Source organism: Moschus berezovskii, chromosome 1, assembly GCF_049115385.1.
Source record: "Moschus berezovskii isolate FMDL1 chromosome 1, NW_MosBer_1.0, whole genome shotgun sequence".
In the NCBI taxonomy this organism is placed as follows: domain Eukaryota; kingdom Metazoa; phylum Chordata; class Mammalia; order Artiodactyla; family Moschidae; genus Moschus; species Moschus berezovskii.
In genome coordinates, this window is record NC_142460.1 from 150,504,776 (window position 1) to 150,576,864 (window position 72,089).

At 40.6% G+C, this 72,089-nt stretch overlaps 1 protein-coding gene across 1 annotated transcript; it reads right to left on the reverse strand.

Annotated features, from left to right (window-relative positions):
- Nucleotides 1-645: 645 nt before the first annotated feature.
- ATP1B3 (ATPase Na+/K+ transporting subunit beta 3) lies at nucleotides 646-36,648 on the reverse strand. Its single transcript, XM_055412598.2, has 7 exons — nucleotides 36,280-36,648; nucleotides 19,887-20,015; nucleotides 16,937-17,044; nucleotides 11,097-11,281; nucleotides 8,169-8,219; nucleotides 3,926-4,012; nucleotides 646-1,319 (listed from the first exon to the last, which is right to left on the reverse strand). Exons 1-7 carry the CDS (start codon nucleotides 36,386-36,388, stop codon nucleotides 1,149-1,151), a joined length of 840 nt encoding a protein of 279 aa, XP_055268573.1. The 5' UTR covers nucleotides 36,389-36,648; the 3' UTR covers nucleotides 646-1,148.
- Between the last annotated feature and the right edge of the window lie 35,441 nt (nucleotides 36,649-72,089).

Here is a 72,089-nt window from a genome sequence, read left to right on the forward strand (position 1 = left end):
TTCCTGGCTTGCAGCAACACAAATAAAGCCTCAAAAACACTAGCTTTGGTTTTTAAGGAGAAAAGTAACAATTAAAACAAAAGGCGGTGGGGGGGGCCCTTTTTAAAAAACCACGGATTGTATGGGAAGCACACCTTTTTCAGGTGAGGAGAAAGGAGCTCACATTATGACAAAGAATCATACCAAACACCCTCGGATTGAAGGAGGAAGTGTTTCATGACACTAATCAAACAATGCTGAAGTTAAACTACTGTTTGCTTTGAAGCTCTGAATAAGTTCTAAGTTTTTTATATTTCACAATTTTTATTTCTTATTAGAGTCCACTCCACAGTCAGCTAAATAAAAGCAGTCATAAGACCCCACAAACTCTTGCACAATTTAAAATTTAAATTTACGAATTTAATTTCATAAAAATTTAGGTGTGTATTCCTAATGGCCAACCTAAAAATGCTGTTTTTATCTATGGTCTAAAATACTTCAATCTAACTACTTTAAAAGATTTAATTCCAGTGTTAAAAATAATCCCACCACTATCTCTTTCGGTTTGCTTTTACATGTTTTGCAGCAAAAAGATTGTGCTCCGAGTCAAAAAGATCCACAAACTTATTCAGCATGTAAAAAATAATTTTACAAAACATTCAAGCCAACCTTTCAAATCCACTTTTATTTTCCTTTTTCCTCCTCACATACAGAACTTTTCCACACACTGAATTTCTTGCAGCTATAAAGTCATTTGATGTTGGTCAGGTACCATTTTACCCCTTAAAATTTTGCTGGCATCAAAATATGACAGTTAACCAGTGTTAAATCTATAAAATATTTACATAGCACAGCACATTAAGCTTTAGACACTTGGCAATTAAACCACATAAAAATTGGACAAGACCCCCAACCTACATGTTCAGAATCAGGTGTTCACAGTCCCTATCTGGTGACTGTACATGGTTCAAAAGGCAGCAGAGGCAACAGGCAGTTACTTCGAAGGACATGGACCACTATTATCTGGAAGCACGTTATGTTATCCCAGTGTCATGTGCCACTTCACCTGTCTCCAAGGCGGTCTCATAATTCTGGAATGGCAGGTCCCGCTGATACAAAATGAAGACAGACAACACAACGTTTACTCTGCAGAGTCATCCTAACTCCTACTATGCATGCATGGTGATCTTGAATGCAACTCGTCCTAAAAACTTGTCACGGTCATCCTGGGTTTTTAGGTTGGGTGATCCATCAATCTTGCACTCAACCATTACTTCTTTTACGTCACCATCACTACCAAAGCTGACCTGGACGGCAACTAGTGGCTGCAGGTAGCTCCCCTGGCAAATAAAGGAAAATACATTAATTCAACTTCTACAGTAACTTTAACTACATTTTTCAGGAGCTTGCCTATTCTTTAAATATTTAAAAAAAAAAGAAGATTTTAATCTATTAATTAGATGTATTTTTTATCCTCTACCCTTTTTTCCTTAACTGAATATTTATTCATTTACTTTTACTTTTTTTTTACTGAACAAAATGTTTATGACTATGAATTTTCCTCTAAGTACTGCTTTAAATGTATTCCATAGGTTGTGATTATGTAGTCTTTCATTATTTTTTAGATACTCTATAAACTTGGTTTACATTTTCTTCTTTACTCAAGAGTTGTTTAATAGAGGTCCCACCTCCTCCCACTTTTATTTCAATAATTTTTAGTTTTACTACATTTGATCACAAGGTATTATTATAATATATTTCTATCTTATGAAACTTTAAGATGCATTTTTTAATGATAAATTTTTGTGACAGTTCCAGGTGTTTCAGAACAGAAGAATTGGTGCTTTTGAACTGTGGTATTGGAGAAGACTCTTGAGAATCCCTTGGACTGCAAGGAGATCCAATCAGTCCATTCTAAAGGAGATCAATCCTGGGTGTTCATTGGAAGGACTGATGCTAAAGCTGAAACTCCAATACTCTGGCCACCTCATGCGACGAGTTGACTCACTGGAAAAGACTCTGATGCTGGGAAAGGTTGGGGGCGGGAGGAGAAAGGGACGACAGAGAATGAGATGGCTGGATGGCATCACCGACTCTGTGGACATGAGTTTGAGTGAACTCCGGGAGTTGGCGATGGACAGGGAGGCCTGGCGTGCTGTGATTCATGGGGTCGCGGAGAGTCAGGCACGACTGGGCGACTGAACCGAATTGACTGATGTTTGATAAACATGCGGAAGATTACCTCACTGATGTTACTTAGGTTTCTAATATCCTTATGGTTGCTGTTTAACTTGGTGCAAATATATACTCATAACTGTTTTGCCATCACTGTGGTTTCTAAATATAAGCCTTCACTAAAAGGAACTAAGGGCTAATTCCAGGGCCAAGGCAGGGAAAATACAAGATGAACCTGGACCCCTTGTGGTGTCAGAAAGTAAGTTAGTGCTGTAGGAATCCAGGGAACATGCCTAAAGGACACAGAAGCTAGAGCCAGTCTCCACCAGCCAAATGCAGGAGAGTTTTAGCACCAAAATAAATGATTATAACATATAACACCTAAATTATGTAAGAATCTATGAGACTATATTGATACAAATAAATAGTGAAGAAGAAAATGCACTTTCTTAGAGGGGAATGCCAACTACTAAATGGAAAAAGGAAAGATGAAATCAGAAAAAAAACTTGAGAACAATTCTATTAGTAACTGATTCAGGAACAAATCAATAAATGCTAAAATTATGGAACCAATAATTTTACAGACTCTCCAAGAATTCACCCCACATTATACTTATTGATTACAAAGGAAAAAAAGTATAACTTTACACTAGAGCAATTTGGCTGACACCACCTAACCAAGTGTTCAAGGTTAACATCACTGTCAATGGGACTCAATACCATGTCCCTCCTGACATGCCATTATTGAAAAGGACATACCATTTCTTCTGAGGCATTCATGCCAAAAATGCACAACCTACATTTAACCATGAAAAACATCAGATAAACTCAAACTGAGGAACATAAGTCACAAAGTAAGCCCCCGAAGGCCTGCACTCATTTTTGAAGAGTTCAAGGGCATGAAGCAGACATATTGAGAAACTGTTGCAGGTTACAGGCAACTAAAGATGTAAGAATGTAACAACCTGGACCAGGAAAACACTTTCTTGTGCAATAAAGAACATTACTGAAACAACTGGCGACATTTCAACATGGTCGGGAGATCAGATATTAATACAATTCAGTGCTAATTTCCTTTGTTAAGTACATGATGGTAATTATGATAATGTCCTTACTTTTCAGTTCAGTTCAGTTCAGTCGCTCAGTCGTGTCCGACTCTCCGCGACCCCATGAATCACAGCACGCCAGGCCTCCCTGTCCATCACCAACTCCCGGAGTACACTCAAACTCATGTCCACAGAGTCGGTGATGCCATCCAGCCATCTCATTCTCCGTCGTCCCCTTCTCCTCCTGCCCCCAACCTTTCCCAGCATCAGAGTCTTTTCCAGTGAGTCAACTCGTCTCATGAGGTGGCCAAAGTATTGGAGTTTCAGCTTTAGCATCAGTCCCTCCAATGAACATCCAGGATATATATATATAAAATACACTTAAAGAAAAAGATGTGGAAGAAATTCCACTACAATAATAGTTATCTCTGGGTAATGACTTAACTAACCACTCTTCTATATTCTTTAAATAAGAACACTCTATGACATGAAAGAGAAAATGCTATTTTGAAGATAATCATCCTTTAACTTACCTGCTTCAGTTTTGTGCTCCACTTGTAGACCTGGAGTCTCCATTTGCTGTCACCAATGTGTTTAAAAACCAGAATAGATGACGCACACACTACACACGGCATATGCCTACCTGACCCAGACAACTGGCATTTTAATACAGATGTGCCAGTTTCCCAAGAGGCTCAACCATTTAAGAATTTCTAAATACTCACATGCAGTTTTTTCCCATAATATGGAAAATATTTTAAATCTATCGTTCCATTGGAAGGATAAGTTGATAGAAATGCTGTGCTTTCACTCTAAAGTTGAAAACAAAAGAAACTCTTGTTAGGTCACAAAAAATAGTTTTTAAAAGTATATTTTTATTAAAGCAATATCAATTATGAACAGTATGGAGAAACTACAATGCTGTTTCAACTGCATTTGCTACAAGAGGACTTTTTGAAAAGAGACTTACTCATGTTAATTTCAACCCCCTGACATGAATTATCTTGATTTCCTGATTTATTTCCATGACAGTCCCTTTAACTTATAGCTGGATCTACTCATGCACTGTCTGTAAAATCTTATCTGCGTTCCAACTACCAAACGCCCATTCTCTAGCCACTGACAGCAGGAGTGCACCAGTAGGTCTGGGACCAGTGAATTCTAAAATGAATTCATTCATGTGCGCTTCCAGACTGGGAAGCAATAGCTGCCACAACCCAGAATGTACCACTCGGGCCTGGGAGGCAGCAGGTCCAAAACAACTATGATAACTGTAGTCACAGGTAGAACGGATCATGCAGCTGATAAAAAACTCAAGGGAAAACTTAAAGTACTCTGAGCTAATACTCTTCTTATGCAATTTGAATATCACATTTCCCTTGAATTATTTTATGAGTACATGTAAGTCAATTAAAGGTGCTATATGACTGCTGCAATTATATTCCACGCGTTTAAAGATAAACTGTACAGCACAAGGAACAGAATCACTATTTTATAATAACTACAAGCGGAGGTTAATATTTCACAATTGTGACTCGTTCTGTTGTATACCCGAAACGTATGTAATATTATAAATCAATCATACCTCAAAAAAACCTTTATACACAATAAAAACACAAACCTAGTATTCTTCTTGAAAAATAACCAATTCACAAATTTCTCACCTAACACATTCTGAATAGGTCCAGTATTAATGACTGTAACTTTACACATACTGAGGAGATGACAGAGACACCAAATGATTAAAATCAGTGGCAATGTCACAAGGCAGTAATATAAAACATTACTAAATGTTTGGATTGTAGATCTGAATAAACTAATCTCTATTTTAGAAAGAAAACATGAAACACTATAGCAAAACTAAGAATCTCGCCTTAAGGGAACCCCTACTCTCTGCTTGCTTCACTGAACCACTGTGAAGCAGCATGTGTGTGGGGGGGAGAGAAGCACATGAATACACGATATAGACAAGACAGCGAAGACGAAAGCGATGGCACCCCAAAAGGGGCACGTTCTAACGCTCCACACCAAACACTGCGAAAAGAACAGGCGACAACAAGGCTAAGGAAAAGTATAGCAGCCTTTTTTCAACCACTATTCAAATACCACCTTATGTTGCATTCCTTAATTTCAAGAACGTGAAATCTAAAATAACATTTTACATAGGAGGAGAAAAGTCACTTTAATGTGTCTCTGTATATTAATTACTTTTGTTTAACCTTAGTATATGAGCTTAAGTCCTAGAACCACAGAGATGTTCCCCAAAATGTAAAAGGTTTTCCTTGGGTTACAGTTTACTGAGCACTTCAGTGCGTATGTTCAGCCAGATACGACACTCAATTTATATTTATCTTGTTTAGGCCTAACAACCCTTTCGTGTGTGCGAGCAATTACAGAGAGGGGAACTGAGGCTCACAGTTATGGCCACATGCTCAGTGAACTGCTCCACTGGTTTGTATCAACACCATCAAGCTGGTAGACTTTTAAACTTGCATTTTATATCTTCAGTGAAAATAAACATTTAGAAATTAAGAAACAATAAAAGGTATATCTGAACAATGATAAATTTTAGGGTAAAGCTGCATGTCATCGTTTTCTACTAGGAATCACTAAATTCCACTGAAAACAAAATAAAGATTTAAAATGAATGCATTCTGTTTATTCTGTATCACCATCACTTGGAAATCATTTGAATAACACAGACCAAATGTCCTAAGCAGTGTTTATCTACCAAAAATTTTCCTTCTGTATTTTTTAGAATATTGTTTAATGAATACGATTCATTTTTGAAACAGAATTTAAAAAACTAATGATATAAATATGAATATTACATCTTTTGCAGGAACCATTTTTTAAAATTAAAGGCCACGTCTAAGAGCACGTCCTATCATCAATGTTTTAGTGTTTCCAGAACTCTTGTATAAAAGCAATGAAAACAGATCAAAGTTAATATAAGACAAAAGAAATATACTACATAAAAAGTAATTCAACTGACGAATTTACACTAAGAACACTTGATATAGACAAATCTAATGTAAAACAGCAATATGATGATATGCAATAAATGTTTCCATCTGTTCACATAGCCACACCTCTAAAATTTATGTATGCCACCTGGTTACTCCTTTGTAATTAGCCTATGAGTAATGCAAGATTTTACAAGCGTTTCTTCCAATTTTGTTTTTTTCTAAAAATAAAAATATTCCACAACAAAACAAAATATCTATTTTTGATTATTTTATATACTTTCCACACAACTCTTCAAAGCAAAAGGGACAGCAACTAAAACCTGAGTCATCAGACCAAAATTTTTCATTAACATTTCTCCCAACTATTCTAGAAGCAAAAGAAACGTAACAGATAAACAAGGGAAAAAAACCCTTTATAACCCTAAGGGAAGAGTTACATAGAGTTGTTTATACTGGCCACAGGCTTACAGAAATGAAACCTTGGGAAAGGAGTGGAAAGCTTTTGCCCTTCTGGCCTGCGTATGTGTGTGTGTGTATTCTCCTTTCATGGTGGTGTTGGCTCCATAGACTCACTGGCTCAAGTATATCTACATGGTCTGCTCACGTTCGGAGGTAAACGCCCTGAACACAGGACACTGTCATAAAATCAGCACTTCCGCCTGGCTGAGGGCTCACACCCAGCCTTGGGAACCTTCTCTTGGAAAGATTTGCAAGCAAAGGCGATCACAGAGTTACACATTTCCTAAATCTGTCACGCAGCTGAAACGTTTTCTTCTGTCTTAAGAGATGGCAGTAGAGTAGAGGCTCATTATATTTTTAGAAGGATTCGTATACCAAGAAAAAACTCAGTTCAGATGCAGAATCTGGTTTTAACTGAGATTCTGATTTTTTTATCCAAGTTTCCTACTGAGCTGACTACAGCATAAGGAGATCCAGTGAGTTGCCTATGGTCACACATAAATTCCTGGCTTTTTATACTACTCTAAGCAATGAATCGGACACGACTGAGCGACTGAACTGAACTGAACTGAAGCATTGAATAAATACTCAAAATAGATCAATAAGGATACTCTAAAGCAGGAGTTCTCGAAGTATGGGTCCCAGACCAGCAGCATCACCAGTACCTGGAAACTTAGTTAGAAATGCAAACTTTGGGGTATCACCCCAGACCTCCTGAGTTAGAACCTGCAGAACTGGGACCCAAAAGACCCTCCAAGTGGTTCTGAGGCATGATCAGATTTGAGAACCACAAGCAAGTTTCTGCCCAAATAAGAAATTCATTCAAGATTAAAAGGGATTACAGTTTTCTTTGGCAAACAACTTCAGAAGTGATTTCAATGTAACATTTCAATCAAGACACTTCTGTCATTATTAACTGGAGGTGGAATGCTAATACTTTACACAGTAACAAAATTAAATTTAGAACTGAACAGTTTCTCCTGAGAACTCTTACCCATCATTTACAAATTTGTCTTAGTTGCACTTTGCAGCATGGAGAGAAAACAAAAGAAATCATGAAATGAAAATAGCACAGCACTCTGGAAAAAATAAAGTAGGGATAAGAGAGCAAAATAATGCCTCTACCTTAAGGAAAAGATATCGTGTTTCATTAAATCTCAGATGCCACTGATGTACACCAATTTATGTACTATTAAGAGAGAAAAAATTTTATACACTATTAAGATTATCAATTATAAGGCCAACCCCAATTTCAGTGTTATTCAAGTAGAAAAAAGAAACTGAATCTTAAAACCAAGGAAATATGGTACATGTAAATATAAAGGGAAAGAGTAATATCAAGCACACACAGAAAATAAGCCTTTTCGCATTATCATTAGCAAACAGAAGGCTGGAGGAGTTTATTCTAAGAATGGCACTACAATGGACTTTAAAATATGACAGGGAAGGGAAAAAAATGACTAAAATCATTAGACTTTTAAAGTATTTTTAAGATACACTAGAACTTCAACAGAAATTCGGTTATTTTCTGAATACTAACCTTTGAAATACACTCTATCCTTGGTTCTCCTTGAGGTTTTAATCCAATTATCTAAGGTAAAGAAACATTGATTAATTGAAACATCACAACTGTATACAACAGAACCTCCTCCTTTGTTGCTGAGGACAAGGGATGGGAAGGTTGAGATGAACATTCCCTCTCTTTAGTCAACAACTCATCTCCAACTCTTGCCCATGGACTGTAGCCTGCCAGGCTCCTCTGTCCATAGGATTCTCCAGGCGAGAATACTGGAGTGAGATGCCATTTCCTTCTCCAGGGGATCTTCCCAACCCAGGTCTCCTGCACTGCAGGCAGATTGTTTACCAACTGAGCTATGAGGGAAGCCACTGCCTTAAAACCTTTTATATTTGCCTTTTGATTTTATTTTAGAGAAATAGAATAGACTTTTCAACATAATAATCTTACCAATTATCTATCTCATTATAATACTGGGGCAATTTAGAAAATTAAGTCAGTTATCAAAAAACTGACTGAAACACAGTATTGTACTTTGCTCCCCTTAAAATAATAGAAATCTTTGCATCTCATTATTTATATTAAGACATCATTAACACAAGTAAGCACCTCAAAAGCATAATATAAGAAGTAACTGTTCTTCATGAAAATGTTAGGTCACCACCCAGCCATGTTTCCATAGGCTTCTACAGAACCCTACTGTATTTCAGATCTATAAAACACATACACTGAACGAATCACATTCTAAAGATGGGACCATTCAGCTCTATGAAGCTACTTTCATGTATGTAGTTGATATAACTAACTGTGTGAATGATAAGATATTTATCCATGTATTTTGTGAGGATTTTTGGCATTTTGAATTTTAGTTTGTAATTTATATGCATTTTAATGTGAATGCCTTAAAATATAAGTACTCTCCCCCAAAGTGAAGTGAAATCACTCAGTAGTGTCCGACTCTTTGTGACCCCATGGATTGTAGCCTACCAGGCTCCTGTCTGTGGGATTCTCCAGGCAACAGTACTGGAGTGGGTTGCCATTTCCTTCTCCAAGGATCCTCCCAACCCAGGGATTGAACCTGGCTCTCGCACATTGGAGTCAGACACTTTAACCTCTTAGCCACCAGGGTGTTGCAGCCTAAATAATAATTTCAAGAGCAATAACTATCTGTGCCCTTGCAATGACTCTGGAACAAACTATACTCGGATGTGATACCCTGCCACACTCCTACGTAGCATCTTGGTACTGATTCCCATTTGCCTGATGATATCTTCCTGTAAAGCCTGCCAAGTTCTGCCTCCATCAGCAACTACAGTCTTAGACCCTCATCATTCAGTGGACATACTGGCAAAGAAAATAAACTTGGAAGTTTGGTGCCATGGGAGAAGGAACCAGAGCTGCTTCTCTTGGTTTTCTACCGGGAACAAGTGTTCCTTTAATCTAGGTGTGGCGAGGATACTCCTAGGAGGCAGCAATTACAAAAGGCATTCCTGTTAAAGAGTAAATTCAATCGATCTTAAAAGTTGGATCACCTGATTTCACATTACGGTCTGCCCTTCCTATCCATGGGTTCCACACCTATGGATTCAACCAATCACACACTGAAAACATTTGAGCAAAAAAATTCCAGAAAGTTCCAAAGCAACACTCAAATTTCCTGTGTGTTGACAACTATTTTACACAGTATCTACACTGGATTAAGTGTAAGTAATCTAGAGATGCTTTTAAGTACACAGGTGGTATGTGCACAGGTTATACACAAACACTACACCACTTTATGTGGTATGTATGAGCTCCCTAGCATTTCTAGGAAAAGTAGGGGTCCCCTTCACATCGTTGTTCACATTGCTCCCACTTCCCTGCCCACCTACCTTGCCTTTAGTTTCACCTCCACTTTAACCTGAATTCTTAAGTCTTGCTAAAACATTTATTGAGTGCCTACCATGTGTCAGCCAATGTTTCAGAATGATCTCTACGGTGCTAAGGGATAATCAGAGAACTATCATCGTCCACAGAGGGAGCTGAAGGATAGACTGGAGGGCAGACAGTCTGAAAACCTAAGCATCTAGCTGGCTCTCCCTAAGGGAAACTCTTTATCTGGCAGTGCCAGCTTCAGAAGACTCCAGTTTCAGTTTTATTAGGGATGCTGACTTCAGTGATGTGTATACTCAAGACCTTGAGAGGTCTGCACCTGTTCAGGAACCTGCCTATTCTCTGAAAATGACCAGAAGTGATTTCACTCTTCAGGAGAGACCATACAGGCCTCAACAGGTTACCTGGATTGGAACACAACTCTGCAGTACATTTAGACAGTAGCAAGGCACAGGGTTAGGCGATCACTTCATTATGCAAGGAAAGCATCTTCCTTTTGCACAGTGACCGCAGGACACTATCACTTAGACACAGAGAACATTATTAGCTTCTTGGTTTGCTGGTGGCTATACAATTCAGGCACCTCTTCTGGACAACACAGCTAAATGCTGGCTGGACTCATTTTAATACAATTTTATCTGTATTTTTACTATTAATTACATAGACGTATACTGTAAAGCTATTCAGAAAAAGTTAAATGAGCCCAAAGTTTACAGATCTGCCATGGGATCTTAAATTACATTACTGCTCAGATGAGAAGATGAGCACAGCACATTAATACAACCATGCTGTTAATTAATACAACCACGACCCCCAGAATACCTGATGCCTGAAGCCCTGATCTACGCTGAAGTGTGTGTGTGTGGCTAGCTCCAAAAGAGAAAAGCTGAAGTTGTGTTACTCCCTAATTTATGACTAACTTATGAACCCACTGTGGTTTTTTTCTGTACTGGTTTTCCAAAGGACAAATCACTGCTAGCCTTTTACATAAGCTACCATGAAATGAGACAGCACTGAATAAACAGTTGTCAGCTTAATAGGAAATTAGAAAAAAGCAGCAGCAGCAAATTTTGTACATACTCTGTTCATTTTCACAAGAATACAAGGCTTTCCTTCTTGGTAGCCAAATGTGGGATCATCCACACCACTGCATGCTTCAAGTAAGGCAAGAGGAAACTGGCATGCTGTGTATTCTGGACCCTTCTGCTCAAAAAAGGTTCCACTGGTACAATCTGTGAGATTCTTCTGTTCTTCTAAGCCATATGCTAAAAAGGAAATATGTATGTGTGAATAGATTAGTCAAAAAGGACCTTAAATACAACCAGAACTGTATCACCCTTTGGATAATATTCTTCAAACACAAAAACAACATGCCACGTACTAGGAAATTTTAGGACAAGAACGTTAAGTTTGTTCCTTTAACTTCTAACAGCTATTCAGTGCTTTGCAGTTTATTTAATTTCAATACAAACTGGATGACAGAGGAATTTCTTTTGTCACCATTAGGTGGCACCAGCCATGGCTACAACATTATCTGAATGCTTTCGATGTTCTTGGCCCAAAAGGTAAAATGGTGAGGAAATAAAAAGGCATGGCGGCCGCCCTTATGGAGCTTATTTACATCGTAGTGGGGAAGACATTGCTAAATAAAATCATAACTGAAGGGCCTAAAGATACACGGAGCTGCAGCAACCTATATTCTAAATGGACTGCAACAGAGCTGATCAGTAAAGGGGTCCATGTGAGGTAATGTCAGCTTACCAAATGGTGTTTTCAGCAGAGGTGGAGGTAACGAGATAGATTCAAAGTGACAGGGGAGCAATGGTTACAACTTGGAGATGGGGAAGAAAGGAGAGGCAGACAATTCAGTGATTTTCAAATGTTTGTTGTGCACTTGGCACGGTGTTAGACAAAAAAGTGGCACAGCAGTGAGTAGCAGGTCTGCTGTGGTCCCTGCCCTGAATGAGCTTAGGCTACTGCAATTTACTCACTAATCAACAGTCAAGACATGGTATCACAACGCCTCACAGTCAGTGCATGGGTACAATTGCTACCAGAAAAAAAGCCACTTAAAATGAATGGAACCAAAACAGGAACCAAAATTTCAAAGTAAACACATGTAGTTTTGTTGTCATTCAGTTGCTAAGTCATGTCTGACTCTCTGCAACCCAATGAACTGTAGCCTACCAGGCGCCTCTGTCCATGAGATTTTCCAAGCAAGAATATTAAGAGTGGGTTGTTATTTCCTTCTCCAGGGGAATCTTCCTGATCCAGGAATCAAACCTGATTCTTTACCACCGTGCCACCTAGGAAGCCCAGTTAGTTAATTTTATCTATTTATTTAAAATTTATTTGTTTGACTGCTTGTTATGCTATTAGGCTTGAGGGATCTTAGTTCCCAGAGCAGTGACTGACCCCAGGGTTCAGCAGGGTAATCGAGTACAGCTTTTTCCCTTTAAAAAAAAAAAAAAAAAGTCAAAAATTTTGGTTTCTTCTTTTATTTACCAAAAATCAGGATACCATTGGAACCATGTACCAATTTAAAAGCCAAGAATGCCTCAAGTATTGGGGTAAGAGGAAATGGGGTAAACTTTTACAACAGAATAGAGCCACTGACATTTATCACTCCTTTTTTGACTTTTATGGCACAACTCTGCAGAAAATATTCAAGGCTTACACCAATAGCCTCCAAGAGCCTCTCCTGTATATACTCTGTTGGTACAGTTCATCAGGGATCATTTTTGTATGATGCCAACTTCCACTTCTACACAAAACCTAGGTAAGTTCAAGGAGTTGGATGATAAATGGTCAAGATACAAGGACATCCCTATGCCGGGCATGATGGGAGCACAGAAAGGTCACCTCAGAGACAGCAACCAAAAAACCCCACATTTTCAAGGAAAGTCTAAGGAAGACATAAAGAGGTATAGGTAAACGGGGGGAAAAGACCTGAAAGGGATCATCTGAACTAAATAAAATGTTAAGTTCTAATTAGTATTTATAGGGAAAAAACCCCAGATAAGATAATGTATTCTTTTCACAGGAGACTCTAACTTCTAAACATGAGAAACGCATCCCTGAGAACAACAATGACAATTCAAAGTTTAAAAAAAGGGAAGGGGGATGATGAACATTAAAGATCTAAAAGTAACCCCCCAGTATAATAAAATAAGAACAGAAAACGAGAGAAAACAAGACAGCAAATACCCAACAACTAACAGAACAGTTCTATAAAGAGGACCAGAAAAAAACGGTGAGGAAATTTTCAAGTAATAACAGTTTCCTCAACTGGAGGACCCAAGGCTTCATCCTGCAAGAGCCCATCAAGTTTTCAGCAAAATGACACTATAGAGACTGACACCAATACAAAATTTTAGAACCGAAGGTAATATAAGTAAACATAAAAACAAAAAACAAACACTGCTGAACAGAAAAAGGTAGATACGAAGGAACTATTGATAAAATTCTATATTTAGTTAAACTACGAACATACAAGCAAAATGAGGTCATTTTCAGAAATGAAAGGACTAAAAACTTAAAATTCCGTGTATCTTTAAAATTTTTTAACTGAAATATAAGTTGAAATGTAATCCATATATAACATTAGTTTCAGGTGTACAACACAATGAATGCTTAAATTATCTGTATACATTGTGAAATGATCACCATGGTAAAGCTAGTTAGTATCTTGTTCCCACATACAGTTACAAATTCTTTTTCTTGTGGTGAGGACTTGTAAGGTCTATTCTGTTAGCAACTTCCAGATATACAATACAGTATTGCTAACAGCAGTCACTATGCTGTATATTATATCCCCAGGGCTTATTCACGTATAACTGGAAGAATGTACCTTCTGATCATCTTTCATCATTTCACCTCCGTCTCCTGCTGCCCCTGGCGACCACGTCTTTTCTGGATCTATGAGTTTGGTTTTCTTGTGATTCTGTTTCTTATATTCCACACATAAGTGAGATCATTTGTTGTCTGTCTCTGTTGACTTATTTCACATAGCATCACGTCCTCAAGGTCCACCCATGTTGCAAATAGTAAGATTTCATTCTTTTTTATGGCTAACTAAGTATAGTGGTATATATACCATGGAACAGTATTCATGTATCTTTTCTTACAGAGTTATTTAAGAACATATGCCACCAAAACTAGAGAGTAAATAAAGAATAACAAAGCAGGAGCCAAGAAACAGTGAAACCAATTCAAAAGTGATCAAATGAAGTCCCCAAATGATAGCTGGGTGGTGGATGCCTGAACAGAAACCAGTGTAGACTGAAGCAACGGGAAAGACTTAGGAAGGAGTTCTGCAGCAAAAAGGACTTAAGGGAATACCTCATATGACAATATACAAATAAAAGAGACGAGAGTCTCTACAGATGGTAGACTGTAATGTAAAGACAAGTATAAAAAGGCAACTAATAATGAAAATAACTTAGTAGTTCAATTACCTTTGAATTGAGAATAGGGGGATGTCTGAGGCATGTGAGCTAAATCCTCATCTAACATAAAAGGAAGTAAAGACAATGTATAAAATTGGTAAATCAAGAACCAGCAGGAAAATATAACTTTTAAAGATAAGAAGGGGACTTCCCTGCGGTCCAGAAATTAAGAACCCACCTTGCAGCACAGGGGACACGGCTTTGATCCCTGGTTGGGGAACTACAATCCCATGCCGTGGAACAATGCCACAATTAAGACCCGATGCAGCCAAACACATACAATTTAAGTTAAAAAAGAAAGAAGAAAAATTTTGTAAGAAAAAGTTCAAAAGCATGAAGTTATTTCCTGTTGAAAATATATCCAGAATCAGATAATTTTTCACAGCCTCCAGTGCTCCAATTCCAAGCCATGATCTCCACTCACGTGGGTGACTGCAATGGGCTTTTGACTAGCCTCCTTGGTTCCTCACCTAGAATCTAGTCTCAAAATACAGGCTGAGTGATCCTTTAAAAATCTGTGTGAGTTGTTATTTTCTGCTTAAGAACTTCCATCTTGTTCGCTGTGAAAGTCAAAGAACTGAGCAACAGCCTCTAAGGCCTCCCTGACCTCAAACCCCTACTACATTCTCCCCACTCACTCCATCCAGCCCCTCTGGCTTCCTTGACAAACGTTTAACACAATGGACCTTGTGAACCTCAGGGCCTTCCCACCTACTGCTAGACAGTTCCATGGCTAGTTCCCTCATTCTCAGAGTTTTCCTCAAACATTCCCTTTCAATGAGGCCTTCTCAGGCCACTCTGTTTAAAATTGTGATTCTCTTTCCTTTCTCTGCTTTACTTTCCTCCACAGAACTTATTACTTTCTAACACACCACCAGGTTATAAAAACTCCAGGAACTCAGAAAATTTTCATTTGTTCACTGATGGAAATTAGAGTGCTTAACATACACAAAAAACCGACATCCTCTGTTGAATAAAGCAAAAGGACTGAAGCAAGAATGGAGTAGGGCAGGGAACTACTGTTCTAATTATAGGGCTTTCTTTACTATTTGTTTTTTAAACCATGAACTATACTTTCACAAAACATCTCTATTTAAATAATAAGTATATATTTAACTATCAAAGAAAAGAGATTTAGGAAGGTAGCTATTAGAAGGTACAGGATCAAAAGGTTTTTAAGATGGGAGTTGAGGATTTTTGCATGTTGACTGAAGGAAGCCAACAGAGAAGCTAAACGTATATACATACGAGAAGGATCAGTAATTAGCACAATGTTTCTGAGGCAGTGAGAGTGGACAGGTGGACACAGATAAGAGGAAGGGCAGCTTCCCTTGTCAGAGCAAGAGGAATATCACAGTTGCAGAAACCTGGGCAGTTTCCACTTGAGTATTTCTACTTTCTCTTGAATCAGGAAACCAGATTATACGAAGAAAGTGAGTTAATGGGGGGGCGGGGTAAAGAGCTAGTTTTGAGTAGAGGTTGGAAATAATCCCTTCAGAGAATTTCAGCAGGTCTTCCAGACAATAGATTGGGTCCATTTGAGGGAGGTGATCAAGTATTCACAGTGTTACTTAGTCTTCAGTGGGCAGGCTCGAAGGAAGGGCTCCATCTAGGAATTACACGGCTTCTTTGACTTCCAAGTTTATACAAATGGACTAAGAGGCAAAGGATTTTAGAGTACTAGCTTCTATAAAACTGAAATGAAAAACCATGGAACTGATAAGCTTGTCCAGCAGAGAAGCTGAGAGTGGAGAGATTGGAATAAAATAAAGGGATCGCTGAACTGGAAATCCCCAAGAGGCAAGTCACACCAGCAAACAAGAAGGTGATATAGGGAGCTTCATCATTCATCAGTGATCCTGGCAATGGAGTCCTATATATTCTAAGGAGTGACGGCAGGGGAGCGTGGCTGAGGAAGAGCTGCCTATTCATTCAAATGCTGATATCACAGAGCAAGGGAAAGCAAAACACAGAGAAAACCGGGCTATTCGAAAGCTTTACAAACCAGCAGCTGGGAAAAACTAACAACTGGTAAGACTTTTTTTAGTGATAAAACACCATTCCTCGCCTTCACACAAGCACTACTTTGGATCCAAACGCCCAAATACTTAAGAGGCAAGATTTATAATATAGTTTTGCTCCTTAGTCAAATGCTATTTGATTTAATGCAGGTATAAATGTTATGCCTCAATGAACTTACTTATGTACTTATTATATAGGATAGATTAAAAAAAAATAAATCAACTACCCATCAGGTTTAGACCTCTATGCTTTCCAAAAGTTAAAATATAATATAATCGTAAATTCCTCATGAATAATCATAATTCTACTTGCCCCAGTCCTCTCTTTAGCAGAAAGAGAGAAAAAGGCAGAACAAACTCTAAGAACAATGTTTTTAAAAGTAATCATAATTTGGTACTAGTTTCTGTAACAACTAAAATCTTTTACCTTACTCTAAAAAATCATACTCACGCTTTAGAAATTTCTTAAGGTCATCAATGTACCCTTGATAGGATTCTGAATCAGAGAGGCTGAATGAAAAATCCAACGCTGACACTGGTTTTGGAAAAACCATAAGTCCTATAGAGATAAGAGAAAACAGGCGAAATTAACTGTAGCAAATTCCCTTCTCTCTTTCCTTCTTTCTTACACTCTTATCTCTAAAAAGGAAGGTCTCAATAAATTACGTGGACATTGTGTTCACAGGTAGGTTGGAGAGAACCACCAAGAACTCCCAAGAACTTCTGACTACAAAAAGACAGCTAAAAGGAAAGAACTCCAAAGTCTTCAAAGTCACTTCAGACAATACCAATTAGAAACCACCTCTAAATCTTAGAACTGCTCTGGTCCTTAGTGAAAAGACACAAATTTTACTTTGCACTTTCTACACTCATTTTCTATTCAGTGTTTTAGGGTTTGCCAATTTGTCATTAATATACGGAGAAAATTTTAGCAAATCAAAGTCTAAGCATTTTAGTCACTGAAATTACAGCTCTATGGAAACATTCATAAAGAAAGTGAACCTTATTCAACGAAAGAGGCCTATACAATTTAAAATCTATAATTAAATAGTCTTCTTTCAATTATAAACACTGCTCTGTAACTAAAATGTAGTTCTCTCATACTGAATAGGCATATAACCACCAACAATTTCGTATTAGCAATCAACAACCGTGTCTCTAGAACATGTCTGCATGAGTTTATTAACAGAAAATGTAAGCAGGTTTATCTTCAACAAACACAATCAGGCTTCCAACTTTTAAGCTTTCCTTGATTTAAAAGCATTAGATCTACATTGTCTTGCACAAAAGGCTTAAAATTAAAAAAACCCTAAAATTTTCACTAGTCACTAAACATTCCCCATACATCAGTTACTGCAGATAAGTCTTGCGTTAAATCTGAAGATAAACAAAAATCAAGGCTATTTAAGTTTTCATTAAAATTTCTCAGACATCTAATTCATATTAGATCAAATCTGTCTTTCAAATCCTAAATGCTTGCCTGTGTTGATCTGCAAGGCTCATGAGTTAAACTCAATCTGATGCTAGCCAATGATGACGAAGCAATCAATGTTTCAAAAAGGCAGAGCAAGTCTTATTCCATATGTACACAAAAAAGCTCCAATTAGACTGTGCATTTAGCTGCTACTTCCAACGTATCAGATCACTTGGACTTAGATGATCACAACTTTAGCTTCTCTTTGGGAGCTAACTACGAACACTTAAACACAGATCAGGGCTTCAGGGATCAGGTATTCTGGGGGTCATGCCCACAGCCGGATGCCTGGTGTGCTGCAGTCCACAGGGTCGCAAACAGCAGGACACAACTTAACGACTGAACAACAGCAACACACCCAAGCATGGTTGTATTAACGTGCTGCGGTTATCTTTGCATCCTGTGAGGTAACATAACTTAAAATCCCACAGCAAAACTATAAACTTCTGATTCACTTATCGTTTTCTGAATATTTAAGGAACTCAGTTTAAAACTATATACTTAAATGTATATTGAACACATTTTACTGCTTATATTATTCATGCAATTATAAATGGTTCAATATTTCTGAAATATATCAGCTTATGTTCAATAGTAAGGCAGCAAGAGAAATAATTATCTTAGAATTCATGTAGGGAGAAAGAAAACAGGGCTACAGTGAGAGATGAGGAAAAAAAATCAGCATAGAGCTGGTCCTAGATACATGGTCAAATAGACTAACGGAGTTATTCATGGTATTTTGATAATATCAGCTACAGACAAAGGAAAAAAGCCCTTAGAACAAATTGGTTGGGGAAACCGGTTCGTTCTCGCTGCTGCTATGGTTGAGAAGTCCATGCAGTGAGCAAGGATCTAGACTAGAGTTCCTCAGCCGTGGTCCTAATGACATTCTGCATTGGATAAATCTTTCTTGTGGGGGGGTTTTCTCATGCATTGCAGGGATGTTCAGCAACACCAGTAACGCACCTACAGTTTTGACAACCAAAAATATCTTCAGAATGGCCCTGGGGGACAAATCACAGCTGGAACAGAAGCAGTGCTGGACAGAAACCTCCTGCAGATTCCCACCTTCCCTGACTTGTGTGCCCACTTTGCCTGCTGCCAAACTGTACTCCTCCATGGAGAGCCATCCCTTTGCTACAATCTCCGGAAGTTGTTCATATTTGTGGGAATCAGCTACACCGGGGCTCTGTGCCTTGCTGCTACCCACTTCCATAGAAACTGCCAGCAGCGTGAGGACAAGGCCCATATGCAACAGTGAAGGCAGAGCTGGCATTCAAAAACAAGCTTTAAAAAGAATAAATATGGGAGGGAGAAAATGTGATTTAAGTAGGTGTTCCAGTCAAGATTTTTTTCTGTACTAAAGTACATTCTCCAGTATCCTAGAGGAATTTTTTTTCCCATAAGACAATCAACAGAGAATAAACATATTAAGTGAACATATTTATTCTCTATTAATAGATCCTTATTTAATACTTATCATTTCCATACTAAGCAATTAAAACCATAAAGCATGTATTTTACAAGACCAATGCTTTAACCCAAGCTAGAGCTGAAATACATATAAGTAAATTACTCAGGGCAAAGTGAAACTGCTACTCAATATTCATAAACATCACTCATAACTATATTCATCAATATGGCTTTACTTTAACTCTCAATATTTATTTCTGCTTACCCTTGGCAAAAGACTCAAGATTTATCAGCCAAGTTTTTGTATCACTGTGTAAATATTAAAGGTCTTTATATCAGCATGTAAATATTTAAAGGTCTTTGTATCAGCATGTAAATATTAAACAAATAAAAACTTTCACATTATTTGACTCTGAAATTTAACATCTCCTACCTGCTCTATAATACAGACTTCCAGAGAAGATAAAATATAATCCAATTTTGTTAGAAGCCATAATAATCACAACATAATTACCTGGACTAGGAATCTGGTCACGATATTTTGGAACCTCATCATTCAGAGTCTGAAGCATGGCCCACATTGTGAATGAAAAGAGTGCAGCCAGGAACCCATAAAAGACTAGGTAGAAGAGCAAGATCAAACCTGAAAAAGAAAACAAAACTGTTAAAACTTGAAGATATACACATTGTGTGTATTTATCTGTGTGTAATGAGGCCACAGTGAAAAAAACAACCATCACAAGGCTAGGATTCCAAGCTTTGCCATGCACACAGCCAAGTATCTTCATATTCCAAACATTATGAATTTGCCCAAGCAAGGGGTATTTCAGCAGGCAGCACCCACCCATCCTGTGATCCCCTCCTCTCCTCTGATACTTCCAAATACAAGCAGCTTCCACAGATTATACTGATTCAAGATCAGACTTGAAAATTCCAGCACATAAGGGAGTGTTTCCCAAAATGAATTTGATGCCCTCTAGGAGAAGGCATGGAGAAGGAAATGGCAACCCACTCTAGTGTTCTTGCCTGGAGAATCCCAGGGACAGGGGAGCCTGGTGGGCTTCCGTCTATGGGGTCACAAAGAGTCGGACACAACTGAAGTGACTTAGCAGTAGTAGCAGGAGAAGGCAATGGCACCCCACTCCAGTACTCTTGCCTGGAAAATCCCATGGATGGAGGAGCCTGGTAGGCTGCAGTCCGTGGGGTCGCTAAGGGTCGGACACGACTGAGCGACTTCACTTTCACTTTTCACTTTCACACATTGGAGAAGGAAATGACAACCCACTCCTGTGTTCTTGCCTGGAGAATCCCAGGGACCGGGGAGCCTGGAAGGCTTCCGTCTATGGGGTCGCACAGAGTCGGACACGACTGAAGTGACTTAGCAGCAGCAGCAGCAGCAGAAAGACAGAAGATGATTTTAGGTTGGATAAACCTCCTGTATGTGTATGTGACAAACAAAAGAATGAGCATATCAACCCTGTATTTCATAGTAATTATCTGCATAAATTTGAGTTTTAAAAAGTGAGTTGATTTAAAGAATAGCCAGGAAGCATGCAGAGAAGGCAAGTCATGAAGATGGTTACCAATGAATAAAGTTTAGGAGATACCGGCTGAGTGGAAGCCTCATGCAAAAGTGCAGAGAGGACAAGACCAGAACAGGCACTCTGACCAGTGGGACTTGGCAACTCCACTGCTAAGCACGAAGCAAGAGCTGGCACACACAAGTTTCGACATAAAGGGCCTAACCTTCTTTTTTTCTTCACAATCTGGAAACACTAAAATCTATCCCAAGCCAGTGATTTCTTCTGTGAACATCTAGAATTAGTCTTCTCAAATGTCTATATTCAAAGATCTAACATCGTAAGTGGTCACCATCAAGATTATACGCTACAATACATTAACGTCACACATTTACATTTGAACATTTAAAAACTGATCAAAAAATATTCAATTAACTCCCAGGTATGGCAACAGTGAAGAACACTTAATTCCCTAAAGCTGAATTAACATCAGCTTTATTTTCCAGTCTTAACATAAACGTGCTTATTAATATTTGTCCTTGAAGAAAAAGGCCAGAGCAGGCGTTCCCAACCTAGCATCTATGGACCCTTCACCCTCACCCATTCCCAGCAAAGATGAACTTCAGAGCTTCTAAGACTTCTATAATAATACATTTCTAATACATCCATTTTTCTCTGTGGAGTGGCTGCACAATATTCTCATGATGCTCAAAAGAGCCTGTGACCCCAAACAGATTGTGGCAAAAGCAAGGTAACTTTGTTACCTGCAGGCCAGAAAACTGTTAGGGGAAAACAGTTAAAGCAATTTCATCTTAATTCAGACTGGCATTCCCCATCCTCCCCCTGCCCCAGTTACCAGGAGGCCAAAACAGGGAGCGAAAGGACAGGAGGAGGAAGGGAGCACAGTATGCGCACCTCCAGACAGCAGCACCTCCCTGCCCAGAGCAACCCTGCTGCAGAAACGCAAAGACCTCTTACCGTCAGGGAACCGAACAGGCAGAGCCCAAACGCCGGCTTAATGAGGCTCGGGAGAAAGGCCCTTCCTTCAGATCTGGCTCTCTGTAGGAACTAACAGATAATTCCTCTACACTGCAGGCCAGAGCACAAATGCATACACGTAATGAGTGGGGGCTGTGTTCCAATAAAACGTCACTTAACAAAAACAGGCAGTCTGAGGCCACAGGAGTTTGTCAACTGAAGTCGACACTAAACTGGAAAAGTTTAACACAGAAGTGCTAAGACTTTAGTTATTTAGCAGTGCTTTAAAGTCATCTAAAAGTATTCTTATCATGCCATTTTCAATTTTGATTTTCAATTTCCAGGAAAAATAATGTAAATGAAATTTATAAAAGCAACAAGCAAATGAGCACATAGCAAACACCAACAAAAATGTTAAACCTTCCTATATAGTCAGGTTCACAAAAGCAGACACACAAATTAAGAGCCATGTCCCAAACCTGATGCCATACACTAGTGGCCATTAAGTCAATTGTGAATGGAGGTAGTGTACAACAAGTAAATAAGTGATTTCCAGCACTGAAGCCAATTTCCCCTACTTGATAAGATCCTATTGCCAAGAACCAAAGTTAACATCGAAAAACTAAAGTTAACCTCACTTATAAACACCATATCAGGGCTTCCCTGATAGCTCAGTTGGTAAAGAATCCGCCTGCAATGCAGGAGACCCCGGTTCGATTCCTGGGTCAGGAAGATCCCCTGGAGAAAGGATAGGCTAACCACTCCAGTATTTTTGGGCTTCCCTTGTGGCTCAGCTGGTCAAGAATCCCCTGCAAAGCAGGAGACCTGGGCTCGATCCCTGGGTTAGGAAGATCCCCTGGGAAGGGAAAGGCTACCCACTCCAGCATTCTGGCCTAGAGAATTCCATGGACTATACAGTCCATGGGGCTGCAAAGGGTCAAACATGACTGAGTAACTTTCACTTTCATAAAAACCACATATGAAAGACCACTCACAAGGATGGCAGTAACTTTTTATCAACTTAATCTTCTTCCTCTAAGGAAAAAAAAACTGGAAAACAAAAACAGAAGTTATAAAGTGCTGTTCTTACATGGGGGTATCTTGCAGTTAGTTTACTCAGATGCATCCCTGACAATGACAGGGATAAAACTGAGGGTACCTTAGATAGGCAACAGGCTTCCCTGGTGGCTCAGATGGTAGAGAATCTGCCTGCAATGCAGGAGACCTGGGTTTGATCCCTGGGATGGGGAAGATCCCCTAGAGAAGGGAATGGCTGCCCACTCCAGTATTCTTGCCTGGAGAATTCCATGGACAGAACAGCCCTCCATGGGGTCACAAAGAGTGGGACACGATAGCTCGGTTACAGGTAGGGCAGAGGGGACCCAATAAATGTGCCATGCCTGTCTCAGTGCTGGTCAGTGTGACCAAGGGAAGTCATTAGGCTTCAAGGCCTGGACATCCACACTCGTTCAACATACTTTGAGACTGTGTGATCTGACTCCCTACTTCTTGCTCAAGCTTCCTAGTTATCTAGATACCAGAAAGACTATGCCTTATTCCCAGAGAATTTCAATAAGAAAAACTTTCTCTGGATAAATAAATTAGCAACCTGCTTATAGTTTTAAAAAACCTTTTTTAAAGCAAAGACAGGTATAACTTTTTTAAAAAAATCAACTATATGGACAAGTACAAATTTAAAGTCCTTTGTGGGTTTAAATTTTTATAAGGAGCTATTTATTGAGGTATAATTCACATTTCATTCACTATGAGTGGAAGTGCTTGGTCATATGGTAACTCTGTTTACTATTTTGAGTTAAGTGCCTGACAGTCTTCCAAAGCAGCTGTAACATCCTACATTCCCACTGGCAGGATTCCAATTTCTTCACATCCTTATCAATACTTCCTAGTGGGTTAACTTGCATTTCCCTAATGACTAATGATGTTTAGTATCTTTTCATGAGCTTACTGGTCATTTGTGTCTTCTTGGGAGAACTGTGTATTCAGATTGTTGGTCCATTTTTATACTGAATTGCCTTTTTATGTAAGTTCTAACAGCTCTTCATACATTACAGACATGAGCCTTTTGTTGTATACACAAAGTACAACTATTTCCCCTCATTCTGTGGGTTGTCTGTTCACTTTCATGAGAGTGTCCCTTAAAGCAGAAAAGTTCTTAATTACAAGGAAGTCCAATTTACTTTTCTCCTTGGTTGCTTGGTTTTTGGGATTATATCTAAGATACCACTGCCTAAGCCAAAGTTAAGAAGACCTGTAGCTATGTTTTCTTCTAAGAATTCTTAGTTTTAGCTCAAGTTTGGATCTTTGATCCACTGTGTGTTAATTTCTGTATATGGTATGAAGAAGGGAGAATCGAGAACTTCCAGATGTACAAGCTGGTTTTAGAAAAGGCAGAGGAACCAGAGATCAAATTGCCAACATCCGCTGGATCATAGAAAAAGCAAGAGAAATCCAGAAAAACATGTTTCTGCTTCACTGACTACGCTAAAGCCTTTGACTGTGTGGATCACAACAGACTGTGGAAAATTCTTAAAGAGATGATAACACTAGACCACCTTACCTGCTTCCTGAGAAACCTGTGTGCAGGTCAAGAAGCAACGGTTAGAACTGGACATGGAACAACAGACTGGTTCCAAACTGGGAAGTACATCAAGGAGTACATCTAAGCTGTATACTCTCACCCTGTTTATTTAACTTATATGAAGAGTACATCATGCGAAATGCCAGGCTGAAAGAAGTACAAGCTGGAATCAACATTGCCAGGAGAAAATATCAACAGCCTCAGATATTACCACTCTAAGAGCAGGAAGTGAAGAGGAACGGAAGAGCTTACTGATGGGGATGAAAAAGGAGAATGAAAAAGCTGGCTTAAAACTCAACATTCAAAAAACTAAGTTCACGGAATCTGGTCTTATCATTTCCATTTCATGGCAAATTGGGTGGGTGGCGGGGGGAGTGGAAACAGTGACAGATTTTCTTTTCTTGGGCCCCAAAACCACTGCGACTGAACAACAGCAAAGAAAGAATTCAATTACATTATTTCGCATATCGATATCCTGCTGTCCCAGGACCACTTGTTTAAACATCATTTGCTCCTCACTGAAAGAATTTTCTTAAACTAAGTAGCACATTGCTGGTGTTTAGCGGTTAAGTCCGGTCAGACTCTTTGTGACCCCACGGACTGCAGCACACCAGGTTCTTCCACCATCTTCCACTATCCCCTGGAGGTTTCTCAAATTCAAGTTCACTGAATCAGTGATGCTATCTAACCCATCTCGTCCTGTGCTGCCCCTTTCTTCTTTTGCCTTCGAACTATTTCTATAATTAAAAATACATGTGTGTATATACATATACACTCAAATTTTATATATTTATAAAAAATATGGTAGTATAAAAAATATTAAGATTAAATAACTTGCCTAAGATTAACCTACCAAGAAAGAAGAGAAACACCCAGACCAGTACCTCTCCATGTGGCACCTTACCTGGTCTGCTCTCCCTGGGAGCCTCAAGCTATTATCTTTTGCAATCAAAACTCCCCTTCTCTGAAGTGCATCATGCAAGCATTCTGTGTTACTTCAGGTGACAAAAATTTACATGGAATAAGGTTATCTGTTCCTGTTCTCCAAGAGTCCAGTTACAAGCGACAGACATATAAACAAAGAGAAGGAATTAACTGTCTCTAACAGGAAGAGGAAGGAAAGGATTTTATCAGAGAAGGACTCCCAGAAAAAAGCAAATTGGCTCACCAAAATGGAGAATGGGAGGGCGCTCTGGGCCAGACTAGATGACTCCACAGCAGGAGCAGCCAGGTGAGTATAACTTTGTGCCTCCCCCCAACACACACACACACACACACACACACACACACACACACACACACCCCTGGTGCCCAGCAACTACACACACACACACCCCTGGTGCCCAGCAACTACACACACACCCACCCACCCACCCTGGGACCCATCAACTACCAACAGTAGCAGCACCATGTACTCTTTAACAGGAGCAGAGAGCATGGGGCAGGTGGAGTGGGGGGAGGTTGGGATTTAAAAACTGGCCAAGGTATTGGATGGATCGGTAAAAATCTCAAGTAGTGGAGGGAATCTCCATACCTCGACCAGTTCTTGGGTACCTCTGCCTCATCCCTGAATGATGTGACAGGAAAGTCTAAAAACAAACAGGAGGTGCAGAGAACCAATAATTACCAAATATTTTGAGGAAAAAACTAATCCCATAAAGTACCAAATGCAAATAAGAAAGTATAACAAAAATTTACAAAGTGGACTTCTTCATAACCTTTGAATTAAAAAGACAACATGAAATATTCAAAATACAAAACAATAATGCAACCAAAGCAGAACAAAAAGGAAATCCATAGCTTTACATGAATTCACTAAAAAAACCCAAGACTAACCAACAAAGTCAGGTTTTAAATTCAAGATTAAAATAAATTCAAGGGAAAGTAAGAGAGATTTAAGATACTGTCACAAGTTAATGGAAACAAATGCATTTAATTTGATCAATAAAACCAGTTTCCAACTAGTAAACTTGAGAATAAATGAAATATACGATTTTGTGAGAAAATAAATATTTTCAAATCAGAAGTTTTTACAAAACAATAAACAGAGCTCTATTCCTAAAAGAGGTATCACATCCAAATGGTTTTAGTTAGTTCTCCCAATTTTCAAGAAATAGGTTCTTTTTTTTCTATACATAAGCTATCTCTTTTCGATGCTCCATATGTTACCTAAACCTTTATAAGGCTAGCACTCTCCAGACACCAAAACTAAACAGCCAGTAGTTACACAAGTCTCACACATTATATTTTATTTTACAAATGCTTATATATAGTTTACATATTATAGTGTGATAATGACAAAAGAACAAAGATATAGATTAGTAACAAAACGCAATATCCAAGAAAGGATCCATGTAAAATGCATGTAAAAAAGTTGGCATTTCAAATCAGTGAGAAAATGATGGGTTATTCAATATAATTTGGGATAAGTGGTCGGGAACAGTATATAAAAGATTGTTAAATCTGTAATAATATTTATTTAAACAAGTACAGTTTTTAGAAGAATTAAGTGAACATGCATAAACCTCACCTAGATTCTACATAAGCAGACAATCTACTATATTTATCTATTCAATAATTACCACCTATTTTTTTTAATGCATTTCAAGTTGCAGATGTTAGTACACTTAACCCCTGAACATGTCAACATGCATATTAACTAAAACTGAGGGGAAAATTACATTCAGTGAAATATACGAATCTCCAAAGTACTATGACATGGATTTTTGACAAATGCATTCACCTCTATGATACAAACTACTATCACGATACAGAACATCTGCCATCACCCTATAGAGTTCTCTCATGCCCCTTCCCAGTCAATCCCCAGGCCCATCCTGGAGGCAAGCACTGTTCTGGGCTTTTTTTCCAGCATAGGTAAGTACTGCTTGATTTAGAATTTCAAAGAAATGAAATGATATAGTACATTCTCTTCAGTAAAGCTTATTTTCTGCTTAGCCTAAATTGTGGGATTCACTCAGGTTTTCCATTATCTGTAGTTTGTTCATTTTTTTGGACTGTTGAGTAGTATTCCGCTATGTGGACACTGGTTTGTTTATCCATTCTACTGAACACCTGGGCTATTTCCAGTTTGAAGCTACTATGAATATTTTCATGTATTTCTGTGGACATATGTTTTCATTTCTCTTGGGTAAATATCTAGAACTGCTGGGGCATGGGGTAAGTGTATATTTACTTTTATAGGAAACTGGCAGACTTTTATCCAAAGGGGATATGCCACGTATGTTTTAAAAAGTATTATAGGTAACAGTGATTACCCAGGGAAGAAATTGAGGATGACAGTGGACTTACTGACTACTCACTGTAAAAATTCAAATAATGAAGTGACTTTTGTTATATGAAAAGAACAAAGCCAAGAGTTCACACATTTAAGACGCCATTCAGTTTTTTTGGATTAGCCTATACTGACCACTAACTTCCAAAGCATAGCTCAGCAAATCTCAGCTGCTGCCTGTTTTTGTAAACAAAATACTGAAACACAGTTAGACCACTAGTTTACATATTGTTTAAGGCCATTTCAAGCTACTAATAGCAGAGGTGAGTAGTTGCAACAGAAACTGCCTGGCTGGCAGAGCCTAAAATATTACCTGGTCATTTGAAGAAAAAGTTTGCAGCCTCCAGTACAAAAGGCTTTGTTTTTCATTCCAAAGTGACACCTGAAACTATCTCAAGCAACTTTTCCCTAAAAGAAGAAACTGAGACCAAAAGATTTTTTAAAAAATCTTATCTAAGCTTAGAGATGTAGAATTCTAATTCAGGTCTATATTCTGAGTCCTAGGTCTGATCATCTCAGTATACTGGTAAACTTCTAAACTTATCAAGTAAAAATACATATGCCCATAGGCTCACTTTGACTATAATGCCCTATCTGGAAACTCAAAATGAATTAGAAATTTAGTGGACTAGAAAGAATCATGGTGAGCTGAGGGGTATTATGAACAAGCTTCTCCACAAACAAGACTTTCACAGCATGGAGCTATGTCAATTAATCCATAATACTCTCAACTTCATTCAGCCCAACGAATAGGTGGATCACAAGTGGAAACTGACTAAGTGACAATTTATCAAAAAAAAGTTAAGTGTTTACTATGTGCTAGATGCTGTAGGGATATAACATGCACTTGCAAGTCCTGCTCTGTGAGAACATCCAGTTAGTAGAAGCAACATATATAAACAACTCTGATCCAGGGTACAAAGTTTTTAGGTGTCACAGATGATAAATGTGGTATCCTTTTCACCTGGGCAAGTCAGAGAAGGCTTGTAGCAGAGCTGGCCCTAGATGCAGGAATCAGGGGAGAATTTACGATGCAGTGAATAGCATGGGAGAGGGAATGAGCAGGGCACTCCAGGCCAAGGGGCCTTAGATATAGCCATTTGGCTATGACACAGTGGTATGTGGGGCGTGCAGTATAAAATGAGAGATTATATAAGGTTGGAAATATAGTTCTAAGCCAACATGTAATACACCTGGAATACCAGGCTATCTGGAACTGATTCAAACCTGAAAGCAGTGGGGATCCAAATACTTTGGGGTATGGGGAATACCTTGATCAAAGCTGCAGCCTTAGAAATTAATCTGAAACAGGGAGGTTGTACACAGTAATTCCAACTGATGCCCAGGATCTTTCTGGGACTGCACCAGAAGTTAAGAGCCCACCTTCCCCAGTCAACAACACTACACCTTTTTTTCAGCAGCACATAAAGGCTGGAAAGCCAATGGCCCCATTTAAACTTGGAACAATTTTGAAAGAAAGTTACAAAAGATCTTCATCTGGTCCTTCAAGTTTTTTTATCAGAGAATTTACAAGAAAAGGCACTACCAGATCCTTAAAAAGCGGGCAGGGTTGGTGGGAATGTTAAGGGCTATGCAATTTGCAACAGGTGGTTAGCATTAAGAATGCCAGGAAAAACAAGCACCCTGGGCTTCCTCTGAATGTGTGCCTGTTCACAAGATACCGCAGGGTGGGGTGAGGTGAGTGAGTGGCGAGAAGGTCAGAGAAAATTCATTCCCGGATTAACTACAGCAGTGGTAATGAGCTGTGGGTCACCAGGAGATTCTAAAAATGTTATAGAAGCAGGACTATGCCTAGTGACAGTCTTCAAGAATTGCAAACACAGAAGTAACTCAGAACTCCAATGGAAGAAGGGGAAAGAGCTCTGTTTATCACTTGATTAAAAAGGTAGTGGAGCTGTCTAAGCCTCACTCTCAGATTTATGGGATATGCAAGAAGCAACTGGAATCTGAGAGACGTCAACCAAGAAGTGAAATTTGTCAGTAATTTTTGCAGTTGTTTTGAGATGAAGAAAATGAAGAGAAAACAAAGCCAAACACAGTGCCTGGGAAACATACTTTAGGAAACAAGAGAATCAGAAAAAGACAGGTTAGAGAAGTTATGGAGTGGGAGAAAGAACCACTTTTATGGGCCAGACACTGACAACAGTGACAACAGGCCAGAAACTACCAAAAGAAAAGCACCTCACTTTGTAGACAAGGGTCTGTTCCTTAGCATGGCACTGGCAAAATACTAGGAGTAAGTTGTACTTAAGCACCAGCTCCACCAGTGGCTCAGTAACAAAATTTAAACAGATATGGGGAGGTTGTTAAAGTCAGAGAATGCTTCTCGAAAATATTACTAGTCAAATAGCACCTGTAGGGAGAGGAAGACACTATTAAATAAACCCTCATTAAATCTGAAAGCAGATAAGTTTAAAAAGAAAAAGCCTCTAGGAAGTTCTCATAAGAGCCATAAGAAGCTAAACAGAGCAATAAAACAGGACGCAGGAGACCGGATAATAACCCTGGTTCTGTTATTCTAATCAGATGCACGACCTAGGCATGTCAAAGAGTCTCCCATGAGAAGTTAAATGGAAACTTTTTCTGAACACTAAACTACAAAATCCAACGAGTGTGGCAGAAAAAAAAAAAAAAGGAAAACGCTCAAATATCGGGTAAATCTTTATGCAATGATATACCAAAACCAAAGACACTAAAAAGTGTTGCAGAAGACTAATTACATTTAATTAGCCTGGGAACATTTCACAATACTGCTCATTCATTCAACCAACTTTTACTACATTCCCATTAAGTAGTGCAAGCAATAGGTTAAGTGTTAGGGAATTCCAGAGGAGTAAGATGTGAATAAGAAGCTTCAGCCTAACAAATGCATTATGAAAGCATAAATGCTCTACTAGAAAAAGGTATCACTGGATAAACTGGAGCACTTGACAGTCTCAAAGCAAAAAATGATTCAAAAATGTTTACCAGAGATCAGGCTGTCAAAGCTGACATCTGAGTAACTAGGTCAAGGTGAAGGAAGGAGGGGTTCAGAATCTAGGAAACAGGCCCAAAAGTGATGGGAGAGAGCTATGTAGAATAGCAGGTGACAAGAGAGAAATATGCCAAGACTGCAAACAGCCTGCACATGACGCTAAAAGGAGCCCGAGGACAAGAGATTTACATGAAGAGGTGGCTGTGAAACAGCCCACTAAAGATTTCCGACAGGCAATCTTTAAAGATTCCGACAGGTTCGGTTCAGTTCAGTTACTCCGTCGTGTCCGACTCTCCGCGACCCCATGAATCACAGCACGCCAGGCCTCCCTGTCCATCACCAACTCCCGGAGTTCACTCAAACTCATGTCCATCGAGTCGGTGATGCCATCCAGCCATCTCATTTTCTGTCGTCCCCATCTCCTCCCACCCCCAATCCCTCCTAGTATCAGACTCTTTTCCAGTGAGTCAACTCGTCACATGAGGTTAGAAGAATACAAAAAAGCCTTAGGGACCAGAAATGCAGTTTCTAAGTCCCAACACAGATACGATACCTAAAGTCACCAGAAACCTAAGTTCTAGCAGAGTGTGTGGATGGTCCCCACAGAGGTGATGGAGACAGTCAAGGATACCCCCAACACATCAACCTCTAAGAAAGAGGTAGAAGAATAAAAAACACTCCCCTTAAATTTTAAGTGATAAAACCAGGTAGCTAACTGTACATTTTCAATTTATACATTTGAAAAAACTTTATACATAGGAAAATGCTAACAATGGTTATTTTATGTAGTCAAAGACAACAGATTTTACTTCAAAATCAATGTAATGAATGCCTAATTAGGAAATAATGAATTTATCTTCCAAAGTAAATTTTGTTCTTTAATGATACAATTTCTTTTTAAAAAATGCTAGGTTAGTAGAGGCTCCATCCTAACGGAAATGCTAGAAATCTATAAAGGGGGAGGGGAAGGGGAATAGATATCCCCCAAGAGTAACCTTCACTTTTAAAAATTATTGTACACGTGATTTTTTTTCCCTTTTCATAGTTATACTGCCAAGTACTTTGGCACATTGTAATAAAATTGTTTGGAAAATAAAAGCGTTAAATGGTCTTTAAATATGATGATACACCACAGTGAAGATGTTACTAAGGACAGGAGGGTTTTTTTCAGTTCAGTTCAGTTCAGTTCAGTCGCTCAGTCGTGTCCGACTCTCCGCGACCCCATGAATCACGGCACGCCAGGCCTCCCTGTCCATCACCAACTCCCGGAGTTCACTCAAACTCATGTCCACAGAGTCGGTGATGCCATCCAGCCATCTCATTCTCCGTCGTCCCCTTCTCCTCCCGCCCCCAACCCTTCCCAGCATCAGAGACTTTTCCAGTGAATCAACTCGTCGCATGAGGTGGCCAAAGTATTGGAGTTTCAGCTTTAGCATCAGTCCCTGCTTTTAATACAACTAATTCTAAAGCTGCAAATTCAAAAGTCAATTTCAAAGAAATCAAATTATTTTGGGGGTGAGGAGAGGCTGCTCAGTGTGCTTTACACAGTAAAAGCACATACTACTGTAATCACATCACCTGGTGGGCTGCAGTCCTTGGGATCGCAGAGTCAAGACACAACTCAGCGACTGTGCAGGCCCCACACTATTATTACAGGTATCTGGATGACAACACACACACTAAACCCTCCCTTCCACTATCAATCCAGGAAGTGCTGCCTCCCGCCAGGTGATGGCTCAGTTAGGCTCAGCAGTTGCTGCTGCCACACCCACCACTTGACCTTCATTTAGTCAGCCCACAGGGTAAAGCAAGTCCTGTTACTTTTCCAACAGTGCAAATTTTTGTCAAGTTTCTTTGATACAACATTCCACCAGACAAAGAATACCTTACAAAACTGGGAAAATAAACACACTTGCCTTCTCCCCTACAGTCAAACACACTGTAAGACTGGGATGGAGCCTGATCTCCAAAGCAGAGCATTTACTGAGGCATGACCCAGAAGGGGAGCAGGTGATCGGAAAAAAACTGCGATTCATGGGCTACAATGAAAGAGAAGCATATGAACAAAATGTAGATGTTAGTAGTTTTAGTCCAGAATCCTGACCCTGCTTGGAATCAGTACCTTGAGTTTAAGATTAACATTAAAGCATCTACTGAGAGATAACCTGAAGATAATGAAGGCCAAAGAAGCCCACAGGCAGATGGCATTAAATGACGTCATGGGTTTCCCTGGTGGCTCAGATGGTAAAGAATCTGCTTGCAATGCAGGAGACCCAGGTTTGATCCCTGGTTGGGGAAAATCTCTTGGAGAAGGGAATGGTTACCCACTCCAGTATTCCTGCCTGTAGAATTCCATGGGCAGAGGAGTCTGAAGGTCTACAGTCCATGGGCTTGCAAAGAGTTGAACACAACTGAGCGACTAATACTTTCACTATTCCTGACTTGTCCTTACGTTCAGCCTGGATATCAGCTCTTAAGAACACTTTGATCACCTACATAGTATGCATTAGAAAGCCATGAAAATGGAATAAAGTACATGTATATAAGCATTCTGAAATTGCTGAAACCAAGTGTAACACACTAGTCAAATATACAAGAAGCTAGTCAAAATCCTCACACAGCTGTTTTAAAGACGGCAGTAACATAGATCATGAGGTATTTTCACTTTATCCCAAATGTAAAGAGCAAGACTGCTTCTTAAATATTAATATATAGTGCACTTGGAAAGGAACCTCACTTGGGACAAATGTGCTGAAGACTTGAACGTAAAAGATAAAAGCAGGAAACATCTTAAATGAATGTCTTTATAGAACCCTTGAGGTAGAGAAAGGTTGTCTCTATACGCCAGCAGCCCAGCAAATCTACCCAGGTCAAAAAAAGATGTAATAATCCCCTCCCTCATTAATTTCAAAAGCAAAACAAAACATCTGCACAAATGAGGTTTAAAGAGAAAAAAAACTATAACACTTTCAGAATATAAAAGGTACACAGATTATCCGCAACCCAGAAATTCCACCAGTAGAAACATATTTCAAGGAAATCAATTTACAAAAATGCATAAGGATAAAGGAATGGGGGAGGGGGAGGGCCCAGTACAAACAATATGCACTGGTTTTAAAAAAAATGAAGAAATACTTGTATTACCATAGGTATCTCCCATGTATACATAAGATACGTTAAACTAAAAAAAGACAACAGTACATCTAACTATACAATGGAACAGCTATTAAAAATGGTATAGATCTTTATTTAACACAGGAAGAGGCCCACAATATACTCAAGATTATAAAACAACATTTACTGTATGATCTGTTAAAAAATCAATAACATTATATGCATTAAGTCTCCCCACACATGTACTGAAATACGCATAGTGGACTTCTCCAGTTGGGAAGATCCCCTGGAGAAGGGAATGGCTACCCACTCTGGTATCCTTGCCTGGAGAATTCCATGGACAGAGGAGCCCAATGGGCTACAACTCCATAGGGTCTGAGTGTCTAACAGGGGTAATAAGATCAGGCAACTCACTCATACACTGCCTTTCTGATAAAGAAAGGCCAGAGGATAAGCTTTCTCCAGGTGGACCCCATGCTTGAGGGAACACAGCGCTGATACCAGTCTATAGGCACCACTCCCCCACATCTCTGTGGAGTGTCCTTATGTCCACTGGGATAGGATTATGGATAGTTCTCACCTATTCATGCCATTCAGTGCTGGCTTACTATTATTACAATAAATGCAGAAATTTACTCTTTGCTGATAATTTCCATTTTGAAAATAAAAAGTCAAGAATTTTTAAATCTAATCCCAACTTCACCTGTACTCCTTCCACTGCCCTTACATAATCCTGCATTCTCTAACACCAAATAAAATCTCTACCCCAACAGCATGTAATACAAAGGTTAAAGTGCACACCCTGCATTAAGAAACCTCATTCAAAAAAAAAAAAAATGAAATGTCATTCTAACAGTGAAGATACATCGTACTGGAACTGAGAAAGGTGGTCTACACAAATTCATCCCTCTTCACCACTCAAATATTCCTTCAGCAAAAAGTTAGTATACTTTAAAACCAAAGCCATTTAATCCTAAATGCAAGATCTAGTTCCTCACCACACTAGTGGGTTCCCCATAGATAGCCATTTGAATAAAAATCGTGATTACCATGCAGTGAGGCAAGGCATCTGTAAAATAATACAACCGCTGGACTAGGATTAAAGGACAACTGGGTTCTTTTCTTGGCTCTGTGGAATATGTAATTTTACACAAACAAAATCACAACCTCTCTGGGGCTCATTTTTCTCATCTCTGAAGCACGGTTTGGGCTAAAAAAAAAAAACCCCTCCAAGGCCCCCTTGCAACTTGTGATAGGGCTTTAAGCCGCCTTTCTATTCTAGAAAAGCCGATTTCAGGTAGCAGCAACAGTTTATTTCCTAAGTCAAAGCTAATTCACTGTCTTTACGCTTCTCTTCAAAGTGTCGTGCTCAAATAGTTCTCCAGTCTAGAAATACTCTCACGCAGAAAAGTCTGTCGTGACCAACTAAAAAAAAATTTTTCAAAAGAAAAAAAATTGGTTTACTTAAGTTTAAAGGAGGGGAGCGCCAGTCCTTATTCAGACGTTAACAGTTTTTCCAAAAAAAGAGGCACTCAAAGGCAGCACCACACTGGCGGATGGTTTAAATATTTCTTTCAAAACAAAGAACCCATGCAGAGGAAAACTGCGAGCAAATACAACCATCACACGTTTTGAAGGCACAGGGCAAAAAAACAAAAACAAAAAAAACCGTGCCTTTCAGACCGAATTTACTTTCCCCTAATGAAGCACGTTGGTTAGGAAGAAAACCTGTGTCACTAAAACGGAATTAGGGAGGAAGCAACCTTTTTAAGGGTCTTTTCACTGGACAAATTCAACTGCATTTTCGGGTACCGTGTACTTGTGTGCTTAACACAGCCGTGCAGCCCACACACTGAACACTCGTTCACACTCTTCCGACCGGCTGGGGTGGCAGCGTGGACGAGTCACAAGATAGCGGCGGGAGTGGAAATTTCCTCTCCCCGGGCGTGGGGCAGGGTCTAGCTTCCCCGAACCGCTCGGCGCCGCCGGCCGCCTCCGCCAGGGCCTCTCGGGGCCGGCGCGCTCCGTACAAAGGAGGCCGGGGGCCCGGCCCCCACGCGCTCGGGGCTCCGGGCAGCGGTCCCCGGCTTCCGGCGCCGCAGGCCCGGGCAGCACGTGCGCCCGCTCCCGGCCGGGAGGAAGGAACCGGCGCGGCCCGGCGGGGGCTGCCAGCGGGCCCCGCCGCCCGGCCCGCCCGCCGGCCCCGCGGGCAATGAATGGGGCCACGCTACTCCGCTGCCGCTCGCGATCGAGTCTGGCGGCCAAGACGAAGACCGCTGCGGGTGGCGGTGGCTCCCGGGCCCCCCACGCGCGGAGCCGCCTCCCGCCCGCCCTTCCCAGCCGTGACCCCACCCGGTGTCCCCCCAGACCGCGGCCGGCCCGGCTGCCCAACCGCCGCCCGCTCACCCCAGCTCTTGGCGGTGCGCCCCAGGAACTCTCCGGTTGTCCGGTTGTAGATGAAGAGCTTCCACTCGGCCAGGCTCTGGTTGAAGGACTTCTTGTCTGTTTTCGTCATGGTGTGTGTGCCGACGGCGAGAGGAGCGGCGGCCGCGGGGGTGGAAGCGGCGAGGAGCGCGGAGGCGCGTCCCGGCACGAGCGGCGAAGCCCGGCGGCGGCGGCGGAAGGCGCGACGGCAGAGGAAACCTTCTCGCTGCGGTGAGCGCTCAAGCGGACTGCGCTGCGCCGCGCCGAGTCGGGGCCGCCGCTCCGGCCGCGGGAGCCTGACGTCTCCGCCCTCCGCAGCCAATCCCCGCGCTGTTCAGGCCCCGCCGCCGCCGCCGCCGCCTCCCGCCCGCGGCTGGGCGCAGCCGGACGCGGCGAAGACGCCCCGCCCACTGCACGCCCCGGCCCGGCCCCGCCCACTGCCCCGCCCCCGCCCCGGCCCGCGGTACCCGGCCGGACTCCGGGACGCTCTGGGCTCCCTCCTTCCTGGCCGAGGAAGCGAAAACTGTACAAAGCAACTTAAAAAAAAAATCATGAGAGCTTAATAAGAAGCAGGCTTATAATGACAAGCAGAAGATGAGCGTCCCTGACCCACAGGTGTCTCAGAAGGAGGACTCTAGGGAGATGCTGCGGGCGACCCGGACCCGGGGTCCCCTCGCTTCCTTGCCTGCTGCGGCGCGGAACGAGCAGAGCGCGGAAACTACTCCAGTAGCCTTCACCGAGCAGGGCACCTCACCCCTCCCTCCGCAAACCGTTTCCAGGCGTTCTCCTCTGGGCTTTATGACGTGACTAAGAGACAGTCGGCTGTAGTTTTCCGTGAAGGTGTTTGATGTACTGCACACCGCTGCTCAGAGAACGCCCTGACTTGGCTCTTCTGAAGGATTCAGCTAGGAATCTTAGGTCAATGGGGATTTCATCCAAAGTTTGCCAGTATTAAGTAAGTTCAGTATAGTTTTCTCCAGATTTAATTGAATTTATCAGCGAAACCAATACATATGTTTTCCTGAAGTTCCTGTCAGCTGTTGAGACCTGCTTTTTCTCAAACACTCAGGCTTTACAGGAAATCAATTCGTCGTTTAGTGTTGATGCCTAAATAACGTTCCTGACTCTTCATCTTTTCCACTGCATGGTTGCTCCCTTTGGTTAGAGCTGAAGGTGCAGTCGTCGTTTTCCTACACGAGGTGGAGCTGAAGAGTACCGTGTTCTGAGACTTGTGACAGAATGAAAAAAATTTAAATGGGAGTTTGGGCAGGAGGTGGGGGTTTGTTTTGTTTTGTTTTTAGAGAACAGAAATGGAGCACCGCCTCTGTTTTATCAGCAAATAAAAATTATGAATGAAGGAATGTAGCACACACTTTATTGTTTGAAATGATGCATTATAGTCCATCAGAGAGTTTAAACAGCCTGCAAATGCATTAAAGGAGTAAATGGATAACAAAATTCTGGCATTTCTCTTGTTTCCTCATTTTGTTTATCAAAGCAAGGAATTACGTCTTTCACAAATGGAAAAGGGATAGAAGAATTTATTATTATAACGTGATTTTCCCCTGTGCTTAGAAAAGCTAAATTTATAATTATGACCAAATCCAGTTATTCTGTCGAACCAATGACAGCAAAAGATTTGTAGAAGCCTTTTGTAAAGTTTGGCATGAAAATGGTATTAGAAATAGCAAAATATTGTGCAAGCAAACTAGAATGCATCTCTACAGCTCCTAAATAAGCTTGGAAAGGAACTGAGGAATGGAAGTAGTTAACTATTTTTGTCTCACTTAAAATCAAACTATGAATTAGAGGACAGCTAAAATATTGGTAGAGTTGGTAGCAGGCTTTCTAGTTTGGGCAACAGTGAAGATGCAGAGTCTGTTTGAAATAAAATATAAAACCATCTGCTTTATTGATATTGTGTGTGTGTGTTAACAAGCACACTTTGGGAAATAACCTGGCACACACAACAGAAACATGGTAAACAAGAACATTATGAAATAGCGTTTCAAAGATATTGAACACTACCAGACATTTGTAGTTTGTATATTTTTAATGGTCATTAATATGCTTTTCGTACATAATGCTTTTCCAATTAAGTAAATAAAAATATAATTCAGTAAGTGTTTTCAAAATTCCTGCCTAGCTTAGTGTAATAACTAATTCAACCGATTTCAATTTGGGGAAAAGTTTACATCGTAATTCAAAATACAGCAACTATTTGTTTCTCTGATACATGATTCTTGAGCATTACTTGGAAGAGACTATACTAAGTGTATTGGATATTGGCCCACTAGGTATGAGCAGATGAAATATCAAATTTAATCACAGTATCATTCCCTCTAGATTTACTTTACCATACTTCAGTCTTCCTTGTGAAAGCAAAGTTATTTTGATTTCCCTGGTGGTACAGTGGTAGTCAGGATGGCCCAGTGGTCGTCAGGGTGGCCGAGCTGAAGTAGTAAATGGCAACCCACTCCAGTATCCTTGCCTGGAATTTTCCATGGACAGAGGAATCTGGCGGGCTATAGTCCATGGGTTGCAAACAGTTGGACACAACTAAGCGACCGAGCAGTTCAGGGAACACTGGTTTGATCCACATGCAGCTAGGCCTGGGCGCCACAACTAATGAGCCCACATGCTGCAACTGCTGAAGGCTGTGTGCCTAGACCCTGCGCTCCACAAGAGAAGCCACTGCAATGAGAAGCGTATGCACTGCAACTCGAGAGTAGCTCCTGCTTTTTACAACTAGAGAAAAGCCTGCACAGCAAAGAAGACCTCGCACAGCCAAAATAAATAAATTGATTTTTTAAAAAAAGTATTAGACAACAACAGTGATTCAGTGTGCATCTCTCCTCCACCACCCAATGACTGCCTCCATGGTGAATGATGACAAAGCTCCGGGGAAACTTTGCAAAGCTGAACGAGGCAGGATGAGGAAAAATAGTTGTGGACCACTGGCTCAGTCTGCTCTCCAGTCAACAGAATTCATTTACTGGTTTCTGGTGGGCACAAGCAAGATATTTTGGCTCTCAATTTGCTAAAACTCTTCATTTATTTCTGAATTTTAAATTATGTATACAGAAAAAAGTATCCCAGTGCTTAAAACAGCATCTTATTTATAACTTAGTGTTGTTACTAGGACTGTGGTACTAAATCTCTGAAAGACCATTGTCCTTCAGAGAACAGATATTAAGATTTCCTTAGAAATAGTCCTTTCTTTTCCACAGCGACAGCTACAATTGTGTTGGCGTTTTATTGTATCTGAGAAACACAGTCATGAATACATATTCTTCTTCACAGAAAATGTTCTTTTCCACACATTGATTCTAATTTTGAATGCTTTTACCAATCCTTTAACAAACAGCATCTCTACTTCCTTTGCAGGTTAAAGGGCAGATCTTGCATTGGTGATTATCTTGAATTAAATGAACCAGTGCTTTCTTAAACCATGAGCACATTGGCAGAGAAAGTGCTCTGTAAATGGTGGGGGGAAGGGTGTTGGGTAATAATTTCTAATACTATCATACACAGTGTTCGGTGTCTTATAAAAGAGTGTATGATATGATCTAACAGGGTTATTTACTAAATGAAATATAAATTCAAATGACCAACTCAATGTGAAAGATTATTTAATTAATCATCTGGCTATAAAAATTAACAGGAGTAGGTGAAGTTGCACGTGAAACAATAATGGCAGAATACTGATGTTTATTGAAACTGGATGATGGGTACATGAAGCTCATTATACTTTGTTTACTTTGTATATCCTTGAAAGTTTCCAGAATAGAATGTTTGGGTTTTTTTTTTTAATAGGGGCAAAGGATAGGCAATTTTTTTGATGGACATTTTTCTGATCCACTTAGTTGAAAAATAACCAGAAGAAGGTATAGATGTAATGTTTTCAAAAGAACTGTTTTTTTTATTTGAAAAGCTGAACTGATGGGAAACATAGTTATGGGACCATAAGATAATATTTTTGTATTCTAATTAGTAACTTTAGGTAAATTTGAGAAGCCATTGTATCTATAACAAGGACAAGTATATGTGTGTATATACACGTGTATATACATATACACATACATACACACATATAGGTCTAAAATAACAACTGTAAGCAGGCTAGGAGAACAACTGGTTTTGAAGGAAGAATATCTTCAAGCAGAAAGTAGACTTCATGGCCACGAAGACTGGCATTAAGTTCTGAACAACTTTAGTCATATCGTGAAGACGTGCTTCTTTTGTTAAATGGAAATCAATTAAAACCAGCAGAAAACTGTGTTCCAAATATAAAGCAAACTAAAATACAGTATTATTTTGAGCAGCTCTTGGAGGGTTTGAAAATGTGATTATATAACCTCAATGTTTGAGTATCCTTTCTAGTGGCACAGGGCTAGTGCCATGGATTTAATTTTTCTTTTTTAATTTAATTTTTATTTTATATTGGGGTATAGTTGATTTGCAATGTTGTGTTAGTTTCAGGTGTACAGAAGAGAGGTTCATTATACATATTCATATATCCATTCTTTTTCAGATTCTTTTCCTATATAGGTTACTACAGAATTTCAAGTAGAGTTCCCTGTGCCATAGAGTAGGTCCTTGTTGATTGTTTATTTTATGTATAGGTTTGCTTTTTCTGGGCTTCCCAGGTAGCTCAGACAGTAAAGAATCTGCCTTTAATTCAGGAGAAAGTGAAAGTGAAAGACACTCAGCTGTGTCCAACTCTCTGCAACTCCATGGACTATACAGTCCATGGAATTCTCTAGGCTAGAGTACTGGAGTGGGAATCCCTTCTCCAGGGGATCTTCCCAACCCAGGGATCAAACCCAGGTCTCCCACATTGCAGGTGGATTCTTTACCAGTTGAGCCACAAGGTGATGCAGGAGACCGGGGTTCAATCCATGGCTAGGGAAGATCCCCCGGGGAAGGGAATGGCTACCCAATCCAGTATTCTTGCCTGGAGAATTCCATGGACAGAGGCTACAGTTCATAGGGCCGCGCAGAGTCAGACACGACTAAAGGCGACTTAGCACACATACACTCTACATTTAGTTTTTTGTATTGATTTTTCTACTTAATTTAATTAAAAAATGTAAACCCCACAGAGCTCTGTTAAAAAACACAAAACTATTTTTAGTCATAGAAAGGGTAAGCCATCAGTCTCCTGTGGGTTTGGGTTTACTTTTGTTTTATATGACTCTTATAAAGCAACTTACTAATTTAAATCAAATTTAAAACTAAAAGGATGTCACATGAAGCCATCTATTAAATATATAGGCCCCTTGGACATGTAATATGCTAAAATAATACACCCTATAATTTTTCTATTTATAGCTATCATGAAGAACTCTAACCAAAGAGGGGCCAGGAAGAATTTCCTCATACAAGGGCAAAGCAGACTAGAACAATGTTCTATAGTTTACTGTTTTTCGGTAACCTCGATAGTATTAGTAATCTGAAACTCAAAATTTAGGCCGTTTTTTTTAAAAAATAAAACTGTAATCTCCTACCAAATTTGAGGTATTTGATTGCGTAATCAAACATCCTTCTGAGTATGTCGTCCTATACCTGACAATTTATTTCTGATTGCTTCTGTGAAGACTTATAAGCCCTTTTAGAACTAACACCCAAAAAAAGATGTCCTTTTCATTACAGGGGACTGGAGTGCAAAAGTAGGAAGTCAAGAAATACCTGGAGTAACAGGCAAATTTGGCCTTGGAGTACAAAATGAAGCAGTGCGAAGGCTAATAGAGTTTTGCCAGAGAACGCACTGGTCATAGCAAACACCCTCTTCCAACAACACAAGAGAAGACTCTACACATGGACATCACCAGATGGCCAACATCGAAATCAGATTGACTACATTCTTTGCAGCCAAAGATGGAGATCTGCTCTATACAGTCATCAAAAACAAGACCGGGAGCTGACTGTGGCTCATATCATGAACTCCTTATTGCCAAATTCAGACTTTTTTTTTTTTTAATTTAATTTTATTTATTTTATTTTTTTTTTACAGTTAAAAGTATTTTTATTAAAAAAGCACAAATGCAAAGAAATGAACAGAGGAAAATTTATGCGTCGAACCTGGACTGGTCACTTATGATAAAATACATGCTACAATTCCATTCTCCCCAATCATTCCAAATGGAAGGTCAAATTCAGACTTAAATTGAAGAAAGTGGGGGAAACCATTGCACCATTCAGGTATGATCGAAATCAAATCCCTAACGATTATACAGTGGAAGTGAAATAGATTAAAGAAACTAGGTCTGATAGAGTGCCTGATGAACAATGGATGGAGGTTCATGACATTGTACAGGAGACAGGGAGCAAGACCATCCCCAAGAAAAAGAAATGCAAAATGGCTGTCTGAGGAGGCCTTACAAATAGCTATGAAAAGGAGAGAAGTCGAAAGCAAAGGAGAGGAGGAAAGATATAAGCATCTGAATGCAGAGTTCCAAAGAATAGCAAGGAGAGATAAGAAAGCCTTCCTCAGCGATCAATGCAAAGAAATAGAGGAAAACAATAGAATGGGAAAGACTAGAGATCTTGTCAAGAAAATTAGAGATACCAAGGGAACATTTCATGCAAAGATGGGCTCAATAAGGATAGAAATGGTGTATGGACCTAACAGAAGCAGAAGATATTAAGAAGAGGTGGCAAGAATACACAGAAAAACTGTACAAAAATTATCTTCATTACCCAGATAATCAAGATGATGTGATCACTCACTTAGAGCCAGACATCCTGGAATGTGAAGTCTAGTGGGCCTTAGGAAGCATCAGTACGAACAAAGCTAGTGGAGGTGATGGAATTCCAGTGGAGCTATTTCAAATCCTGAAAGATGGTGCTGTGAAAGTGCTGTACTCAATATGCCAGCAAATTTGGAAAACTCAGCAGTGGCCACAGGACTGGAAAAGGTCAGTCTTCACTCCAATCCTAAAGAAAGGCAATGCCAAAGAATGCTCAAACTACCGCACAATTGCGCTCATCTCACACGTAGTAAAGTAATGCTCAAAATTCTGCAAGCCAGGTTTCAACAATACATGAACCATGAACCTCCAGATGTTCAAGCTGGTTTTAGAAAAGGCAGAGGAACCAGAGATCAAATTGCCAACATCCGCTGGATCATCGAAAAAGCAAGAGAGTTCCAGAAAAACATCTATTTCTGCTTCATTGACTATGCCAAAGCCTTTGACTGTGTGGATCACAATAAACTGTGGAAAATTCTGAAAGAGATGGGAATACCAGGCCACCTGACCTGCCTCTTGAGAAACCTGTATGCAGATCAGGAAGCAACAGTTAGAACTGGACGTGGAACAACAGACTGGTTCCAAATATGAAAAGGAGTATGTCAAGGCTGTATATTGTCACTCTGCTTATTTAACTTTTTTGCAGAGTACATCATGAGGAACGCTGGGCTGGAAGAAGCACAAGCTGGAAACAAGATTGCCGGGAGAAATATCAATAACCTCAGATATCCAAATGACACCACCCTTATGACAGAAAGTGAAGAAGAACTAAAGAGTCTCTTGATGAAAGTGAAAGAGGAGAGTGAAAAAGTTGGCTTAAAGCTCAACATTCAGAAGACAAAGATCATGGCATCTGGTCCCATCACTTCATGGGAAATAGATAGGGAAACAGTGGAAACAGTGACTGACTTTATTTTTCTGGGCTCCAAAATCACTGCAGATGGTGATTGCAGCCATGAAATTAAAAGACGCTTACTCCTTGGAAGGAAAGCTATGACCAACCTAGACAGCATATTCAAAAGCAGAGACATTACTTTGTCAACAAAGACTGCTATGGTTTTTCCAGTAGTCATATATGGATGTGAAAGTTGGACAATAAAGAAAGCTAAGTGCTGAAGAAATGATGCTTTTGAACTGCGGTGTTGGAGAAGACTCTTGAGAGTCCTTTGGACTACAAGGAGATCCAACCAGTCCATCCTAAAGGAGATCAGTCCTGAATATTCATTGGAAGGACTGATGTTGAAGCTGACACTCCAGTACTTTGGCCACCTGATGCAAAGAGCTGACTCATTTGAAAAGACCCTGGTGCTGGGAAAGATTGAGGGCAGGAGGAGAAGGGGACGACGGAGGATGAGATGGTTGGATGGTATTACTGACTCAATGGACATGAGTTTGGGTGTACTCCAGGAGCTGGTGATGAACAGGGAGGCCTGGTGTGCTGCGGCTCATGGGGTCACAAAGAGTTAGATGCTACTGAGCAACTGAACTATGAAGGATTAAAGCTGTAGAGGATGTATAGTTTCAAATTATAGGTTTAGATATTATAGTAGGATAAACATATTGTTTATAGTCTCCTACATCTCTGGGGAAGGGACTCTCAAGATCAGCTATCTGTTCCCAGATGAGGAAACTGGTACCTACAAAGACTGGGAAATTTAGTCTATGCAGAAGGTTAATAAGATATATAAACTCTGGTCAGAGTGTTCAACTCCTGGTGAGACCTTGTTTCTGTGATATTATGATGTTTGCTTTACTCAGAAATTGACCATCAAAAATATCCAGAGTTTTCTTTAAGTGTAAGTACCTGCCATATGATCCAGCAATCGCACTCCTGGGCATACACACCGAGGAAACCAGAGTTGAAAGAGACACATGTACTCCAATGTTCATCGCAGCACTGTTTATAATAGCGAGGACATGGAAGCAACCTAGATGTCCATCTGCAGACGAATGGATAAGAAAGCTTTGGTACATATACACAATGGAATATTACTCAGCCATTAAAAAGAATGCATTTGAATCAGTTCTAATGAGGTGGATGAAACTGGAGCCTATTATACAGAGTGAAGTAAGCCAGAAAGAAAAACACCAATACAGTATACTAACTCATATATATGGAATTTAGAAAGATGGTAATGATAACCTTGTATACGAGACAGCAAAAGAGACACAGGTGTATAGAACAGTCTTTTGGACTCTGTGGGAGAGGGCGAGGGTGGCATGATTTGGGAGAATGACATTGAAACATGTATGTTATCATATGTGAAACAAATCACCAGTCCAGGTTCGACGCATGATACAGGATGCTCGGGGCTGGTGCACGGGGATGACCCAGAGGGAGGATAAGGGGAGGAGGGAGGTGGGAGGGGGGTTCAGGAAGGGGAACTCATGTACACCCGGGGCGGATTCATGTCAATGTATGGCAAAACCAACCAATATAATATTGTAAAGTAATTAGCTTCCAATAAAAAAAAAAAAGTAAGTGTTAGTTGCTCAGTCATGTCTGACTCTTTGCAGCCCCATGGACTGCAGCATGCCAGGCTCCTTTGTCCATGGGATTCTCCAGATTCTTTTTTTTTTTTTTTAAAGAAACTAGTTAAAAAATGAACTTTTGTAAACCTGGAAAATCACAATTCTCCAGAAATTCTATAAATAAAAAAATGTTGCCCCTCAGAGGTCAGAAATAATGGTGGTAAACAAAATACTTTCCATATCCTGAAGTCTAGGGCATCCTTCAGTGAATAAGGAAATGTGGGCTAAAAGAATAGTAGGGCCTAGTTTTCCATATTTCATCTTTATTTGAACAAAGACGTCTCACAAACAGTGATCAGGACTCATTTCCCTCTATTCACATCAGCCGCAGGCTGGTATGTTTGCCAGACAACTTCTAGGGCAAAACTGGAGCAATTCAAAGCTTGATCTGATTTTCTAATTGCCAGGATTGTGTTATCTGATAGCATTAATAAATCACTGACTTAATATTTAAACAATCTCTTTTTCTTTCTTGTTTTGTTTTTAGTGGAAAATAATTGTATCAGGGAAGCAACTATGTTCTTTTAAGCAGGAACTGCCTGTCACAATATGACTAAGGGACATGAAGGAAGATTTAAATGTCACTTTGGGCAGCACTGTTTCCTAAGAGCCTTGGTAATGTCTCCAGGGCCATGGACATTCAAGTTCCTTGATTCTTAATTATTGTGTTGCAATCAACTTCTGATAGGACCATAGCTACCATAGGTAATTACTTTTACACAAATTCATTATGTCTCATGCATTGTGTACAAGTATATAACTCTGCCTTATTGGGGATATTATGAGGAGAATGGTCTTTTGGTTAAATGACAGTTTGGAAGTTAGGAAATCCCCGTAAATGCATACTGTGTTTCAACTTCCTGCAAATCACATAAGCTTATATCAGCTAATGATCACAGAAAGAAACAGAAAGTAAGTTCAAAGTGACTTAAACAATAAGGAAAATATACAGATGAACTTAGTGTAAAGTCCAACTTTGAGAAAAGTTTGACCCAGGGCTCAAATAAAATCAGTAAATCCTTGCTTTCCATTTATTGGTTCTATTACCTTAGGATTAGTTTCCAGAAGCTTCTGGGCCTACATATTTCCAGGTATAAACTCAGCAGAAAAGAGAGAACCCTCAAAGGTACCTTCAAAGCTTAATTAAAACTCACAAATGTAGTCTTCTTGACCCCCCAGAACCGCCCTGACTTGGGTACTGTGTTTGTCCTAAACCAACCGTGAAGGCCAGGGAGAGAGATGTAATATGCTGATGGATGAAGCCCAGGAGGGTTCATTCTTGACCTGATGGCATAGTCAATGCCTCTCAATTGCATTGTTCCAAAATTTGGAATAGTGTTAGGAAGAGGGGTGGGGAGATAAATTCTACAGACTTCTATTTAATTAAATGCCTTAAAAAACTAACATTTCAGGGAATTCCCTGGTAGTTCAGTGGTTAGGGGTCTGCACTTCCACTGCAGGTGGCCCTCGGTTCAATACCTGGTTGGTGAAGTAAGATCCCACATGCTGCGCAGCATGGTAAAACACACACACACACTCCCAGTAAAACAGCAACAGCAACAAAGAACCCCAAAACAACAACTAACATTTCAACCTAGAGGCATTCTTGTGTTCGTTGATTCCTTTAACTTTTCTTCAGGGCTCTCTATATGTGAGTTCTGGACATTCACTCTTCTTGACTCCTTTTAAAAGAAAGCACCAAGGACTGGAGCTCAGACTGGAGGCAGAATTATGAGTCTAAGAAAATTGGTCTCCCAAGAGCCTCCGTATTTGGGGGGCTTGTTCCTTACATTTTCAGATTTCTGTGAAAGAAAGAGAAATATCATTGTCTACATAACCATCTCATTGTCTACATAACCTACCAGGCACAACTTCCACCTGTATATTCACACTTTGAGGGTTAATAGACTCCTCCAAGCCGGGGTCAAGAACCCTTGGGTTATATGATTGTCAAAATATGTAAGTGATCCACCTCTATAAGATTTATAATGATATTGTGATTTGATAGTGACATTTAAAACAAAGTTTTGTTTTTCTGAGTGGCCAAGGAAAAATAAGCACATTCCACTTCTTGGAACGCAACACCCCTTACCTAACTTGAGAGAAGGGGTAGATACAGCCTATAGTGGTTGACTTAGGTTCCCAAATACCACCCAAGCCCAGGTGGAGTTAGAGCAGAAAAAATTTCTCTAGCATGTGAGTTCCTAAGCATAATGGGAAGGGACAAAACTAAAAACTGTTCGTATACTTCTGATGTTCCCATTGACTGTGTAGGAAGCAGCAAGAGAGAAAACAGAAAAGTTCTTTCCCCAGCCTCCCTTTGAGAAAGCAGCCTTTGGGAAAACACATGCAGAAAATGAGAAACAAGTGCAACTGAAATGTTTTCAACCTTGCTGTGGCTATACTGGCCCTGTTTACAGAGATCTGTGAAATTACCAAATGAAACTGATGCATATCCAGGGTGTCATGAAAAGAGGAAGGCCCTGATGACAGCTGTGCATGGGCTAGTGTTAAGCACAGTTCGCTCGCTCTTGCTGTCTCAGCTCACTAACTCAGCGGTGCCTGAGGATTCATTTATATTTTCATTCCCGGGGGAAGACAGGTTTCGGTGTTTAACAGGATGCTCTGATCCTCCTAGTGTAAACTCTGGGATTTATTTCCATGCCCTTGCTTGAGAGCAGGTGCACCTAAAGTAAACTTGGAAGGTGGGAGAGGAAATGAAAATGAGAAGTCAAATTGGAAAAGCAGAGAACGACAACAGCACTCCTGCTGATCCAACTAGTAGAAAATAAGATGGCTTTTGATACTCACCAAGATTTGACTCTGTCTCCAGTGAATATTTTAGTGGGGACTTCCCTGGTGGTCCAGTGGTTAAGAATCTGTCTGCCAAAGTGGGGGACATACATTCGATCTGGGCCTGGGAAGATTCCACCTGCTGTGGAGCAACTAGGCCCATGGGTCACCACTACTGAGCCCGCGCTCCACAACAAGAGAAGCCACTGCAACAAGAAGCCCCTACATTACAACTAGAGAAAACCTGCACACAGCAATGAAGACCCAGCACAACCAAACACACACACACACACACAAACATATATATGTTAGTGGAAGTCCTGTGGGTGTTGCTGAGAGATAAAATGACAAAACACTAGAAAGATAGAATCTTAGTTCTAAGACAAATGTGCACGGACCAGGAGGAAACTAGATCCAAGCCTCAGTACCCACCTTGGCTCCATGTTCTTCTTCTGCAGGACATCCCCCGTCAAGAGCATGGCTTCTGAGCTGACACACTCACTTGTCATCTGTGGTCTTGAGAGATGGATTCACTCATGCTAATCCCAGCAGAGATTAACTTCTTTTTATATTTCCCAGATGAGCAAATAGTATCTGATTCTCAGTTACTTTGGAAGTTAAGGCCAAGTGCTTACTTACAAAGTTTGTAAGAGGGGTTTAGTTAGGTGATGCATGTGGGCACTTTGGACTTCTCAGATGGGCCAGCCTTCTGAAGTGAATGTGCTTTGATTTCTGAACATGTTTTGATTTCTGGGTTTCAGTATCTATAAGACAGCTAATAGGATATGGCTCAGAATATTATCTATTGCCCTTGAGAAAGAACTACAGGTCCTTGACAGTGCTTAACTTGGGGGTTGGAGGAGGGTTTACACACATTGAACACAAGACATTGTCTTCATAATTTTTTTTCCAGAGTCAGCTCCCTTTAGATCCTGGAAGTAATCTTAGAGAAGTAGTTTGTCAGCCTTTTCAGACTGCAGCTGAGGCTCTGAGGGAGCCGTTCATTTGTTTAATATCATGAACTTGTCTTAGAACTCTTCCTTGACTCCTGATTCTTCCCACCTCCCACCTCCAGGCTCAGGGCTGTGTCTCACTCTAGGGATGATGCTATGGACGGGAAGCTTCCAACTCTCAAGCTCTTGTTGGAAATTCATTGGCTCAGGATAGATTGGTCTTGCTCTTTCCTGCAACTGCCTTGACCTTGGTTTCTGGATTTCTAGTCACCAAGATCTGCCCATCTGCTTGTCCCTGACTGACCCTTGCTCTGTTCCTGAGTTCCTGTTAACTGCATTTCCCTCTCAGTTTCACAGGGAGGTTATTGCCCTCTGTTCCCTCCAGTAACTAGATTTGTCTGGCCTTGACTCCTAAACTCCTACACTGGAGTTATCTGCATACATTTCACCTGTCCTTGGCACGGAATCATTCACCTAACACAAGAGTATTTGTATTTTTTTTTTAATTGGGGGCGTATATTTTACTTAGCCTTAATTTATAAAAAATTTTATTTCCCTGACCAGGGATTGAACCTGTGCCCCCTGAAGTGGAAGTGCAGAGTCTTAACCCCTAGACCACCAGGGAAGTCCCAGAGCTTTTTCATTTTTTGAATGCCCTGAATCACAATGAAAATAGCTCATTAACTTGCTAGCATTGAATTACATCAGCTGACAGGAACACAAACAAGAAGGGCTAGGAAAAAAAAAACAAAAACAACCAAAAATTGGATGATCACCTAACACCTCACAACATTAGCAGGAGGAAGCTTAACTATCAGTGTGATATAGACAACAAACAGTGCAAACATTTCAATAAAATCTGAACCAATTATAATGTTACCAAAAGTGTACTCTGGGTGCTTCCCCGCTTAAAAGGCAGTAAAGAGTCCAGGTTGGTGGAAAGGAAAGTTTGCTTTATTTTGGATGCTGGCAACAGGTGGGGGGGGGGGCAGACCACGCCTGTCCAAAGACTGACTCCCCTCCCCTGACAGTCAGTGGGCAAGAACATTTAAAGACAGAGTGAGGGGGCTACATGCAGAAACAGTAAGGTCAGCTCTGACAATCATCCTGGAATTGGTCATCTATGGTCTGACCAGTGTCATTTTGGTTGCTTTAGTTACAGTTAATCTTCAGTTCCAGGGTCCGTTTGTTTGCATTTCTTTGAGGCCAGTTCTTGCAATTGTGGTAGCTTATGTCATGGCTACAGTCTGGTCATCGTGTAATTAGCTTCTTCCACCTGGTGGGGGTTTCAGTATCTATAAGACAGCTCACAGGATATGGCTCAGAATATTATCTATTGTCCTTCAGAAGGAACTAAAGGTCCTTGACTGTGCTTAATGACTACATCATTATTATTTGGTCTCCTTTGACTGTTTTCTTTTGTTTTTGTATTTTCTCACTTCCTAAACTTATTCATTGGCTAACATTTTTCCCACAGACAAAAGGCAGGCTGAGTTCATGGGTGTGGGGTGGAGCAAGGACTATGGGATCCTGCTCCATTTCAGTAATAGCCATCTGGTCATAAATCCCATTTTAGTTTTTACAAGAGATCAAAGGCTTAAGAATTAAGAATCATAGTCATAACAATTTCCACAATCACCTCACTAGGTAAAAGAGGAGGAAAAAAGATTCAGTATACTGTGTTTTCTCTAAGGTATCTTGGCAGGAAAAAATGACACGTGATTCAGTTTTGCAGATAAGAATTTGTTTGGAGCGTCTTTCTTAAAGACAGTGCTTTCTGTAGACTCCCAGATACAGAGAACAGGCTTGCGGTTGCCAAGCGGTGGGAGTGGGGGGACAGGGGAGGGATGGCCTGGGAATTTGGGGTTCAGTTCAGTCACTCAGTCATGTCCAACTCTTTGCGACTCCATGAACCGCAGCACACCAGGCCTCCCTGTCCATCACCAGCTCCTGGGGTTCACCCAGACCCATGTCCATTGAGTCAGTGATGCTATCCAGCCATCTCATTCTCCGTCGTCCCCTTCTCCTCCTGCCCTCAATCTTTCCCAGCATCAGGGTCTTTTCAAATGAGTCATCAAGTGGCCAAAGTACTGGAGTTTCAGCTTCAACATCAGTCCTACCAATGAACACCTAAGACTGATCTCCTTTAGGATGGACTGGTTGGATCTCCTTGCAGACCAAGGGACTCTCAAGAGTCTTCTCCAACACCACAGTTCAGGCAAACAACGTCCTGCTGTATAGCACAAGGAACTATAATCAGTATCTTGTGATAAACCATAATGGACAAGAATATGAAAAAGAATGTATACTTTTATATGTATAACTGAATCACTTTGTTGTATAGCAGAAATTAACACATTATAAATCAACTCTACCTCAACAACAACAATAAAAAAGAAAAGGATTTCTGTGTCTATTTCATCATTGAAACAGTTCAATAGACCAACGGCAGTATAGGATTAAAAGACAAATTTCTCTCCAGAAATGGTATATGAAAGTATTTAGCTGTACTTACAAGGTTATGCAAAACTACGCAAAATTAGTTGCAAAACTCTTGAACCGTTTCTGGGTTCTGAAACCACTGATATTATCTGGGGTGTTCAAGCTGTTTAAAAGTTTGATGGAGCTCACATATTTTAGTTAGGGTATTCTCAGCTGCCATTCCAATAAACAAATAAAAGTGTTTATATGACAAGAGTATATTTTTCTCATGAAGGAAGGCTCAGAGCTGGTTCAGTGCTCAACAGTATCATGGAGAATCCAAATTCTTCCCATCTCATTCTCAGTGGGTCAGCTGAGTGTTCCCTTGGGGTCACACAGTGGCTGTAGCTGCCCCACAGGGACACATCCCTAAGCAGGGAGCGGGGAGAAGGGTTTCCTCACAAATCTGACTCTTTTTATTGGAGAAGAAAACCTTTCCCGAAAGCACATATCTCTTTTTCCCTTCTTTCATTGACCAGAAATTGATTCTACAGTACCTTTCACTGAAAAGTGAAAATCTGCTATTGGAAAGCTTTTCACCTTTCACTAACCCATGGAACATGAACTTCCCAGGTTGGTGCAGTGGTAAAGAATTCACCTGCCAGTGCAGAAGTTTCAGGAGACACTGGTTTGATCCCTGGGTTGGGAAGATCCCCTGGAGAAAGAAATGGCACCCCATTTCAGTATTCTTACCTGGAAAATCCCATGGACAAAGGAGCCTGGCAGGTTACAGTTCATGGGGTCCCAGAGAGTCAGACATGACTGAGCACACCACACATGTAAGGAGGAACATTTCCTATTACATAGGGTTTATTTCCTTGAAGCCATGATAGTTTTCAACCTTATGAGCCATGTGGATTTGTTTTCTTTTTTCGTTTTAAAAAATATTTATTCATTTGTTTAGCTGTGCTGGATCTTCACTGCAGCATAGCATGCGAAATCTTTAGATACGGCATGTGACATCTAGTTCCCTGATCAGGGATTGTACCTGGACACCCTGCATTGGGAAGGTGGAATCTTTGCCACTGGACTTCCATGGAAGTCCCTTGTTTTCTGTTTTGAAGGCAGACCTTTCACTTTTTCTTATGTTATTATTGGTGATTTCAGGGTTTCTCTTTATTTAGTCAGGTTTGGTAATTTATATTTTTCTAGAAAGTCATTCCCCTGGTCTAGATTTTTGAAGTCACTTGAAGGAAGCTGTATGCAACATTAAAAATTAAAAAACAAAAAAAATCTCTGCATCCTGTTTTTATTCCTAATGAATGTTATTGAGTCTTTTTGCTTTCTTTATTTTTTGGAACATACTTGCTAAAGGCTTTCTATGTTTTGACTTATCAGAACTTAGAGGTTGATGCTATTATTTTGGGTGTTCTATTTCATACTATCTACTTTATCTTTATTAATTCCTTCCTTCTATCTTCTTTGGTTTATTTTAAAATTTCTAGTTTCTAGAGTTGAAGGCTAAGTTCATTTATTTTCAGCCTTTTTTGCTTTCTGACATCTGGATTTAACATTATAATTTGGTCCCTGAGAAACTATTTTGTTATGACTCAGGGCTGAGGTGCTTTGTTCCCTTTTGTCACTGATTTCTAAGTAATTCTACTGCTCCCACCCTGTGGGAGAATTATAATTCCTTATCCCATTGATGCTAGACTTGGCCATAAAAATTATACTTTAGCCAATAAAACATGAGTGCAAGTGAAGCCTACCTTTTACACATCACAGTGTGGTTCCTTCATCTTTCTTTTCCTTTGACAAAAAGACCAGCAAAGTCCTAGACAGGGCTGCTCCTTCAGCCTGCACATCAGATTGAAGGCGATAAAAGACTGGCCACCCACCTGGGGTAGTGATGTAGAGTGAGTGAGAAATAAATATTTGCTGTTTTAAACTCCTGATACCACCTTAAATGCCTCAGCATGAATTTCTAAAGAATAAGAACATCTTCCTATATAGCCAAAATGACATTTCACATCTAAAAATATTAATGATGATTTCTTAATATTATCCAATACTTAAAACATATTTAAAACTCCTCTGGTGGTCCAGTGGTTAAGAGTCTGCCTGCTAATGCAGGGGACACAGTTCGATTCCTGGTCTGGAAAGATACCACGTGTGACAGGGTAACTAAACCTGTGTGCCGCTACTACTGAAGCCTGAGCGCTTAAAGACCATGTTCTGCAAAAAGAGAAGCCACCACAATGAGAAGTCCAAGAACTGCAACTAGAGTGTAGCTCCCCACTCATGGCAACTAGAGAAAGAAAGCCTGCAAGTAGTGACAAAGACCCAGCAAAGTCAATAGAAATAAGTAAATAAGTAAAATTTTAAAAATATTTTAATTTCTTCATTTGGCCTTAAAATGTCATTTATAGCTGGTTTGTACAAACCAGGAACCAATCCAGAGCCACCTGTTCCATACTGAGTGTTATGTTTTTAAACTCTCTTTTAGCCTAGAAAGAGTCCCTTTTTCTTATTACACTGATTTGTTAAAGAGCCTGGGCCAGCTGTCCTAAAGAATGTGTTATCGTTACAATTTGCTTTCTCCCCATATTATTGTTTAGCTTCTCCCTGTAGCCCCCATATTTCAGTAAATAAGTCAGATATAAGCATTTGGTTGGGCTTCCCAGGTGGCTCAGTGGTAAAGAATTCACTTACCAATGCAGGAGACTCAGGTTCAATCCATGCTTAGGAAGATTCCCTAGAGAAGAAAATGGCAACCCACTCCAGTATTCTTGCCTGGAGAACCCCATAGACAGAGGAGCCTGGTGGGCTACAGACCACAGGGTCAAAAAAGAGTCGGACATAACCTAGTAACTAAACAAAACCAAAAACATTTGGTTAGACTTGAGTTAAACATTTTTGGCTAGAGCACAATATACCTGATGTTGTGTATTTTGTATTATACCACATCAAGACACATACAATGGATTATCTCACCATTAGTTATCTAATGGGACAGAGGACCATGAGGTTAAGGTGGGAGCAGTCTGATCCCTCCATTATCAGTTATGTTTTTATCTCTTGCGACCAGAAAATTACCCAAATGTTACCACTTTGATACCATATAAATAACCACTAGCATCCATCCACAGAGATTTTTTTTTAAACAATGAAAACTTAAAAAAAAGTTTTAAATATTTATTTTTATTTATTTATTTCGCTGTGCCAGGTCTTAGTTACCACATGTGGAATCTCATTTCCTGACCAGGGATTGAACCTGGGCCCCCTGCGCTGGGAGTTTGGAATCTTAGCCATTGAACCACCAGGGAAGCCCCATACATGGAGGTTTTACAACAGTTGATAATCCTTGCTGGAAAAATCAGTTCAGTTGGACCTATAAAGTGACTTTTCTGTAAAGTAGAGCTTCCCCTTCTCAATGGAGTCATTTGATTTCTACAGTAAAGTTGCTACTAGAAAGGTAGGACTAACATTTGATTCTTTCTTCTTTGTTATGTACTTCCAAAGCAAAGAGTTGGTTCAAATGTGACAAATGAGTGATTCCCGGGATTTACTGTGTCATTATGGGCTTGTGGATTCTCTGAGATTTGATATGTTTCAACTATTGTATTCCTCTTTTTGATGTTCTTATTGTTTCTAATACAATCCCTAATAAAATGATTGATTCTAGTAGAATCCTTCAGATGGAAAAACAGAAGCAAAGAGACCCAAATCACTGAACTCAGTAAATCAATGGAAAGGTCAGAAAGGGGAAAAATGGGATAGATGGCCAGGACACAGACATAGGTCTCCATTTTCCTCGGAGAGGTCCACAGTGCATCACTGTGAATAAGATGGATCTTATTTGTTCCTCTATATAACAACCCAAAGAATGTTCTCAGAAAGCATCACTTTGATAGAACCAAGAATCACTATCACTTATCAGATATACCAAAATGGCCAAACTGTTTCCACCACCACTTGCTTGAGCCAGGGGTGATGGGTTTATCTCCAAAATGTAGATGACGAACACCATAGGAAAAATCGGATCAATCACATCCCCTTCAAACAGACACATTATTCTGGTGAAATAAAGAACTACACACACACTTCCAGGGATATACCATTCATTTGGGAATACTCATTCCGTTAACAAATATTTATTGATGAGGTAAAATAATGGGGCAATAAATATTAGCTATCAAACCATCAACAACTGAAATTCATAAGAGAGAGGAATCTTTTGTAGCTGTGGAGGTCAGGGGAGTTTCACTGAAAGAGATAGGGTTGGAATGAGGCTTTGAAATCTGGGAAGTAGTTGACACTAAGAAGCCGTGTGTTGGGAAGGCTGTGAGTACCAGCTGTGAGAGGGCAGACAGTTTTATACAGGATTCTGCAGTGCCTAAGATTTCAGACACTGATGGAGAAAAGGAAACGTTCCTATACTGTTGGTGGGAATGTAAACTGGAACAGCCATTATGGAGAAAAGTATGAAAGCTCCTTCAAAAACTGAAAATAGCATAGGATTCAGAGATCCCACTGCTGGGAATATATCCAGAAGTGATGAAAACTCCAAAAGATATGTGCATGCCAGTGTTCACAGCAGCACTGTACACAATGGTCAAAACATGGAAACAACCTAGATATCCATTGACAGATGAATGGAGATAATACATATATAATGTATATTGTATACACATTACATCACATTATTTTACATTATATATACATTATACTATATTATATATAGTATATAATATATAATGTATATTTTATGTATAATATATATACATTATAATTTATATAATTTTATATATATAATGGAATATTAAGTGTTAGTCACTCAGTCGTGTCCGACTCTTTGTGACCCCATGGACTATAGCCCGCCAGGCTCCTCTGTCCATGGGATTTTCCAGGCAAGAACACTGGAGTGGGTTGCCATTCTCAACCCTAAAAAAGAATGAAATAGTGCCATTTTAAGCAACATGGATGGACCTAGAGATTATCATACTAAAGTGAAGTAACCTGGACAGAGAATGACAAATATCATGTGATACCACTTATATGTGGAATCTAAAAAAATGATACAAATGAACTTATATACAAAACAGACTAACAGACATAGAAAATAAACATGGTTACTGAAGGGGAAAGGACTATAGGAGGGATAAATAAGGAGTTTGATATTAACAGAGACACACTATTGTATATAAAATAGATAAACAATCAGGAACTATTGTATAGTACAAGAAACTATATTCAGTATCTTATAATAACAGATAATGGAAAAGAATCTGGAAAAGGATAAATATGTATGAGTATATATATATATGAATCACTTTGCTGAACGCCTGAGACTCACACAACATTGTAAATCAACTGTACTTCAGTTTAAAAAGAAGACTTCAGACACTGAGAATATCTTGGAGTATGCAAGAGCCACTGTTGGTTGTGGCTGCCACCTCGTTGAGAAAAAGTGTACCGTGTACTTTGAATCACTGGTCACAGTGATAAAATTAGCCACATGAGTAAGCAGTACTTAATTTCATTTTGGTTTAGTTTTTAATCACAAGAGACTGTGGGCATTGTGCAAGAGGACAGGACTTTTCTTCAGAAGGCCACTTTGACTCAGCCTCTGCTCCTCTCTTATCACCACGTGACCTTAGGAAAGATGGAACCTCTCCAAGATTCAAGTCCCTTATCTGTAAAGTAAGGACAAGAGCCCTCATCCTTACAGGGCTCTGATGAGAATTTACAGGAAGGTACTGAGAAGCCCCATGTAGATAAAACGTGTGAAAAAATAAGTTAGAAATGTTTCGGGTTCTGGAAATGCCTGAAAGTTTTGGATTCAATACTGATTTGTAAAGTCAGGACTTGCCTGTGACTTCCTGGTACAGAGTGGTTAGAGTGGAAGGGCGGACCCAGCAGACCCACCCACTGAGTGCCTCAGCATGACAGGCTTGGTGAATGGAAACTCACAAAACCATCACAAATGGTCAGAATCCTCTTCTCCTAGAACAAGTAATGTATCAGAGATTTTTTTTTTCAATTATGCACAGGTTGAAGCTTTCTGATAGGCTGGGCTTTGCTGCTCTCCTCTAGTTGTAGGGAACAAAGAATAGTGATTTATTGGAAAAGATTACCTCTTTTCCTAGCCTTAATCTGGACCAGCAGCTGTTCCCTGCATGGTCACATTCATGGATCCCCAGTTCAGTTCAGTCGCTCAGTCGTGTCCGACTCTCCGCAACCCCATGAATCACAGCACGCCAGGCCTCCCTGTCCATCACCAACTCCCGGAGTACACTCAAACTCATGTCCTCCACTTTTATAATAATAATATAAATAAAGAGAAAGAAAGAAAGTGAAGTCGCTCAGTCATGTCCGACTCTTTGCGACCCCATGGACTGACTGTAGCCTACCAGGCTCCTCCAGCCACAGAATTTTCCAGGCAAGAGTACTGGAGTGGGGTGCCATTTCCTTCTCCAGGGGATCTTCACGACCCAGCGATTGAACCCAGGTCTCCCGCATTGCAGGCAGACACTTCACTGTCTGCAATGCGCTTGATTCATCCCGAAACCATCCTCGCTTCCTGTCCATGGAAACATTATCTCCCACAAAATCAGTCCCTGGTGCCAAAAAAGGTTGGGGACCACTATGAAGACTGTCTGAAGAGCTCCTTACTTTCTGGTGTGAGATTTGAAAGTGACCTGTGGGATATCCCCTCTGGAAAGTAAACAATACATACAACACAAACTTAATTCTTATGCCTGGAAAGTTCTGCTTAGATTATTTGTTATAGACAATGTTAATGGAAGCCATTGATTCTCTGGGCCTGCTCTGGAAATGGTGTGAAACAAACGGAACACTAGAGACTGCCGACCGTGTCTCCTGATTGTGCCATTTATATTCAAGGCCTTATTAGGCAATGGGAAAAAAGTCTTTGTGCAATTTCATCAACTGTGATCTGGAAAGTATTAAGAGCCACACCCTCCTCTCAGAACTTCCCTCTTCCCACACAAAGCTTTTCCCTTTTGAAAACGAGACCTTTATTTATAAAAGAAACGTGTGCTCCTTTCTCCAATTATAGTCTACCACTAAATCAATTTTCCATCAGGTGAAAGTCAATCCTTTGTTCTGAATGACAACATGAACGTTCATGGAACTGGTGATTTTTGTAGTGAATCATGTCCCAGAGCAAGGGTAGGATTGATGAATTGCTTTAAATCTGTACCGGAGCAAGTCCAGATGAAGGGCACACAGAGGAAAGCAAATACACAAAGACAGAAACAGAGGAAAATCAGCATGTGTTTAGTGCTGCGTTAGGAGATTGCCTTATATATAGTCATTTCTACATGCTAAACACTTTACAGGTATTTTAGCATTTAATACAACAACCCCATTAAGATAAGTATTATTATTATCCCTATTTTAAAATAAGGAAACCTCGGAGTGGTTAAATAGGGACTTCCCTGTTGGTCCAGTGGCTAAGACTCCACACTCCCAGTGCAGGGGGCCCAGGTTCGACCACAGGTCGGGGAACTAGATCCCACATACGGCAACTGAGACCTGGCATAATCAAATAAATAAGTAGGTAAAAATAAATATTTTTTTAAAAAGAGTTATTAAATAACTTGCTTATGGTCACAAACTGAACCCTAGTCTCAGACTCTATTTACTAAATATTCCTTTTTGTTGAATCAGCTGTAGATCCTGGGGGTCTTGAAGATTCTCTGTCACTTTTTCCAAATTCATGGCTATTTAAAAACTCATATGCACAACCTTGCCAATCCCTGTCTGCCAGTACCTCAGCCTCCTCTCTTCAATGATTTTATTCTTTCACCCTACCTATGCCAGAGGTCTGGTGGCTCAGAGGTTAAGGCATCTGCCTGCAATGCAGGAGACCCGGGTTCGATCCCTGGGTTGGGAAGATCCCCTGGAGTAGGAAATGGCAACCCACTCCAGTACTCTTGCCTGGAGAATCCCATGGACGGAGGAGCCTGGTGGTGGGCTACAGTCCACAGGGTCGCAAAGAGTCAGAAATGACTGAGTACATATGTGTATATATATATATATATGCCAGAGGTCAGCTGTGACTCCCCAAATCTGTTTCCTCTCCTTCCTGGGCAGATGACATTTCCCCTACTCATCCGTAGTCAGATGTGGCATCATGACTGAGTTCTGCATGAAGGAATATGGAAACTGGCCTCTGCTTGCTCTTTATCTACAGCCATGTGGAGAGTGTCCAAGGCCCTTGAACAGCACTGTCCAGTAGAAAGGTCACATGTGATTTTAAATTTTCTTGTGGTTACTTTAAAACATACACACACACACAGAGGAACAGGGGAAACTAATTTTTTTAATTAATTTCTTTATTTTCGTCTTTGTTGGGACTCGTGGGTTTTCTCTAATGTGATGTGTGGGCTTCTCTTTGCAGTGACTTTTCTTGTTGGGCAGCATGGGCTCTAGGAATGTGGGCTCAGTAGCTGTGGTGCACAGGCTTAGCTGTCCCACAGTGTTTGGGATCTTCCTGGATCAGGGATCAAACCCGTGTCCCCTCACTGACAGCTGAGGCGAGTGGGGGCTACTCTCTAGTTGCGGTGTGCAGGCTTCTCATTGTGGTAGCTCCTATTGTGGAGCACAGGCTCTTGGGAACGCCGGCTTCCGTAGTTGTGGCACATGGGCTTAGTTGCTCTGTGGCATGTGGAATCTCAGCTTCCAGACCAGGGAACCAATCTGTGTCCCCTACATTGACAGGCAGATTCTCAACCACTGGACCACCCAGGAAAGTTCCCAGTTTGTACATTTTAAAATATAGCAAAAAGCACCAATCTTAAGTGTAATGCTTGATGCATTTTTATATACATATATACCTCTCTGATTACCATTCATGTCCAGATAAAGAACATTTCTATCACTCCTGAAGCCTCCCCCATACATTTCATCCAAGTAAGTAGCTCCTCAAGGGTACCCGCTCAAGGGTATCCACCATTCTAACCTCTATCACCCTAAATTGATCATGCAAATAAGACCTCATATAAATGGAATATGACAGAATGTAATCTTTTGTGCCTGACCATTTCATTTAACTTTATGCCTGTGAGGTTAACTGCAAGTAGCAGGAATTCATCTTTTTATTGCTGTGCAATATTCCATTTTATGAGTACACAACAATTTATTTACCTATTTTAGTGATTGTGGAAGATTTAAGATTGCTGCAAATTCTTTGACATTCCTCCCATTGAAAGATGGAGGAGTCTGTGTCCCCTTGAACTGGGCTGGTCTGTGACTGCTTTGACCAAGAGTATGGTGGAGGTGAGCTTAAGCTGGTTTCAGGCCTAGCTTTTAAGAGGTTTGGCAGTTCCTCCTTCCTTTCTCTTGTAGCCCAGAATCACCATATAAGAAGACTGACTATTCTAAAGGCACTAAGCTTCATGAAAGCCCATGTAAAGTGGCTGAGAGTAGAAAGAGAGAGTTTCTGGGACTTCCCTAGTGGTCCAGTGGTTAAGAATCCACCTTTCAATGCAGGGGATGCATGTTCAATCCCTGGTTGGGATTGAACTAAGATCCCACATGCCTTGGGGCAACTAAGCCTACACAACAGAACTAGAGAAGACCAAGAGGCAATGAAGACCCAGGGCAGCCAAAAAAGAAAAAGAGAGTTTCCTTGCCAGTCCCCACATGTTCAAATCATCCCACTGAGGCTCCAGAGATCATAGAGCAAAGATGAGCTGTCTCTGTTGTGCCTTGTCTGATATTCTGACTCACAGAACCGTAAAACATAATAATATAGACATATTGTTATTTTAAGCCTCTAAGTTTGGGAATTGTTTGGTGCACAATAATTAATAACCAGGAAACTACTGTCAAATATTTAGATTATTTCCTGTTTCTGGCTACTAGGAGTAAGGTGGTTACAAACATTCTTGCACGTGTCTTTTAGTAGTTATAAGCACCATTACTCTTTGGTATGGGCTTCCCTGGGGCTCAGACAGTAAAGAATCTGTCTGCAATGCAGGATTACCTGGGTTTGATACCTGGATCGGGAAGATCCCCTGGAGAAGGGAGTGGCAACCCATGCCAGTATTCTAGCCTGCAGAATTCCGTGAACAGAGGACCTGTTGGGCTGCAGTCTATAACGTTGTAAAGAGTCAGACACGACTGGGGGACTAACATTTTCACTCTTGGGTCTAAGCATCATCACCAGTTTTTCCCTTTTCTAGATCATTCTCATCAATATACAAGAAGACTCCCACCTTAAAGAAATATATTCTGAACCCCAGCTACTGCCCCATTTCTATACTCCCTTTACAGCAACACTTCTTGAGTTGTCTACACTTCCTGTCTTCACTTCTCCTCCTCCCCTGCATCTACTCCAGCCACACTTTCATCTTCTCTACTCCATAGAAAGAACTCTTGTCAATGTCCCCAGGGCCTTTATGCTCCCAAATCCACTGGGTATTTATTGGTCCTCATTCTTACTCAACTTTTTCAGCAGCATTGGACACACAGGATCTCTCTCACCTTGTTGCAGCATTCTTCATTTAACATCTGTACAGACTCCACTCTTGATTCTTCTTCCACTTTTCTAGCCATTTCTCTTTAGCCTCTTCTCATCATTCCAAATCTCTAAAAGTTAATATCTCCCAGAGCACTAGCCACACTCAATCGATACTCACACACAGTATCAAGGCTATAAGTACCATCTATCTGCTGATCATTTCCAAATTTATATTTCCAACCTGTACCTCTTCCTTGACTTGTACTCAATTGCCCACTCTGATGACTTTATCTCTTACCTCTCTTCTCACCTTACCATGCTCCAGCTTCAGTGGTCTCTTGCTTTCTCCTGAACTCCCAAGTTTAACTGCACTTGGAGCCTTTGACTTTGCAGTTTCTGCTCTCTTGGAATGCTCTTTCCTACTTCTGTGCATGGCCGGCTCATTATCTTTCAGGACAGAATGAGTGAACAAATGAATAATTTGAAAGATATGTTTCATAACTTTATATTTTTTCAATATTAGTTCTTTATTTAAATTATTTATTTGCTGTGTTGGGTCTTCGTTGCTGCATGGGCTTTTCTCTAGTTGCCGTGAACAGGGGCTACTTTCTAGTTGTGGTGCGTGGGCTTCTCACTGCAGGGGCTTCTCTTGTTGTGGAGCATGGGCTCAGGCTTCAGTTGCTGAGGCTTCAGGGCTCAGTAGTTGTGGTTCCTGGGCTCTGGAGCACAGGCTATATAGCTGTGGTGCACGGGCTTAGTTGCTCTGTAGCATGCGGGATTTTCCTGGACCAGGGATCAAACCCCTATCTCCCACATTGCCAGATTAATTCTTTATCACTGAGCCATCAGGAAAGCTCCTGTTTCATAACTATAATAGTATTATTATTAGCATCTTTTTTATTAGCCTATATCTTGAACATAAAAATGAAGAGCATCTTTATGTTCAAGATATAGGCTTGAGACCATTTTAATGACCTATTTATTATAACACAGAAATATAAAGAATAGTACAACAAATGCCCAGGGACCTCCCATTCCTAATTAATTCAGGTGAACTCCCTTGGGCCATACCCACAAAAGACAAATTGTATGACAGAATTTGCTTTCAGTGACCAGTTTACATAGTTAATTAAAATCAAATCAACAAGGACAAGAGTCAATGCATCACGTATCCAGAAACAGCAACTGTATGGGAAAGGACATCTGATCCTTGCAGGGGTAAGTAGAAGAGAAGATTAATGTGAGTCATGACAGGGGGAACGGTGGGTGCAAATATCTGGAGTGCTCTTATGTGGGAAAGCGAGTGAATTTCTGCGTCATTCCAGAATGTCTATGCAAGGTTAGATGTTGGATGCAGTCCAACACCAGCATGCTTGCCGTAACGCTCAGGCAACTTCTGAATTTTTGTTTGTTTATTTAGTAAATTTCTTCAGCCTCCCCCCCCCCCAATTCACTTGACTCATTTTCTATTTAGGGCCTAGAAGCTGGCTTGCAAACTTGACCCTTGGTCCAACCTTTAGTCTAGCAACCTCTTCCTTCACCATGACTGCATTTTCCTCCAGAAGGCTACCTCCAACCCTCTGGGCAAATACCTTGCTGGGTTTGCCAGGACTTGCCGTAGGACTTGGCCAAGGAAACCAGGTTGCAGGGGGTAGGTTTCAGCTCCATGAAGTGAGGTTGTCCTTCACTCTGTCCCTGGGCACGTGATAGAAGTGACTGGGAGCTACCTCTCCAAATGAAGCGAAGGGAACTCCTGAACTGGGGGTTCCATGAGGGGACTGAAGGCCAACACCTCTTCCAAATCTAATTTCCCAAGGGCCCAAGAACTGATAATACAAAGAGGTCTAGGACTAACCAAGGATAGGACTCTTCATGTTGATGTCCATTTTGTATTCCAGAAAACAGTGATGATATTCCAGATTTAATCATTTTGAGTCTCTGTTTCTTCAGCTCTAAAAATAAAAAACATATGGGACTTCCCTAAATATACCGTGAAGAACTTGCCTGTCAATGCTAGAGACACAGGAGACTTGGGTTCGATCCCTGAGTCGGGAAGATCCCTGGAGGAGGGCATGGCAACCCACTCCAGAATACTTGCCTGGAGAATCCCATGGACAGAGGAGACTGGTGGGCTACATTCCACGGGCTCACAAAGAGTCAGATATGACTGGGGGCACCTTTATGCACTGTAGTTACATCCATGTTTTATACATAAGTTAGTAGTCCACGGACTTCCCTGGTAGTTCAGTGGCTAAGACTCTGTGCTCCCAATGCATGGGGCTTGAGTTGAATCCCTGGTTGGGGAACTAGATCCCACATGCTAAAACTAAGACCTAGTGCAGCCAAATAAATAAATAAGTAATTTAAAAAAGAAAAAAAGTTAGTGGTCCAGTGGTTACAACCCCATGCTTCCAATAAGGAGGCCTGGTTTTAATCCCTAGTCCAGGAACTAAAATCCCACAGTGAAGCGCTGTGCCCCACCCCAACCAAAATCAGGAAAAAATAAAAATAGCATGGGAGTTATAAAAATTAAGCGATGTTTGCTTTGTAAATTGTAAAGCACTTGAAAATTTAAACAGGTCTGACCAAATTGTCAACAGTGGTAACCTCTAAGGAGTGGCCGTGAATAAAAATCTTTGAATTTTTTTTCAATGAGCATGTATTGTTTGTTGTTCAGTTGCTCAGTTGTGTCCGACTCGCTGCAACCCCATGGACTGCAGCACACCAGGCTTCCGTGTCCTTCACCATCTTCCGGAGCTTGCTCAAACTCATGTTCATCGAGTTGGTGATGCCATCCAACCATCTTGTCCTCTGTCATTCCCTTCTCCTCCTGCCTTCAATCTTTCCCAGCATCAGGGTCTTTTCTAATGAGTTGGCTCTTCACATCAAGTGGCCAAAGTATTGGAGTTTCAGCATCAGTCCTTCCAATGAATATTCAGGATTTATTTCCTATAGGTTTGATCTCCTTGCAGTTCAAGGGACTCTTAAGAGTCTTCTCTGACACTACATGTATTGGAGAAGCATGTATTATATTTGAAATAAAAATTAAAGATTTTAAAATATTACATATAGTATATACTGATTATCTAATTATGTATGAACCCATAAATATGTTTCTGTGAAGATATATATATATCCTTTAGTCTTTTTCTCCCTTTGGGATGATACTGATAGCCATCATCTTATAATATGAATTAACATCACTCCATGCTACTAATTGAGGCTTCCCTGATGGTTCAGATGGTAAAGCGTCTGCCTGCAATGTGGGATACCCAGGTTCGATCCCTGGGTCGGGAAGATCCTCTGGAGAAGGAAAAGGCAACCCACTCTAGTACCCTTGCCCGGAAAATCCCATGGACAGAGGAGCCTGGTATGCTACAGTCCATGGGGTCGCAAAGAGTCGGACATGACTGAGCAACTTCACTTTCCTTTCCTTTTCCATGCTATTAAACATTCTTTAATAACATTCCTATAATGATGTCTGTAGATTTATTTAACTGGTTCCTTATTGTCTGAGTTGACTCCAGTTTTTCCATATTATAAACAATACTGTGATGAATATTCTTGTGTCTTTATCTGATTATTCCCTTAGGATGGCTTCTTTTGACTTTAAAAAATGCGCAATGTAAGTGTTGTGCGTTAAGTTTTATTTGGGGCAAAATGGGGACTTCAGCCTGGGATGTAGCACCTCAGATACCTTTTAGAAACTGCTCCAAAGAGGCAGGGGAAGGTCAAAATTTAGGTGATTTGGTGAAGATGGAGTACATGCAATGAAGCACATACTTTTTGCAGAAGGTTTCTGCTAGTCACAAGGGGCAGTCATCACCAGGAAGGATTTTAGTGTTCTTCTAGATGTGAGGAGATACAAGAATTGGGCTCATAAAATCAGCTCCTGAAAATAACTAACTATCTGAAGACCTGTTTTGCCAGTCCCCACCCCTACTCCAGTACAGAGTGCCTCATTTCTGCTCTCCACCCTAAACTCCTTTCAGGGTATGTTGAAAATCAGCAGTTATAGCAGCACATGACCTAATCCTTGTAGAGGTAGATGGCAAGTGCCAATTTGCAGTTTACACCACTTTCTAGAAGTAGAATTGCAGGGTTAAAGGGAAAGCTTGTTTTCCAGGCTTCTGATCCTGTTACCAAAAAGTCTTCCAGAAAGATGGTACCAATTATGTTTCTGCCAGCGGCGCACTGTCCAACGAATTGAAACAATGAAAATGCAAGATAAGTGACAGCAGCTGGATGGTTTCTCTGGTGGGTGACCCAGGAAACATTGAGTTGAGGAGGGAGATTGGTCGGCTGGTTCAGACCCTGTAGGGAAGTCTTACTCTACTAGAGCCTTGTCATTCATTAACTACTTGAAGCGTCTATGGTTCATTTCCCCAGTGAGAAGCCCATTGGGTCAGATACACCGTCTCCACTGTGGCACCAATTGGCATGATCAGGAGAGGAGACAGTCCCTCCAGTTCCCCCAGGCCCACCTTCTCAGAGCCAAGTTGATACAGTGAACTGGTGGCCTAGTCAGCCTGGCCAGCTTCCTGCATGGCCCAAGGCTAGAATGAGCCTCTTTATTGCTGGCCTCACTGTCTTTCACCCCCAAACTGTCTGAAAACTGGCTGTGGATCAGGCCCTGCAAGGGAGAAGCAGCCTGGCCCTTTCCCCTTTCCTTGTGGATCCTCCCTAAACCCCAACCTCACTTGAGGTTTTTATGAACCTGGGCCCAGTCTCACCAGCAGTAGGAACAAGCTCAGTACTTTCTCTCTTATTTCCATCCCCCTGCCCCCACCACCCAAGAGCCCAAGACCTGGAGGAAATTAATACAAATTCTTCTCATGCTTTCAAGTATTTCTTGTTGTTGCTGTTGTTATCAGAAGTCAAATCTGATCGGGGAGGAAGGGAGGCCTTGGGAAGTTTTTGACCTCTTATTTCTTCAATAGGTTTTGGTTCTCAGCTTATACTATAATGCTTTGACATTTCCAAGCTAAACAAGAGATAATGTGGTGGGAGTAGGGTGGTTTGTGTTGGGAAGAAAGTATCATTTCTGGATAGGAGAGAGATATAAAACATCTCTGGATTAGTGAAGAAGACCACAGTACTCAATATCCTAGGAATCTTCACACTGTTATTCATTAATAGCCCCAAAGTGGAAGAATCCCCATGTCTTTCCACAGTAGAGTAGAAAAATAAACTGTGGTATACTCACGCAATAGAATACTATACAGCAACAAAAAAGAACACATTCTATGAACACAGAATATGGATGGCTCTCAAACATATAATGCCCAGTGAAAGAAGTCTGATCCAGAAGATTACATATCATATGACCCCATTTATACCAAATTAAATAATAAGCCAGATATAACTGTAGTGTTTAGGAATGAATATTGGGTAATACACTACTAAGAAAAGTAATAAGTGATTTTCATTAAAGTCAAGATAGTAGAGACCTCCAGTAGAACAAAGGGAGATTGGGAGGAAGCATGAAGAGGTCAGTCTTCATTCCAATCCCAAAGAAAGGCAATGCCAAAGAATGCTCAAACTACCGCACAATTGCACTCATCTCACACGCTAGTAAAGTCATGCTCAAAATTCTCCAAGCCAAGCTTCAGCAGTATGTAAACCGTGAACTCCCAGATGTTCAAGCAGGTTTTAGAAAAGGCAGAGGCACCAGAGATCAAATTGCCAACATCCGCTGGATCATGGAGAAAGCAAGAGAGTTTCAGAAAAACATCTATTTCTGCTTCATTGACTATGCCAAAGCCTTTGACTGTGTGGATCACAATAAACTGTGGAAAATTCTGAAAGAGATGGGAATCCCAGACCACCTGACCTGCCTCTTGAGAAACCTGTATGCAGGTCAGGAAGCAACAGTTAGAACCGGTCATGGAACAACAGACTGGTTCCAAATAGGAAAAGGTGTACGTCAAGGTTGTATATTGTCACCTTGCTTATTTAACTTATATGCCGAGTACATCATGAGGAACGCTGGGCTGGAAGAAGCACAAGCTGGAATCAAGATTGCTGGGAGAAATATCAATAACCTCAGATATGCAGATGACACTACCCTTATGGCAGAAAGTGAAGAGGAACTCAAAAGCCTCTTGATGAAAGTGAAAGAGGAGAGTGAAAAGGTTGGCTTGAAGCTCAACATTCAGAAAACAAAGATCATGGCATCTGGTCCCATCACTTCATGGGAAATAGATGGAAAAACAGTGGAAACAGTGTCAGACTTTGTTTTTTTGGGCTCCAAAATCACTGCAGATGCTGATTGCAGCCAGGAAATTAAAAGACGCTTGCTCCTTGGAAGGAAAGTTATGACCAACCTTGATAGTATATTAAAAAGCAGAGACATTACTTTGCCGACCAAGGTCCGTCTAGTCAAGGCAATGGTTTTTCCCGTGGTCATGTATGGATGTGAGAGTTGGACTGTGAAGAAAGCTGATCGCCGAAGAATCGATGCTTTTGAACTGTGGTGTTGGAGAAGACTCTTGAGAGTCCCTTATACTGCAAGGAGATCCAACCAGTCCATTCTAAAGGAGATCAATCCTGGATGTTCATTGGAGGGACTGATGCTAAAGCTGAAACTCCAATACTTTGGCCACCTCATGAGACGAGCTGACTCACTGGAAAAGACTCTGATGCTGGGAAAGGTTGGGGGCGGGAGGAGAAGGGGACGACGGAGAATGAGATGGCTGGATGGCATCACCGACTCTGTGGACATGAGTTTGAGTGTACTCCGGGAGTTGGTGATGGACAGGGAGGCCTGGCGTGCTGTGATTCATGGGGTCGCGGAGAGTCGGACACGACTGAGCGACTGAACTGAACTGAACTGATGAGGGGTCTTCTGGGTGCTGGTAATGAGCTAAATGCTTTTTTTTAAAATTGAGGTATAGGTGATATACATGTTTCAGGTATACAACATAGTGATTCACATTTTTTAAAGGTTACATTTCACTTATAGCTATTATAAAACTTTGGCTATATTCTTCCTGTTGGATAATGTATCCTTTTTTTTTTTTTCCATTTTTAAAGTCTTTATTGAATTTGTTACAATATTGCTTCTGTTTTATTTTTTTTTATATAATCTTTTTTTTTTCCAATTTTATTTATTTTTTTCAAGTTGAGCAGACTAAATTTCTTTAAACAAACTTACTTATACTCCAGAGTCCTTTAAAAACTTAATAGCATTTATACATTGAAGGTATTTGATTTTCTTGTAACTAGCACTTCAAATGCAACAAGCATTTGAAGCAACAAGCATTTGACCCAACAAGTAATACTTTCTACAGTTCATAACTTTTATAAATAAAATAAATTAAATGTACAGTGAATAAGTTCTCTGAAATATTTCAATATTTCTGCAGGTTTAGTAACATCGTAAAATACATTTCAACTAAAATTCACAAATCTAAAAACCTGTTAGGCATTTTTAGGCGTTTTAAGATGGAAATGAAGACCAATGTTACATCGTAATATGCCAATTACAAATAGTACTTCAAATAGCAAATACTACAGTTTGTCCCAAACTTTAAAAACTATTCATGAACTCAACACTGAACTGTTGATGGCTATGAGAATTGTTTCCTAGCCTTTTTGAAAATTTCAACCCATTTACGTTTAAGGTAATTATTGATAAGTACGATCCCGTAGCCATTTTCTTTATTGCTTTGGGTTCAAGTTTATACACTCTTTCTGTGTATCCTGTCTATAGAAGATCCTTTAGCATTTGTTGGAGAGCTGGTTTGGTGATGCTGAATTCCCTCAGCTTTTGCTTGTCTGTAAAGCTTTTGATTTCTCCTTCATATTTGAATGAGATCCTTGCTGGGTATAGTAATCTGGGCTGTAGGGTATTTTCTTTCATCACTTTAAGTATGTCTTGCCACTCCCTTCTGGCCTGAAGAGTTTCTGTTGAAAGATCAGCTGTTATCCTTATGGGAATCCCCTTACGTGTTATTTGCTGCTTTTCCCTTGCTGCTTTTAATATTTGTTCTTTGTGTTTGATCTTTGTTAATTTGATTAATATGTGTCTTGGAGTATTTCACCTTGGGTTTATCCTGTTGGGGACTCTCTGGGTTTCTTGGACTTGGGTGATTATTTCTTTCCCCATTTTAGGGAAGTTTTCAACTATTATCTCCTCAAGTATTCTCTCATGGTCTTTCTTTTTGTCTTCTTCTTCTGGGACTCCTATGATTCGAATGTTGGAGCGTTTAACATTGTCCCAGAGGACTCTAATATTGTCCTCATTTCTTTTAATTTGTTTTTCTTTTTTCCTCTCTGTTTCATTTATTTCTACAATTCTATCTTCTAGTTCGCTTATCCTGTCTTCTGCCTCTGTTATTCTACTGTTTGTTCCCTCCACAGTGTTTCTGATGTCATCTATTGCATTATTCATTGTATATTGACTCTTTTTTATTTCTTCTAAGTCTTTATTAAATCTTTCTTCCATCTTCTCAATCCTTTTCTCCAGGTTATTTATCTGTAACTCCATTTTGCTTTCAAGATTTTGAATCATTTTCACCATCAAAATTTGAAATTCATTATCAGGTAAATTCCCTATATCTTCTTCTTTTGTTTGTGTTGGTGGGCAATTATCTTGTTCCTTTACTTGCTGGGTATTTCTCTGCCTCTTCATCTTGCTCATATTGCTTTGCTTGGGGTGGCCTTTCCCTCTCCTTGCAGTTTGTGGAGTTCTCTTTATTACGTAGTTTCTTCGCTGTGTGTGGGGTTGGACGGGTGACTTGTCCGGGTTCCCTGGTTAGGGAAGCATGTGTCGGTGTTCTGGTGGGTGGAGCTGGATTTCTTCTCTCTCCTTTAGAAGACAATGGGCTGCTTTTCTGGGAGCCTGATGTCCTCTGCCAGTATTCAGAAGTTGTTTTGTGGACTTTACTCCGCGTTCAAATGATCTTTTGATGAATTTGTGGGGGAGAAAGTGGTCTTGCCATCTTATCCCTCCGCCATCTTGTTCCTTCCTCCCCAGAACACTGGATTCTTATATTCCACTTGGCCGTGGAGTATCTCTTCCCAGCTGCTCCAGCAAGACGCAGCCGCTGTACCTTACCTTGGAGGAGGGGTATCTCCTCAAGGCCGCGCCTCCTGCTTTGAATGTAGATCAGCTCCTCTCGGCCCTCCAGTGCCCAAGCAGCCACCGCCTCCTGGACGTGGTACAGCTCCTCTCCGCCACCGCCCTAACCCTGGGCGCGGGGCAGCTCCTCTCAGCCACGATTCTGCACGTGGTCGGTTGCGCCAGAGCCGGGCGTCTCCCGCGTCTGCGCCTGCGCCGCCGGAGCCGGGCGTCTCCCGCGTCTGCGCCTGCGCCAAGGATAATGTATCCTTATAGCTTATTTATGGCGATAAGCCATTTCTTGACCTGGGAGGTAGTTTTATGGATTTTTACTTTATAATAATTTTTTAGGCTTGCATTCTATGTTTTGCCCATTTTTAGGTATATCTGTTGCTTTTCACAATTTGAAAAGTGTGTTTGTTGGTTTTATGTCTGTGTATATGGAGATCGATCCTGGGTGTTCATTGGAAGGTCTGATGCTAAAGCTGAAACTCCAATACTTTGGCCACCTCATGCGAAGAGTTGACTCACTGGAAAAGATTCTGATGCTGGGAAGGATTGGGGGCAGGAGGAGAAGGGGATGACAGAGAATGAGATGGCTGGATGGCATCACCGACTCGATGGACATGAGTTTGCGTGAACTCCGGGAGTTGGTGATGGACAGGGAGGCCTGGCGTGCTGTGATTCATGGGGTTACAAAGAGTTGGTCATGACTGAGCGACTGAACTGAACTGAAAGGGTTGCTATGTACTGGGGTCAGGCACTAATTGATGCAAACATTCTGT

Coding starts and splice junctions, on each gene's coding strand:
- ATP1B3 (XM_055412598.2), bottom strand. CDS start 36,388: ATGACGAAAACAGACAAGAAGTCCTTCAACCAGAGCCTGGCCGAGTGG. Junction 20,016..36,279: donor GCGCACCGCCAAGAGCTGGG/GTGAGCGGGCGG, acceptor TTTCTTTTTCAG/GTTTGATCTTGCTCTTCTAC. Junction 11,282..16,936: donor CCTTAAGAAATTTCTAAAGC/GTGAGTATGATT, acceptor TTTCCTTTTTAG/CATATGGCTTAGAAGAACAG.